We start from the raw sequence: 72,089 nt of genomic DNA on the forward strand, positions 1-72,089 counted from the left end.
CGGAGGTCGAGGCGGAGGAGGAGGAGCACGACGATGACTTCGAGTGGTCCGACAACGATGGGCCGCACCCGGACGAGACGGCCGATCAGCAGCGCGCGCTCGTCGAGTCCTTCGAGTCGGAGAAGAAGCTCCAAGACGCCGCCAGTGCCCGCGAAGAGGCGCAGATTCACCTCGCCGTCGAGCTCTCCCTTCAGACGGCGCAGCAGGGGAGGGCAGGCGACGACGCCCTGCTGGAGCAGCGGCGTCTAGCCACCGCCCTACGCATGGAGAGGCGGCGCGCGCAGCAGGTGCTCCGGCGGAGGGGAGGCGACACCAGGTCAGGCCTGTCGAACGCACCGCCGAGCGGTCAGTAGGCTAGGGTTTAGATGAAATGTAGCCGTTTTCATTCAAACTTTGTAATATATAATCAAATTTGAATGAAAACCTTTATTTTCGTGCACTAATATTTATTTGGAGAATATGTTTGGGGGACGCGGCTGAGGAGCGACGTCCCCCAAACGCGGTACGAACAAAATACGTCCTCCAAACGCTTTATCCGGCACGATTTGAGGGACGATTTAGAAGACGCGACTGGAGATTCCCTTATGAGTAGCAGTTTATCGAAGAGGGGCATCGAATGCAGAAGAGCACTAACTAGATTAGCATACCCCTGTCAGCAAGTAAGACGAGCGATATTCATATGCCGGCGCGTGGTTGTATTTCGTGGGGTTTTAGGCTGGTCATAGTGCATAGTAACTTCAACTAGTAACATGCACATGACACTAGTTTATGTTACTATCCTCATAGTGCAAAGTAACATCAAGTTACTACTCCATTAATTAGCTTGTAGACTCATTGTGTCTTGAAAAGTATGATGTTACAGTAACTAGTAACTAGCTATGTTACTCTATCCTCATCTCTCCTCATTGACTCAGTGCCACATAAGCAAATTTGTTGAGTTGGCTCCTAACACTACGGGAGAGCACAGATGTGCCGACGGCCGCCGTGTGTGCCGACGGCCAAATATCGGGGCCGTCGGCACAGAAGCATCCGGACCGCGGCGACAAAGATGGCCGTCGGCGTTAAAATGGCCGTCGGCACAAGCCGGTTGTGCCGACGGGCACAGTTCTGGCCGCCTGTGCCGACGGTTATACCGTCGGTGTAGCTTTTTTCTATTTCTGCACGACAGTCTTCAAAAAAGCATAATTAAATCATTCTAATTGAGAAAAATAAGTATAATATATCAAATTTTGCAGAAAAACAAGATCTATCATAGAAAAATAAAAAAATGGAATATTTCAAATACCTAAACAAATCTTTTTAGAAATGAGCTATAATGTTCGAGGTTTCATGGCTTTCACACACGCCAAAAATGAAAAAATTGTCGCTCGTGGGTCGGATTAGAAATCCACGTCCGGGGACTTGCTTCCCATCCTAGGGTCCACACACGTGCCAAATATGATCTCGTTTCGGCAAACTATGCCATGCTGAGGCCGTTTCCCACCTCATTTCCCCTAAAATCCATAGAACTCCGGACGTGATAGCCCTTTTCGTGAAGGATTTTTCAAAATAATTGTCGTATCCTAGTTTTAACAAATGGAATAGTTACTATGACATATAAAATAACGTCACGCGGCTCTGTGGGATTTTTGGACTTCGTTCAAATTGTCATCTGGCCAAAACAGGACCCCCGGGACATGCGGTATCGCTGTACCGGGCGTGCGGGTGCACCCATTCATGAACAAACTAAACGGACAAAAATTAGCACATATAATGATGCGTCGTAGAACTTAAAACAAATTTTCCGGAATTTCTCGAGCGACGGATAGTTCACCCCTAGTTCAAATCTGGTCAGTTTCCAGCGGATTCGACGGGACACCGCCGGAGGCCGCATGGGTTCCCAAAATGCTAACGCGTCCACATGTCTTGTGATAAGTGGTACGTAGGTGGTCTACTATCATCGCACGGAGGTTTCATGTCATACTAAAATACGCCCCATGTAGCTGCTTCACAAATAAAAACCGTTTTGGCACGCTAAAAATGAAAAGATGGTCGTCCGTAGGTCGGATTAGAAATCCGCGTCCGGGGTCTTGCTTCCCATCCTAGGGCCCACACACGTGCCAAATATGATCTCGTTTCGGCAAACTATGCCATACCGAGGCCGTTTCCCACCTCATTTCACCTGAAATCCATAGAACTCCGGACGTGATAGCCCTTTTCACGAAGGGTTTTAAAAAATACGTATCCCAGTTTTGACAAACAGAATAGTTACTATGACATATAAAATGACGCCACGCGGCTCCGTGGGATTTTTTTTTGACTTCGTTCAAAAAGCCATCTGGCAAAAACAGGGCCCCCGGGACATGCGGTATCGCCGTACCGGGTGTGCGGATGCACCCATTCGTGAACAAACTAAACGGACAAAAATTAGCACATATAATGATGCGTCGTTGAACTAAAAAAAAAATTCCGGAATTTCTGGAGCGACGGATAGTTGACCCCTAGTTCAAATCCGGTCAGTTTCCAGCGGATACGGTGGGACACCGCCGGAAGCCGCATGTGTTCCCAAAAAGCTAACGCATGCACATGTCATCTGATAGGTGGTGCGTAGGTGGTCTACTATCATCGCACGGAGGTTTCACTTCATACAAAAATGCGCCCCATGTAGCTGCTTCACAAATAAAAACCGTTTGGGCACGCTAAAAATGAAAAGATGGCCGATCGTGGATCGGATTAGAAATGCGCGTCCGGGGTGTTACTTTCCATCCTAGGGCCCACACACGTGCCAAATATGATCTCGTTTCGGCAAACTATGCCATGCCGAGGCCGTTTCCCACCTCATTTTCGATAAAGTCAGTCAAATTTAAACTAGAGGTACTTGATCTAATGCTCATGATTTTTGGGTAAGTTAACTTTGTAGGTTCAAAAGATGATATGGATGTCATATTTGTATTCCTCTCATTTTTCTGATCAATTTAGACATATTATTTGCCAAATTCGCATTTACTGATATTAATTATTCCTTATTAAATAAAAAACAAAAAATAAAATCATTTAATTGTTTTTCAAATTCTATATTATTATTATTCATATATATTCATTGTTGTTTACTTAAATATTTGTTTAGAATTTTAAAATATAGAGGTGTGACATCACGGTCAAAGGGTTAATATGATAGATATGGTAATATTAACATCAAGGTGTAATTTGTTTCAGGGAAGCTCATCCGAAGAGAATCCAGAAGTTAAGCGTGCCGGTGCGGGAGTAGTGTGAGGATGGGTGACCAACTGGGAAGTTTGACCATAAGTGCAATTTGACCTAAGATTAAGTGTACTAAGTGTGATTGTGAAAGATTAACAAGTAAAAAAATAGAAGAAGAAAAGTGAAAAAAAATAATTTTTTACTTGCACTATGAGCAGTCTTACTCGTTTCACATGCAGAAAACAAGCAATGGTCGGGTCAGCTAGCTCGTTGGGACCTTCTGCACACGACGCCCCACCTCCATTTCACGGCATGGCAATTGGCAGTAGAATCAACAACGTTGGACGCTTGGACCCGAGTCTCGCCGGTGGGTCCCCAGTTAGGCCGTTCGGTGGTACGAGTAGGACCCGTCCCCGTCTGGGTAGCTTCCATACCCTGCAAGCAATTGTCCTGGGTTGGATTGCGTTGCAGCTTGCATGCACCAATCTTTGTCCTCCTACAACAACGACTTCGCATATTTTTCTTCTTGCAGCAGGTACGGCGCACAATGCAGTGCAGCGGCTACTGCTCGAGTACACTACTGATGAGGACAAAAGATCAGACCCGTCGTGAGCTGCTGGCGATTTACACAAAAATAACCCAAAAGTGGAAGAAAAGCACAGACTGACCCTCCGACGAAACTATTTCACCAATCTAACCCTTTTGTGTGGCGCCCCTCCCACGGGCGCCACACATGCCCATGTGGCTCCCCTCCTGCCGGCGCCACACACCCGGCCCGACGTGGCCCCTCGCCGCCGAGCCGGTGCGCCCTTCCGACGTGGCAGCATGTGTGGCGCCCCTCCCAACGGCGCCACACATGCCAACTTATATCATGTTTTCGGTCGAAAACATCCAGGGGCTCCGGAACGTCTGGGACTTAGCCGTTTTGCGAGGCTCGATGTGTGGCGCCGATGACACGGCGCCACACTAGCATGTGTGGCGCGATGCCACGGCGCCACACATCCACTTAAGTGTGGCGCCCGCGCCCGCGCCCAGCCCCGACCCGGCCGGTTTCTTCTCTTCTCTCGTTCCTCCCGAGAAACCGCCGCCGCCGCCCGAGTCCCCTTCGCCCCCCCCACCAAATCGACCCAGCAATCGTCACATCCGGCCGGCCAAGTCCTTCCTCCTCCATTCCTCAAGGTATTCCCCTTCGAATCCCTCACATTCATCCACTAATTTCATAGATCTTGCTAGATTTGCACATGAACCCTAGACATGGAAACTAGATTTGAAATGGCTATGTATGTGTTGAATGTGTATGTGTAGGAACCCTAGATATGTAGGAACCCTAGATATGTAGGAACCCTAGATATGTAGGAACCCTAGATGTGTTGAATGAAATTTTACATGTATGTGTTGAAATCCTTATGTATGTATGTGGTGAAAGGCAAAATTGGAGCTTAGCAAATGCATTCTATTGTCTTACATATGTCTATTATGTGCCTAGGAATGGTATGTCTTACGAAATTCATATGTGTGATGTATTTGGATATGAACTCTCATGTATGTGTGATGTATATGTGATTCGAAAGTTAGATATATTCTCATGTATTCTTGATGGAATAACTCATATTTGTTAGGAATGTATGTGTGATGGCTTATTTGGATATATTCTCATGTATGTGTTGCTCATATTTGGTATGAATGGCTCATAATATGTTGTATGTGTTGCTCATACATGTAGGATGGTGTGGCTTCCGGATGAAGAGTACGACAGGGGAGCACCGGGCTGTTCATATGACGGAGAGGGGAACGGATCTTCACCCTTTGAAGATTCGTTACCATGGCACACCGGATATACCTTATGACGAGAGGTACACGGAGTTCATCCGGCCTACCGGTCTTATGCCGTTCATATCCCTTGTAAGCCGTGGGGGCCACACATGAACCCCTCGGCACTCACCGCCCTTGTCGACCGGTGGAGGCCGGAGACTCACACCTTCCACTTGAGGGCCGGCGAGATGGCCCCTACTGCGCGGATGTTTCCATGATCCTTGCACTACCTATTCAGTGGCGAGCCACCGTGTATGAACACAGCTTCCGATGGGTGGCGCAGACGGATGGAGGACCTTATTGGCAGTGGCTCCTCCGCCGCCGGAAAATCCAAAGGAGAGAGTTCCCGCCGGCGCGTCTTTCACTTGGATCAGAACTAACTTTGCAGAATGCCCCATAGAGGCCGACGAGGACACTCGGAGGACGTACGCCCGCGTGTACTTATGGTACATGATTTCCAGGACTCTCTTTCCTGACAGTGGGGGTAAGCTGGCCCATTGGTGTTGGCCGAAGGCGCTTACGGTGTTGGACGCCCGGTGGAGTTGGGGAACAAGCGGCACTTGCCTACCTCTACCGGCAGGTGATGATTTGTTCTATGTACTATTTTCCTATAGTTGTGCGCTACACAAAGTAGTAACCAAATATCTTATGTACGCAGTTGGACGAAGCTTGTCGCAGGACTGGGAGCAAGACGGGTAGCGGCGGTATTGGTGGATGCATGCTCCTACTTTCCGTATGGAGCTGGGACCGCCTATCGATTGGGCGTCCCGAGGTACTCAACGAGACGCCATGGCCTCATTTCCCTCACTTTCCTGATCGGGAGCCCACTTGGGCATACCTTTGGGACAATGTCTCGGAGATGACGAGCGATCCAATGATCATGTACAGAGCAGACACCGCGGAGTTGGACACTCTTACCGCTGAGCAGTGTAACCGATCACCTGCGGAGTTGCAATCCTAGTTTTGATTGATTCTACCGGCATCTACTAAATAATTGTATGCCGCAGGTGGAATGGGAGCCATATGGTAGCTACTACCGTATTGGCGCGGCGATGACTGACCTAAACCCCAAGTGCACGGAGGAGGCGCAGTTCTGGCGTATGCGCTGCCCACTCATATGCATGTGGCTTGTTGAACACCACCAGCCGCAAAGAGTGATGAGACAGTTTGGGCTGTATCAGGAGTGCCCACCAATGTGGCAAGACACGGACAAGGCGCTTCACAGGTAAACTTCTGGAATCATGCGATGGAAGATTCTTGATAGAAGAGGTACAAACTAACTTGTTGATTCTTGCAGGCTTGATAGGCAGCGGCAGAGGAAGATCACAAATTGGCCAGTCCATCATAGCGGCCACATCACAGCGTTCCAACACTGCTTGGAAGCGGCACGGAATGCTGGCCCTGAGCAGATTATGCCCTTCCCACTGGCGCCACAAGTGCTAGTGTGGCGCCCGTGGCATCGGCGCCACACATGCCAACTTATATGAACCATTGGGTCCAAAACATACTGTGGGACAAATCCTCTGGGACTTAGCCGTTTTCGCGAGGCTCTATGTGTGGCGCCCGTGGCATCGGCGCCACACAGGCTAGTGTGGCGCCCGTGTCATCGGCGCCACACATCGAGCCTCGCAAAACGGCTAAGTCCCGCAGGAATTGTCTCACGGTATGTTTTGGGGATTACAAGTGCATGTGTGGCGCCGTTGGGAGGGGCGCCACACATGCTGCCACGTCGGATGGGCGCACCAGCTCAGCGTCGATGGCGCCACGTCGGCTGGGTCAGTGGCGCCGGCAGGAGGGGAGCCACATGGGCATGTGTGGCGCCCCTCCCAGGGGTTAGATTGGTGAAATAGTTTCGCCGGAGGGTTAGTCTGTGCTTTTCTTCCACTTTTAGGTTATTTTTGTGTAAATCCCCTGAGCTGCTGGTGGTCTGGTGACGGCACCACGGAATGATGATCGGGAACGCGCGCCCAGCTTTGTCGCGTCCAGAGTGACGGTTTACATCTGTAGCCTGTAGGGATAAAAAATGCGTCTGCCCCCGCCCAGCGGCTCGATGCAAAGGGTGGTGTTTGGTTATTCAGGTTCGATTTGGGTACCGTTGCGTCAGTGAGAAAAATGTCACTGCTAGTTCTCTCTGGGTTAAAATAGATAATTTGTTTAGTAACCTAGGTTGAAGCAGTTGGTACCCAATTGCCACTTTTTTGGTTGGTCGTATGCTTTTTCTGACCTCACCTATATGGCAATATGGTGACCTTAACTCACACATCATAAGCATCGGCACGTTGGCGATCACGAAACCAGACACCGCCATGGCACCAACGTTCACGCCGGTCACAAGCACCACGACGTCGACGATCACAAAGCCAGCCAGTACCATGGCACCGCCGATCACGCCGATCACAAGCATCACCAGTGTTAGGGAGACATCCTCCCGTGCGGCTAACCAAGATTAGTTAGGGATATTTCTTGTGTAACAATACTTGTAATCTTGACTTGTACCTCAAGTCCTTGTGCATATAAATAGAAACAGAGGGAGAGGAGGCGTGCCATCGAGCAGCCCATTGTTTCATGGTATCAGAGCGGGTCATCCTCCCCGCCGCCTAAACCCCTCCCTCCCTCTCCAACAACCCTAACCCTAGCCGCCAACCTCCCTCCCTTCTCCCACCATGACTCCCGAAGAACTCGCAGCCAAGGAGCGCGAGCTCGAGGCTTGTGCCAAAGCCCTAGATAACCGCGAAGCCTCCATCAACCAACAGATCATCGCCGCCACCAACGCAGCCGCCGCCTCCCTTCCGGCTGGCCAAACACCCTCCTCAAACCCTAACCCAACCGAACCCACCACCACCAGTCCCTCCACCTACGCAACCTCCATCAAGCTCCACGTGCCGATCACCCTCAGCCTCACCGACGGCAACTACACAAGCCTGGAGGGAGCTCTTCCTCGTCGCTCTCGGCCGCTACGGTCTCACCGCCCACGTCACCGGCGAAGCCACTCCCTCCGACACGTCTCCTACCTCTCGCTTGGGGCCGTGATGACTACACCGTGCTCTCCTGGATCTACGGCTCCATCGACACCGACCTCCTCGGCATCGTCATGCGTCCCGGCTCCACCGCGCTCACCATCTGGGACGCCATCGAGAATCTCTTCCGCGACAACAAGAAGCACCGCGCCATCCAGCTTGAGGCCGACTTCCGCAACACGCCACAGGGCGATCTCTCCATCAGCGACTACTGCGCCAAGCTCAAGAACCTCGCCGACTCCCTCAGCGACATCGGCCAGCCCATCGGCGACGAAACGCCGGTTCGACACTCCTCCGAGGCCTTAATGACACTTACGCCCATCTGCGCTCGTTTCTCCCCTTTCAGGTGCCGTTCCCCTCGTTTCTTCAGACGCGCTCCGCCCTCATCCTGGAAGAAACTCAGCGCCGCACCGACGTACGCAACGCCGCCTCCACCGCACTCTGGTCCATGGGCCAGAGCGTACTGCCCAACAATGGGAGCGCCCGCGCCCCTCCTTCTGGTGACCGCTCATCGCCTGCTCCCTTCGGGGGCGATCGCGCCGGCGGCCGCGACACCAACTACTTCACCAACTCCTTCCGTGGCGGAGGCCGCGGACGCGGCAGCGGACGAGGACGTGGGCGCGGCCGCGACAACCCCTGGCAGTTCAATCCCTGGACGGGGGCCCCTACTCGCGCCCAGCTACAGCAGGCCCCATGGCAGCCACCTCCATCAACACAGTGGCAGCCGCGCTCACCAACGACATGGCAGCCGCCGTCCCCGAGCCTCCTCGGCCCGCGCCCCGGCATGACACCACGGGCGTATACAACCCGGGGCTCCTACGTCCCTACCGCCCACCGGCAACGGCGGATCGACCCGGCTCTCCTCGCTGCCCTCAACAACCTGCAGCTACCCGGCGGCGATTGGCACATGGACACTGGTGCATCCTCTCACAAGGCATCCGATCCTGGTAATCTCCACTCCCTCCTTCCATCCTCATCCCAATTTGTCACCGTCGGAAACGGTGCAACTCTTCCTGTCACCCATGTCGGTTCCCAAACTCTTAATACCCTCACTAAACCCCTTTATCTTCACAACATACTCCTAGTTCCACAAATCATCAAAAATCTTATATCTGTTCGTCAATTCTGCATCGATAATCACTCCACGCCCAGCGGGATCGTGATTCTCCGATGTAACAGTCCAGGCCCTCTCTACACCGTCAATCCACCTGCCTACGCTGCTGCATTCCTCGCCACCATCTCCCACGACCTCTGGCATCGCCGCCTTGGACACCCCGGCAACAGCTCCACGCCATCTCTACCCACTGGCTTGCCGAATAAAACAGGACCCTCCCTGTGTCATGCATGTCAATTAGGAAAACATGTTAGGTTACCATTTTCTTTGTCGAACTCGTCTACTACTCGCCCGTTTGAACTATTACATTGTGATCTATGGACCTCCCCAGTCCTTAGCATGTCTGGTTTTGCCTATTATCTAGTCATTATTGATGATTTTTCTCATTATTTTTGGAGCTTTCCTATTCGTAAGAAATCCGATGTCTTTGCCATGTTCGTTACTTTTCATGCCTTTGTCGCCACCCACTTCAATCTCCCTATTCTAACTATCCAATGCGACAATGGAAAAGAATTTGACAACATTAAACTAAACTCCTTCTTTCAATCCCATGGAACCCTTTTTCGCTTCTCATGCCCCTACACTTCTCAACAAAACGGCTAAGCCGAACGAGCCATTCGCACCATCAATGATGTTATCCGCACCCTTCTCTTCCAAGCCTCCCTGCCTCCCAATTTTTGGGCTGAGGCTCTCCACACTGCCTCTCACCTTCTCAACCTCCGTCCCACCGCAGCCCTCCGTAGACAAACCCCACACTTCACCCTCTACGGTACACATCCATCCTATGATCACCTACGCGTGTTCGGTTGTCTCTGCTATGTCAACATTTCCTCCACTAGTCCCAACAAACTAGCCCCACGCGCCACCAAATGTATTTTTCTCGGTTATCCATCCCGCCACAAAGGCTATAGGTGTCTCGACGTGTCTTCCCGACGCATCCTAATCTCCCGACACGTTACGTTCGATGAACATACCTTTCCTTACGCCTCCATCACACAAACATCTACACCACCTGCCATCATCGACCCCATAGATCCCCACTTCCTACCAATACCTCCAACCATATCCACGTCGGCACCACCATCTCCCACTCCACCCCCTGCCCCGGCAGAGATTTCTGCTTCCGCGAGCCCACGCCAGCCTGCCGCCGCCTCTTTTCCTGCCGCGGCAGCCTCTTCCCTTGCCGTGGCACCACTTTCTCCTGACTCGCCTCCACGGCAGCCTGCCGCCGCTCTGTCTCCTGCCGTGGCAGCGCCGTGGCCCAGCATTACTCATGTGTACACTCGCCGCCCTTCGGCACCACCCGTTATCCATCGCACTCGTAGAACCACCGGTAAACTCCCACCTCCCATCGATAAACTCAATCTCTCTACCACCGTATCTTCTCCTATTCCTCACAATTATCTAGTTGCTCTTCGTGATCCTTCCTGGCGCCAAGCCATGCAGGACGAATATGACGCTCTTCTCCAAAACCAAACCTGGACTCTCGTCCCTCCCCCTCCTGGTGCCAACATCGTCAGTGGCAAATGGATTTTTCGTCACAAATTCAATTCCGATGGATCTCTTGCTCGTCACAAGGCACGTTGGGTCGTTCGTGGTTTCACACAACAACCTGGCATTGACTTCGACGAGACTTTCAGCCCTGTCGTCAAACCAGCCACCATCCGTGTTGTTCTCTCCCTCGCCGTGTCTCAAAATTGGCCCATCCATCAACTCGACGTCAAAAACGCCTTTCTTCACGGCAACCTTTCCGAAGAAGTCTACAGCCAACAACCCTCAGGGTTTGTCGATCCCTCTCGTCCCACTCATGTCTGTCGTCTCCTCAAATCACTATACGGTCTTAAACAGGCTCCTCGGGCTTGGTTTCAACGATTTTCTACCTTTGCTCGTTCCATTGGCTTCCTTGAATCCAAATCTGATAACTCTCTTTTCACTCTCCATCGCGGTTCTGACATCGCTTATCTACTTCTATATGTTGATGACATCGTTCTCACCACATCCACCACTTCCTTTCTCCATTCTATCATCAACACTTTCAGTCGCGAGTTTGCCATGAAAGACCTCGGACCTCTTCATCATTTTCTCGGTATCTCCGTCACTCGCCAACCCCATTCTCTTCACCTATCTCAACGACAATATATCCTAGACATCCTCCACCGGGCCGGCATGAGTGACTGCCATCCGTCCTCCACTCCCGTTGATACCAAAGCAAAACTTCCTGCCTCTACCGGTCCACCTGTGGCCGATCCCTTCCTCTATCGTAGTCTAGCCGGCGCTCTTCAATACATGACTCTCACTCGGCCCGAAATATCCTACGCTGTTCAACAAGTTTGCCTTCACATGAATGATCCACGTGAACCTCACCTTCTCATTGTCAAACGGATCCTTCGCTACCTCAAAGGGACTCTCGATCATGGTCTTACTCTTCACTCCTCCACCTCTCACTCTCTCATTGCCTACTCGGATGCTGATTGGGCAGGATGTCCGGATACTCGCCGATCTACGTCGAGTACTTGTGTGTTCTTGGGTGACAACCTGGTTTCTTGGTCATCTCGCCGACAGCCCACCGTGTCACGCTCTAGCGCTGAGGCTGAATACCGTGCTGTTGCCACTGCCGTTGCCGAGACTTGTTGACTCCGTAATCTACTGCAGGAGCTCCGGCGTCCCCTTGACAGCGCCACGATTGTCTACTGTGATAACGTGAGCGCTATTTATCTCTCGGCCAATCCAGTTCAGCATCGGCGTACCAAGCACATCGAACTTGACATACATTTTGTGCGTGAGAAGGTGGCTCTTGGGGCTCTGCGAGTGCTACATGTACCCTCCGAGTTCTCGGTTTGCTGACATCTTCACTAAGGGACTACCGTCTGTCCTATTTCATGAATTTCGATCCGAGTCTTCACGTCGGCGAAGCACCGAGTTCAGACTGCGGGGGCGTGTTAGGGAGACATCCTCCCGTGCGGCTAACCAAGATTAGTTAGGGATATTTCTTGTGTAACAATACTTGTAATCTTGACTTGTACCTCAAGTCCTTGTGCATATAAATAGAAACAGAGGGAGAGGAGGCGTGCCATCGAGCAGCCCATTGTTTCAACCAGGTCGTCGACCATGAAGCCGAACACAACCATCACACCGCTGATCACGCCCATCACAAGCATCACCACGTCGCCGACCACGAAGCTGAACACTACCATGACACCGTTGTTCACGCCCGTCACAAGCATCACCATGTCGTCGACCAGGAAGTCGAATACCACCATGACACCGCTAGTCACGCCGGTTACAAGCATCACTACGTCGCCAACCACGAAGACGAACATCACCATGCCGCCACCGACGACAAGGATGGTCACCACCATGGATTATCACCGCTCGCTTCTCACCTATCATCACCACGTCACCGTCCATGAAGATGGCAACCGGAGCAAGAGTACTCCAAAATATACTCACACATACGTACGAACTACATTATACTAGCGAGTCATTTATCTATCCGTCTATGTCCACCGAAACTAAAACCTTTTAACACGAGTCATGCGGAACAGTGAGGTGAACTTACTCCTCAAAGGAAATTTCAAATAGTTGAGCGTGTGCAACAAATTTGGAAAAAAATCGCTCAAAACTTCATACACGAAATTGACGATTTACGACTGACAAAACTCGAAACCGATTGTCAGAGTTGATTCATATCATAGATACACATCTTTTTCATATACAGCTTATTTTGATTTGAAGTATAGTTGTGTTGATTTGAAGAGAGGGCGTGTGGAGTACTTTAAGCAAGAGAGAGCGAAGCTGCTCCACGAGCGAAGGTTGCATCGATCGAGCGCACGAGCGAAAAGAACGGGACATGCCCGGTAGAAACGGTCATACTTGGGGCAAGTCCCGTCAGAGATCACCCCCAAGGCATACACTAGATGAGGCATACACTAAATGAAACTGAAGCGTCAAGAGTAAGATGGCGGATGGAAAAGACCACCCTCAATCAGGGTTGTCCAGCTTTTGCAATTTCCCATAATGAGAGGGTTGGCTACTTCCCCACGTTCAAGAAGATCAGTCCGATCAAGTATCGAGTGGCTATCTTCAACTACTCGTGCTGTGAGATGATAACGAAGTGCCCTGACCATGGAGAAACCATCAGGAGAACCGTGGAAGACATAGGTTGAGTGATCGCCAATGGTTAGTGGTCAATATAAGTGAGCTATGTACTATGTCGTGTGGATTATTGTTCTAATGTGGTACTTTGCTAAGTAAGCTACTACTGGTTATCTTACTATTCTAGATGTGTGCATGTATTACGCAACCAAAGACATGAAACTTATTTCTCCGCGGAGCTAAACTGAAGATTCACAAGCTAGCAAACAAAACGGAGAACATAACCGAAGTACCATTTGGCATCCTGACAGATCCTACCCCGGGCCCCAAATTTGATCTAATGAGGATGATGAGTCTCCGTCCGGTTCGTCTTTGAGAGTGGATTTTCTGGCGGAACCGGTTCCTACCGGAGTCCCATCGGCCGTTCAAAAATGCGTGGTGATTCGGAAAAAAATAACCTGTATAACGACTTGTTTGGCTGCCGATCTGTGAGACAGGTGCGCATACGTACGATATACTTCCGAGGGACCCCCACAACCACCCCAGCGTGGCTCAATTTCCTTCTCTCTCTCAATCCTTATCCAGAAAAGCGGCGGCGACCGGCGAGGCGGGACCTTCAGCGAGGCGGCGAGACCGAGTGCAACCTTCAGCGAGGCTGCGGCCGGAACGGTGGCGCCGTGCCTGAGCATGAGGTTGCTCTCGAGCTCTGGCTCCTCTGCCGCCCCCTCCTACCCGCAGTGCCTCGACCTCCTCGACGAGAGCCGCCGGAGGAAGACGATGCTTCGGCCGCCACCATGTTCATGTGTAGGCTAAGTTTGGGGTTTTTTTTTTGGACGGGTCTAGGGAGCAAACGCGGGCTGGATAGTACGCCCCAGCCCTCACCCAGAAAAGGAAAGTCCACACCATCCCGCTATTCTATTTTTGGTAATTCATCCCGGTCCGGTTTGGGTAGGCACCTTCCAGTGTTCCACCCAACCCGATGCACGTGCACCACACAGGAAACATCATGTCCCATACCTATCCGGTTCCCACCAATTGCTTGGCTGATTACACCATAAAAAATCTGGTTCCCAAAAACGAGAATATGTGCCATCATTTGAACTAGTCATTTAAGACGAGATATTGTACTAGTTGTACCACCTAGACATAATCTGGCAAAAAAATATCGAAATAACCAGCTGTATTTGAACTCGTCATTTAAGACTCACTCCAAAAACAGTTGGGTGATCTTAAAAAAAGGTTGTTATTGCTAGCTTAGTGCAAATTTGACAATTCTTGTCGTTTCTCCTTATTGATCTCCACTTGTATATCATCCGGCATGTCTGAAAACAGAATTGCAACATGACAGAAAAGTTATACTCCGTACTACAACTTATTGAAAATACAACTGAGCAGGGAAACAAAAACCACAAGACTTCCTCAGAAATATGCAACAGCTTAGTAGGATCCATCAATGAATTTACTTTATAACGAAAAGCAATTTAAAATGGGGATAAAAAAATGCCATGTTAGGCAGGAATAACACAAAATAGTGGACACCCATCCAGCCAAATAAAAGTATAGAACAATAGGTAACCTAATTAAAATAGCTCAGCAAGTTAATCTTATGATTCCATTTCATATATTTGACATAAATAATAACTACGATATCTCACCGGATCAGCAACTTAACAGTAACCCTGTGTGCAACAACATTGTATATACAACTTGACATTAAAATAATACAAAATTAGAAGCAAGGTCGGGGTTTCACTATAATTATTTTCACGCCAGAAAAACACTGATATCTTGCCCAATCGGCAACTTAACAACCAATAGGCAACTCAAGAGAAACTGCTAGAGAATTTAACTATAAGGCTCCGGTGGTGCCATTTTCATATAAACAACTAGTACAATATCTCACCGGATCAACAACTTAGCAGTAACCAGTGTGCAACTTAGCAGCAACCTATATGCAACTTGATAATTAAATTAGGCAACATATCTCTACACTTGCTAGTGGTATTAATCACACTAGGTTTACGCTTTAAGAAATCACCACACGCAAACGAACCACTTTGCAAATGGATGAGGGCACAAAGACCACCACTATCGTGTCACATATGGTGGTACTAAGTTAAGCGATAAAGTATGATACCAAATCAAAGTTGATATGTGCAGAGGAGAAGATCCAGGAGACCAAGTTGAATTTCATGAGGACACCCTTCCTGCTCCTGACCTCGACTGGTTTTGGCAGACATGAAGAACCACCCACAGCTTCCGTTGGTAACAAGCATGCATAGCGGAGAACATGCACCTGGAAAGTTCTGGAAACAAGATCACAAACAAGAGCAAACTTAGTGGGTAGAAACCTGCAACTTACTTGTATGCTACGTACAATAAGAGAACAAGCATTACACATCCAGTTTTGTAGCAATAAATTCTAGGTTTTCTTTTTAAGTAGTTAAATGTTGTAAAAGCAAACTTAATAGCATGGAGTAGCAACTTAACTTTGTTGACAACAACAACTTAGGTATGTTGCAAAAGCAACTTCATATATGTCGTGAAACTTAATTAACTATTGTAAAAGCAAACTTAATAGCATGGAGTAGCAACTTAAGTTTGTTGAAAGAAACAACTTAACTATGTTGCAAAAGCAACTTAATATATGTTGTGAAACTTAACTAACTGTTGTAAAACCAAACTTAGTAGCATGGAGTAGCAACTTAACTTTGTTGAAACAAACAACTTAGCTATGTTGCAAAAGAACCTTAATAGGTAACTTATTAAGTCAGATGATTACTTGGTAAACCAGAACACAACAATAGCCCCTAAGTTTATTGGATAAACGTGGAAAAACAACTTGAGAGGGACGGTAAGCAACTAAATGAGATGGAATAAGCAACTTAATTAAAGGTATGAGCAACCAAATTGGCAGGGGTCATCAACATATCTAAAAGAGACTACAACTCTTCTATTGTGAAAACTTAACTAAACATGATATTGCGGAAAAACAAAACTTGATAAAAACCGAGCAGTAAAACAATAATTAAAGGTATGAACAATTAATTTTCCAGGGATAAACTAAAAGAGACCAAAAACTCAATACTATTGTGAAAAATTAATTAAACATGGATATTGCAGCAAAACATAAATCAATACAACTGAGCAGTAAACAACTTAATTTAAGGTATGAGCAACTTAATTACCGAGAAGAATCAACTTAACTAAAAGTGAGTAGCAACTCTACTATAAAAGAAGAACCGTGGGGCATTAGTGAGTAGCAACTCTACCAAAAAAGCCCATGCATATCAGAAACATGGGACTAAGAAACCGGATTATTGACCTGGAACTTCTCATATGTATGGCCAATAAATTACATTCCAGAAAAAATGGTTGTTGTACATCCAACTCATCTCTGAAGGACAACTTAATTTCTATGAAAAACAACTTAGTGAGATGGCAAAAAGCAACTTAATTAAATCAGCATACTAATTAGGTATGTCAAATAAAACAACTTAGTTAGAATCGGTATATAACTGACGGGGATAACAAAAAAAAACAACTTAGTTTAAAATCTAGTGTACAACTTAATCTTCATGAAATAAAACTTTGTGAGATGAAAAAAGTAACTCAATTAAATCACTATGCTACTTAGGGGCATTTGATTATAAAACAAAACTTAAATTGAATCAGTATGCTACTTCGGGGGTATTTGAACAACCACTAGGTAAGTTAATTTGCAGCCTGCAATTTACAACATAGTGCGTTGGAGGCTAATAATCTAGGCAACATGAATAACTTTTAGTAGGCATCAAAGTGGATAATTTATTCTCCATAGAAATATATAGCAGCTAACTCAGCATAATGAAAATCAACATAGCGCATGAATGAGAGTGTATGCAAAAGTAACTTAAGAACAATCTTTCTGAATAAAAATTGTGTGTATGCTAGTTAACACATGTGTGAAGTAACAAAATAATGGATCCATAAGCAACTTAGAAGACATGCCTCGATGAAACCCTACCTGAGCACTTAACCACCTCAATATGAAGTACTGTGTTAAGCATCAAATATCTAATCTCACACTAAACATAGTAGATTTTTTGTGTGGGAACAAAAATGAAAATGGCACCGAAAAATCCATTCCGATACCCCAAAAAGTTCACCATCCGTTTGCTCCTGAAATCAACACTGCATGTATACCCTCCCTCCTAATTGCAACAAGAGAATGGATCAAGTTTTGGGAATATACCGTCAATTTCATGGCGGAAATGTCTTCAAAAGCTCGTCAACGATGATGGGCATCCCATGCCCTTTCAAACGCTCATACCTCTATACAGTGGACATATACAGTATCACCGGCACAGTGAATCACTAGTGGGGCGAAAGCCATTCCATCTCCGGAGGGAACTTAGCATCGTCTTCGACCACTACCCCATACACATCTTCCCTTGAACCTAAAACGATGTTTTACTGTCAATGTATGTTTACTGACTCAAAAGTCAAAATGCATCGCATCACAAAAGTTTGACTCATACTATGCTACTGTAAGAACCATCAGGTTGTAACAGAATAGCATTTTTTAAAGTGAGTATAGTACTAGTAAATTACTAATGCTTGTCTATCAGATGGCATGTGGAACTGAGACGTACGGTCCAATCTGGTAGCTTGAGTTGAAGCCATGGTGTTTGGTTAAATCGGCAACTCATCTGGTGTATAAAGAGATCAGTGAGAGATATATTAAGCCTACCGAAGCAAGCAGAAAGAGAAATCTAGTTGGGAACGCTACATCACATGACTTTCTAGCATCACGCACCTGATCTATCGCACACGCCGGCAAGGCGAGGAAACGCTGCACCACCACCAAAATTAGTCATCGTGGCCGCCGTTGCCTCAGCTAGACGTTGCTCCGCACCTGCCCCATATCACGCGCTACTTGTCAACGACCCCGCTCTGCTGCGATTTGCCGCCACCGCTTGGGATCCTGATGCCAAGGAAATCACAAATCGAAGAAAATCAGATTCAGGCTCGTTGGACCGCTCCAGCGCGGAATCGAACGTCACTAACCTCTAGATCGATGGAAGTTGCTGCCGCGGAGAGAAACCGCTCCACCCCAATCAAATCGGCCGCTGCGGTCATCAGTGCTGTGGATAGACGCCGCTCCAGCGCCGCCCACATCGGGCGCTCTCGACCGACTGCCTCGCCCCGCCTAGTCCACATGGAGCGCTCGTGGATACCGCTGGCGTGTTTCACCGCCGACGGTAAGGGATGGATGTCGAGGAATCAATGGAGCCATGGCCATTGAAATGGGTGAGACAACCACTCGTCTGAGGAAGAGAGAAAGGGGATCCGGGAGGGTAAGGTGGGGTCCCCAGGTGAAAGTTGTCGGGACGGAGACGCCGGGCGCTCGTGATTGACTCGATCTGACGGTTAGGAAGCGAGGGCTCGATGAAACAATTCAGCCACCGTGCACTTTTTAGCACTTGGGTTTTTTTTTGAGCTTTCAATTTGATGAGGATGCAGATCTGAGTGATTTTGGTGGTGGCTTTTTTTGGCCCGATCTGGATTTTATTCTTCTATTTGTGTCAAATGTATCGCATCCAATTCCTGCTCTAGTTTTTTTTATTCTCAAACTTTTTTGTATATATAATGGCACAGATTGAGATATCCTTGTCAAAGTCCAACAAAAATTCCTTAGATTGAGAAAATATTTTGGTGGTGTTTAATCCATATGAATGATATTTTTTTTCATTTGCTCTAAGATTTGAAATGAAGCTAATTTGTCTATTTCTTTGTAAAATTCTAAGATCATTTTGAATTATTAATGAAATTTTGTAACAATTTGTGAAAAATGTTTTCTGCACAAATATGGATTGTGAACAAATGTCTAAAATATCAACGGTGTATGCTACTTTGTTGATATAACACTGGTATCCACAATAAAAGAAATTGATTTCTGAAACATAATTGCCTCGTGTTTGGGTACGACCCAGTTTTCAGTAATATAAGAGATATATGTCTTATATATCTTTGATTCCTGAATATTATTGAACACATACTAGAAATATTAGGAACTTACATATTTCCGGAAAAGTTATTGTATATATTTTGTTGAAATTCAACAAAAAATATTTTATAATTTGTTAATAAAATTTATTTTCTAAACAGAAATATATTATTTATACATTAAATACGAGTTCAAATACGGACATAGAGGTATAGATACTGTGAGAGGTGGCAGCTCCCGATTGGGTCAGGGAGGTCCGGTAGGAGCCGGAACCGCTAGAAAAGACTTTCCCGTTCGTCTTTCCCTACTCACCGGTCACGATGTTAATCTCGTCTCACAGCCTCGGTAGTCGGTACAGTGTGTGGAACTGTACAAGATCAGGCAGAGCGGTTGGCGGGTTGGTAGCAGCAGCTGCTGCTGTCGCGATCGGTCTCGGCTGTTCCACCGAATCTGAGTGTCATACCCTTCATACGTACGTCTTGGTTTTGACTTGGAGAGCGTACGTACGTATGTGGTATGTTTGCGCGCGTCGTGGAGCATTGGAGCAAGGCTAGCTAGGCTGGCTAGATCATGTCGTGCCAGCGCCCTGGGAATTAATTTCTACGAGAGATGAGGCGTGCCGAGAGGTGATTGACTTCGTTTTCTAGTACAACTACTAGGAATGCCGATCGAGAGGTGACCACGTTGACAGGAGCGGTAGTTTGAGTTCCTAATTCTGGTAGACTGATAATTGAGCTTAGCAGCCTTGCCCCAACAAGGGCTAGCTTTACCATTACTTAATCGATGTATTTGGTGCACGTCGTTTTTTCCACCTGCAGTACATGATGCTAGCCTCCGATCTCTAATATAGTAGTTTCGTTTTTAAAAATGTCATTTCGGCAGCTTGCCAAAACTTCTTATATTATTGAGTAGAGAAAGTGTTTGCCAGCAGGAATATATTCTTTTAATGCTGGAACCGGGAAGTGGGTGGATACGAGCTTTGTCACTGTGTTGTACTCCCTCCGTACCACGAAGGTTGTCTCGGAGGGAGTACTAACAACCGTCGAATGGTCTGAGCCATGACTACCCTTAGAGGGAGGATGAGAGAGTGGAGATGCACGCTTGAGGATCGGCAAGGGCTACAACGACGAACGTAGAATGAGGAGGAGCAGGATCTAAATGATGACAGGTCTGCACCGAAAAAATCGTTGTTTTCGTGTTAGGGTTACGATTTTCTCTTGCAATGCGGCTTGTTGTTGTTCACTTGGTCGATTAGTTGTGTTTTCTGCAGATTTGGTTCAATATCAGTGGTTTTGTTTGGAGGTTTGTTTAGAGCAACTCTAACAGAGCCCGTAAATCCCGCCGGAACCGAACTTTTCCGGCGGATTTACGGGTTCGGGCCGAAACTGGCGCAGATCAGCGCCTGAAAAAGTGGGCCGGCCCGAATTGGAAGTTCAGGGGCCCGAACAACTCCCCGCTCGGCCCCTATTAGAGCATAACAGAGCCCGAAAAAGTTGAAACCGAAAAGGGGGGATTCAGTCTCCCGAAAACGAGAGTTAGTCAGTTTTTGGCAGTGGCGCATAACAGAAACCGTAAAGACGAACTGAAAACATGAAATTAGAAATCTCGCAGTCGAATTCATCGATGAACACATATAGACGATAGTTGTTGCTCCGATTGAGCACCAAACTTTACATAATTCGAACTAATAACCTAAAATAAGTAATATCTGCAGCAGCGCGATCTAATTTTGCCCAAAAAACGGCCAGGCGGCCTCTACGCGCGACGACGGCGGTGGTGGCGGTGGAAGGCGAGGCGGCGGCCGCTTGGAGCTCCTACTCTTCGTCCAGCTCGACGATCTCCAGCTGGAAGCGGCGGGCGCGTTCTTCACGACGCGCCGCCTCGTATTCCTGGACTTGCCGGACGGCGTCGGCCTCCTCGCGGCGCCTGCGTCGACGGGCCTCTGCGGCGGACACGGCCGCCACTTGAGCGAGGACCGCCTCCTCCTCCTCGTCGTCGTGGACGTAGTCCTCGGCGGACACGACCGTCGCCGCCGTCTGCGCGACGACAGCCATCTCCGCCTCCTCCTCCTCTGACTCTTCATCCTCCTCCTCTTCCTCTTCCTCTTCCTCCTCCGACTCGGACCACCGGAGGCGTCGCGAGCCGCCGGTGGAGGACCCCTCACCTCCGAGCGCGTACTTGGCGAGCTTCCCCGGGGGCGTGAGCCCCCTATTGGTCCACCGGCGGGCGCTGCGCTTTCGCGCGCCCTCCGAGCGGACCCATTTCCGCCGCTCCTCCTTGGTGCGCAATACAGGCGGACGCGGCGGCGAGTCCCCGCCGCCCAATCCCGCGGCTGGGCTCCCGGCACCTCCACGGGAGGCCATCGCGCGGCGGAGTGTGGTGGTGCGGTGGCTGGCTGCGCTTGGATTGCTCGTCGGAGCGGGGGACTGGCGGCGGCGGAGGAAGAGAAAACGGCGGAGGGGAGTAGGGTTCGCGAACCGAACTCCCCTCCGCGAACGCTTTTGAGAGCAAGTCTAACAGAGCCCATAAATCCCGCCGGAACCGAACTTTTCTGGCGGATTTACGGGTTCGGGCCGAAACTGGCGCAGATCCAAGCGTGGCCAGCCACCGCACCACCACACTCCGTCGCGCGATGGCCTCCCGTGGAGGTGCCGGGAGCCCAGCCGCGGGATTGGGCGGCGGGGACTCGCCGCCGCGTCCGCCCGTATTGCGCACCGAGGAGGAGCGGCGGAAATGGGTCCGCTCGGAGGGCGCGCGCAAGCGTGATGACGCGTAAAGCACACGCCCGTTGGGAACCCCAAGTGGAAGGTGTGATGCATACAACAGCAAGTTTCCCTCAGTAAGAAACCAAGGTTTATCGAACCAGTAGGAGTCAAGGGCCACGTGAAGGTCGTTGGTGACGGAGTGTAGTGCGGCGCAACACCAGGGATTCCGGCGCCAACGTGGAACCTGCACAACACAATCAAAATACTTTGCCCCAACGTAACAGTGAGGTTGTCAATCTCACCGGCTTGCTGTAAACAAAGGATTAAATGTATAGTGTGGAAGATGATGTTTGTTTGCGAATAACAATAGAGAACAATGATTGCAGTAGATTGTATTCAGATGTAAAAGAATGGACCGGGGTCCACAGTTCACTAGTGGTGTCTCTCCCATAAGATAAATAGCATGTTGGGTGAACAAATTACAGTTGGGCAATTGACAAATAGAGATGCATAAATATCATGATGATTACTATGAGATTTAATCAGGGCATTACGATAAAGTACATAGACCGCTATCCAAGCATGCATCTATGCCTAAAAAGTCCACCTTCGGGTTAGCATCCGCACCCCTTCCAAGTATTAAGTTGCAAATAACGGACAATTGCATTAAGTATGGTACGTAATGTAATCAACACAAATATCCTTAGACAAAGCATTGATGTTTTATCCCTAGTGGCAACGAGCACATCCACAACCTTAGAACTTTCCATCACTGTCCCAGATTCAATGGAGGCATGAACCCACTATCGAGCATAAATACTCCCTCTTGGAGTCACAAGTATCAACTTGGCCAGAGCCTCTACTAGCAACAGAGAGCATGCAAGAACATAAACAACACACATATGATAGATTGATAATCAACTTGACATAGTATTCAATATTCATCGGATCCCAAAAAACACAACATGTAGCATTACGAATAGATGATCTTGATCATGATAGGTAGCTCACAAGATCTAAACATGATAGCACAAGAGGAGAAGACAACCATCTAGCTACTGCTATGGACCCATAGTCCAAGGATGAACTACTCACACATCAATCCGGAGGCGGGCATGGTGATGTAGAGCCCTCCGGTGATGATTCCCCTCTCCGGCAGGGTGCCGGAGGCGATCTCCTGAATCCCCCGAGATGGGATTGGCGGCGGCGGCGTCTCTGGAAGTATTTCCGTATCATGGCTCTCGGTAATAGGGTTTTCGCGACGGATAGTTTAAGTAGGTGGAAGGGCAGGGTCGGTGGAGGCACGAGGGCCCCACACCATAGGCCGACGCGGGCCCCTCCTTGGCCGCGCCGCCCTATGGTTACGGCCCCTCGTGGCCCCACTTCGTATGCTCTTCGGTCTTCTGGAAGCTCCGTGGAAAAATAAGACCCTGGGCGTTGATTTCGTCCAATTCCGAAAATATTTCCTTTGTAGGATTTCTGAAACCAAAAACATCAACTGGCGCTTCAGCATCTCGTTAATAGGTTAGTGCCGGAAAATGCATAATCATGATGTAAAGTATGTATAAAACATGTGAGTATTGTCATAAAACTAGCATGGAACATAAGAAATTATGGATACGTTTGAGACGTATCAAGCATCCCCAAGCTTAGTTCCTACTCGCCCTCGAGTAGGTAAACGATAACAAGGATAATTTCCGAAGTGACATGCTACTATCATAATCTTGATCAATACTATTGTAAAGCATATGAGATGAATGAAGTGATTCAAAGCAATGGTAAAGATAATGACTAAACAACTAAATCATATAGCAAAGACTTTTCATGAATAGTACTTTCAAGACAAGCATTAATAAGTTTTGCATAAGAGTTAACTCATAAAGAAATAGATTCTTAATAGAAGGTTTTGAAGCAACACAAAGGAAGATTTAAGTTTCAGCAAATGCTTTCAACGTTCAACATGTATATCTCATGGATAATTGTCAATACAAAGTAATATGATGAATGCAAATAAGCAAGTATGTAAGAATCAATGCACACAGTTGACACAAGTGTTTGCTTCTAAGATGGAAAGAAGTAGGTAAACTGACTCAACATAAAGTAAAAGAAAGGCCCTTCGCGAGAGGGAAGCATGGATTACTCATGTGCTAGAGCTTTTTATTTTGAAAACATGGAAACAATTTTGTCAACGGTAGTAATAATTCATATGTGTTATGCATAAAACCTCCTATAAGTTGCAAGCCTCATGCATCGAATACCAATAGTGCCCGCACCTTGTCCTAATTAGCTCGGACTTCCATGGATTATCATTGCATTACATATGTTTCAACCAAGTGTCACAAAGGGGTACCTCTATGCCACCTGTACAAAGGTCCAAGGAGATAGATCGCATTTGATTTCTCAATTTTGATAGATCTCAACTTGAGGACATCCATACCGGGACAACATAGAAAACAGATAATGGACTCCTCTTTTATGCTTTAAGCATTCAACAACAATAATATTCTCATAAGAGATTTTGAGGATTAATGTCCAAGCTGAAACTTCCACCATGATACATGGCTTTGGTTAGCGGCCCAATGTTCTTCTCTAACAATATGCATACTCAAACCATTTAATCATGAGAAATCTCCCTTACTTCAGACAAGACGAACATGCATAGCAACTCACATGATATTCAACAAAGGTGTAAAAAGTTGATGGCGTCCCGAGAAACATGGTTACCGCTCAACAAGCAACTTACAAGAAATAAGATACATAGCAACATATTCAATACAACAATAGTTTTTAAGGCTATTTTCCCATGAGCTGTGTATTGCAAAGACAAGGAATGAAATTTTAAAGGTAGCACTCAAGTAATTTACTTTGGAATGGCAGAGAAATACCACATAGTAGGTAGGTATGGTGGACACAAATGGCATAGTTTTTGGCTCAAGGATTTGGATGCACGAGAAGTATTCCCTCTCAGTACAAGGCTTTGGGCTAGCAAGGTTGTTTGAAGCAAACACAAGTATGAACCGGTACAGCAAAACTTACATAAGAACATATTGCAAGCATTATAAGACTCTACACTATCTTCCTTGCTGTTCAAACACTTCACCAGAAAATATCTAGACTCTAGAGAGACCAATCATGCAAACCAAACTTCAACAAGCTCTATAATAGTTCTTCATTAGTAGGTGCAAAGTACATGATGCAAGAGCTTAAACATGATCTATTTGAGCACAACAATTGCCAAGTATCAAATTATTCAAGACAATATACCATTTACCACATGACGAATTTTCTGTTTCCAACCATATAACAATGAACGAAGCAGTTTCAACCTTCGCCATGAACATTAAAAGTAAATGCTAAGAACACCAGTGTTCATATGAAACAGCGGAGCGTGTCTCTCTCCCACACAAAGAATGCTAGGATCCAATTTTATTCAAACAAAAACAAAAATAAAAGCAAACAGACGCTCCAAGTAAAGCACATAAGATGTGACTGAATAGAAATATAGTTTCACTAGAGGTGACCTGATAAGTTGTCGATGAAGAAGGGGATGCCTTGGGCATCCCCAAGCTTAGATCCTTGAGTCTTCTTGAAATATGCAGGGATGAACCACGGGGGCATCCCCAAGCTTAGACTTTTCACTCTTCTTGATCATATTGTATCATCCTCCTCTCTTGATCCTTGAAAACTTCCTCCACACCAAACTCAAAACAAACTCATTAGAGGGTTAGTGCATAATCAAAAATTCACATATTCAGAGGTGACATAATCATTCTTAACACTTCTGGACATTGCACAAAGCTACTGAAAGTTAATGGAACAAAGAAATCCATCAAACATAGCAAAACAGGCAATGCGAAATAAAAGGCAGAATCTGTCAAAACAGAACAGTCCGTAAAGACGAATTTTTCTGGGGCACTTAACTTGCTCAGATGAAAAATCTCAAATTGAATGAAAGTTGCGTACATATCTGAGGATCACACACGTAAATTGGCAGATTTTTCTGAGTTACCTACAGACGGGACTGCTCAATTTTGTGACAGTAAGAAATCTGTTTCTGCGCAGTAATCCAAATCTAGTATCAACCCTACTATCAAAGACTTTACTTGGCACAACAATGCAATAAAATAAAGATAAGGAGAGGTTGCTACAGTAGTAAAAACTTCCAAGACTCAAATATAAAAAAAAAGTGCAGAAGTAAAATAATGGGTTGTCTCCCATAAGCGCTTTTCTTTAACGCCTTTCCGCTAGGCGCAGAAAGTGTGAATCAAGTATTGTCGAGAGATGAAGCATCAACATCATAATTTTCACAATTTGTCACAATAGGTATATTAGATGCTCCATCATCCATAGTGGTACTAAGGGCTTTGTCAATTTTAGGCCTACAATAGTTTTTTGGCTTAGGCACCTTAGAGACATACATGAACTTTTGCTCCTTACCCACATAAGCTTTCTCCTTAAACTTAAGAGAAGAAAAAGTTGAACCCAAGGTTCCCATAGCTTCTTCAAGTTCACTAATCCTATGGGTTTGATTATTATGAGTAGCACAAGTTTCTAAGATAGCGATTCTCTCATTAATTCCACCTAGAGATTTATCAAGTTTAGCAGTGGTATTAAGTAATATTCCCAATTTAGTCTTAATACTTGGAAGATTTTGCTCTATGGTCTCCAACTTTTTCATGACATCTTCAAGAGAGATTTCAATTTTAACTTCATTGACAGGTGGTATTCCAACTAGACTCTCAATAATGCAACTAGCTTCTAAAGCAGGAGTGTCTAGGAAATTACCTCCCGCAAGAGTTTCAAGAACATACCTATTCCAGCTAGAGATACCAACATAAAAGTTCCTAAGCAGGATAATAGTGGAGTGTTTCTTAGTGCACCTATAATGAGCATCACTAATTCTATACCAAGCATCTTTAAAACTTTCTCCCCCTTGTTGCTTAAACGAACGAACTTCAACTTCAGGATTACTCATTTTTAGTAGTAGTAAATAAAGCAAACTAAATATAGTAAATGCAAGTAACTAATTTTTTTGTATTTTTGATATAAGAACTCAAACAAGACAAATGAAATAAAGTAAAGCAACTAATTTTTTTTGTGCTTTTGATATAGAGAAAACAAACAAAACAGAAAATAAAGTAAAGTAAAGCAAGACAATAACAAAGTAAAGAGATTGGAAGTGAGAGACTCCCCTTGCAGCGTGTCTTGATCTCCCCGGCAACGGCGCCAGAAATTTAACTTGATGACGCGTAAAGCACACGCCCGTTGGGAACCCCAAGTGGAAGGTGTGATGCGTACAGCAGCAAGTTTCCCTCAGTAAGAAACCAAGGTTTATCGAACCAGTAGGAGTCAAAGGCCACGTGAAGGTCGTTGGTGACGGAGTGTAGTGCGGCGCAACACCAGGGATTCCGGCGCCAACGTGGAACCTGCACAACACAATCAAAATACTTTTCCCCAACGTAACAGTGAGGTTGTCAATCTCACCGGCTTGCTGTAAACAAAGGATTAAATGTATAGTGTGGAAGATGATGTTTGTTTGCGAAGAACAATAGAGAACAATGATTGCAGTAGATTGTATTCAGATGTAAAAGAATGGACTGTAAAAGAATGGACCGGGGTCCACAGTTCACTAGTGGTGTCTCTCCCATAAGATGAATAGCATGTTGGGTGAACAAATTACAGTTGGGTAATTGACAAATAGAGATGCATACATATCATGATGATTACTATGAGATTTAATCAGAGCATTACGATAAAGTACATAGACCGCTATCCAGCATGCATCTATGCTAAAAAATTCCACCTTCGGGTTAGCATCCGCACCCCTTCCAGTATTAAGTTGCAAATAACAGACAATTGCATTAAGTATGGTGCGTAATGTAATCAACACAAATATCCTTAGACAAAGCATTGATGTTTTATCCCTAGTGGCAACAACACATCCACAACCTTAGAATTTTCTGTCACTCTCCCAGATTCAATGGAGGCATGAACCCACTATCGAGCATAAATACTCCCTCTTGGAGTCACAAGTATCAACTTGGCCAGAGCCTCTATTCATCGGATCCCAACAAACACAACATGTAGCATTACAAATAGATGATCTTGATCGTGATAGGCAGCTCACAAGATCTAAACATGATAGCACAAGAGGAGAAGACAACCATCTAGCTACTGCTATGGACCCATAGTCCAAGGATGAACTACTCACACATCAATCCGGAGGCGGGCATTGTGATGTAGAGCCCTCCGGTGATGATTCCCCTCTCCGGCAGGGTGCCGGAGGCGATCTCCTGAATCCCCCGAGATGGGATTGGCGGCGGCGGCGTCTCTGGAAGTATTTCCGTATCGTGGCTCTCGGTAATAGGGTTTTCGCGACGGAGAGTTTAAGTAGGCAGAAGGGCAGGGTCGGTGGAGGCACGAGGGCCCCACACCATAGGCCGGCGCGAGCCCCTCCTTGGCCGCGCCGCCTTATGGTTACGGCCCCTCGTGGCCCCACTTCGTATGCTCTTCGGTCTTCTGGAAGCTCCGTGGAAAAATAAGACCCTGGGCATTGATTTCGTCCAATTCCGAGAATATTTCCTTTGTAGGATTTCTGAAACCAAAAACAGCAGAAAACAACAACTGGCGCTTCGGCATCTCGTTAATAGGTTAGTGCCGGAAAATGCATAATAATGATGTAAAATATGTATAAAACATGTGAGTATTGTCATAAAACTAGCATGGAACATAAGAAATTATGGATACGTTTGAGACGTATCAAAGCGCAGCGCCCGCCGGTGGAGGCGGTCCTCGCTCAAGTGGCGGCCGTGTCCGCCGCGTCCGCCGCGGAGGCCCGTCGACGCAGGCGCCGCGAGGAGGCCGACGGTGTCCGGCAAGTCAAGGAATACGAGGCGGCGCGCCGTGAAGAACGCGCCCGCCGCTTCCAGCTGGAGATCATCGAGCTGGACGAAGAGTAGGAGCTCCAAGCGGCCGCCGCCTCGCCTTCCACCGCCACCACCGCCGTCGTCGCGCGTAGAGGCCGCCTGGCCGATTTTTGGGCAAAATTAGATCGCGCTGCTGCAGATATTACTTATTTTAGGTTATTAGTTCGAATTATGTAAAGTTTGGTGCTCAATCGGAGCAACAACTATCGTCTATATGTGCTCATCGATGAATTCGACTGCGAGATTTCTAATTTCATGTTTTCAGTTCGTCTTGACGGTTTCTGTTCTGCGCCACTGCCAAAAACTGACTAACTCTCGTTTTCGGGAGACTGAATCCCCCCTTTTCGATTACAACTTTTTCAGGCTCTGTTAGAGATGCTCTTAGGGTTTAGAAAGATCCTATTTTTTTTGTAGAAATCATGCAATGTTGGTGAAGAATTTGATGAATTGTTTCTGCATATTGTTGTCGCTGTTAGGGCAATATGCTTGTTGTATTACCTGGGGGCCAAAGGTCTGTTTCTGCTTGGAATTGACAGAGAGACCATACTGACTAGGAGAGTAACGAGCTGGAGCACGACGCTGACGAACAGGCCGTGAAGGGGGACGGTCATCAGCGGAGGACAACTCATCAGAAGAAGAGGAAGAAGGAACAGCATCAGAAGGATCCGAAGCCGGAGAACGAGGAGTACTAGGTGGACTAGACGGAGGAGAGGATGGCGCCGAAGGGGGCGCATCAGGACTAGGAGGGGGAGGAGACGGGATAGCAGGGGGTGCATCCGGAAAAAGAAGAAAAGAGGTATCATCCACCGGGTAAGTACCCGAGGTGGGACGAGGATAGAAGGGACGCGTGTCATCAAACGTGACAGCACGAGAGATGCGCATCCGATGACCAACAGGGTCCCAACAGCGATAGCCCTTATGCTCATCACTGTATCCGAGAAAAACACACTCAACAGACTGAGCGGTTAGTTTGGTGCGGTCGCGAGGAGGGAGAAGAACATAGCAAACGCAACTAAATAAGCAAAGAGTCGAGTAATCAGGAGAGCGACCAGAAAGACGCTCGAGAGGAATGCCACCTTGAAGGGAAGCAGAAGGCTGAATGTTAATGAGGTAAGTTGACGTAGCGACAGCCTCAGCCGAGAAATGCGGCGGAAGAGAGGAAGCAATCATCATAGCACGGGTAGTCTCAAGAATATGACGATGCTTACGCTCGGCGACACCATTTTGAGCATGGGCGCCGGGACACGAGAACTGGGCAAGGGTGCCCTGCTCAGCAAGAACACCACGCAGGTGCTGGGAGATATACTCTCCTGTAGAATCAGCACGAAACACACGAATATGCGTGGAATACTGAGTATGAACCATGGCTGCAAAACGCTGATAAATAGAGAGCACCTCACTGCGAGAGTGCATAAGAAACATCCAGGTGTACCGTGAAAAATCATCAATAAACAAAATATAGTATCGATGACCCCCTTTCGAAGGAAAGGGAGCCGGACCCCAAACATCCGAATGAACTAAATCAAAAGGTCGCCGAGATACGAACGCACTAGTAGGATAGGGAAGCTGAATCTGTTTGCCTAACCTACAACCCTGACACGAATGCAAAGACACATCTCCTGAGACAGACCCCAGAAGACCACTACGAACTAATGACGATAAACGGGAGCCACAGAGGTGACCCAGCCGATGATGCCACTGCTGAAAAGATCCAGTGACAGAAGCATCAACCGCAGGAGAACTGGCAGATGAAGTGTCAGCAGAAGGAACACGAAGCCAGTCTAACTCCCAGAGCCCCAGGGACTCAAGGCAGCTAGGGCCAGCTCCAACCAGAGCCTGTGTACGGCGATCCTGGATAGCACAAGAATCAGCGTCAAGAATGACGCGACAACCAGAATCAGTAAGCTGACTAGCAGAAAAAAGGTTCATCTTAAGACTAGGAACATGAGAAACATCAGGAACAGAGAAAGAGGAAGTAGAAAGGGTGCCTTGACTGGAAACAGGAAGAGAGGTACCATCAGCCGTGATAACACGAACAGGAGAAATAAGAGAGCGAAGAACAGAAAGAATAGAAGACGCAGAGGTCATATGAAAAGAATCTCCAGAATCTAGATACCACGTGGATGACGTACCTGACTGTGTAGAAGGTGGTGGTCGCGCGGTGCCAGAAGAGCCAGACACAGAACCAGCAGTGCCCGTCGAGGAAGAGCCTGTACCATCGAGCAGACCAGGAAGACCACGGATAATGTCCTGATCAGATAGCGCAACAGCAGAAGATCCTGAAGAACCGAGTCCGACGACGAGTATGTCTGCGGCGGACGTAAGCTGGGATCCCTCCGCCGGCAAGTAGAGATAGTGTGGCCAGTCCTGCCACAGTAGGTGCAAGGAAGTGATGTCGAACCACGAGGCTGCTGGGGCTGACGCTGGCCCTGGAATGGACGAGTAGGGAGTATCGGTTGTGCCGGAGACCGCAACGAAGCCGGTGGCATAGAAGGTCCACGAGACGGCACAGGAGGGCCACGAGCAGCAAGAACAGAGGGAATCTCAAAAAGACCAGCACCACGAAGACGAGTCTCCTCAGCACGAAGCTCAGCAAGTACCTCAGAGAGCGGAACACGACCACGGGCAAGCAGCTGGGCACGGCGCGGCTCAAACTCCTTGCGGAGCCGCGACAAGAACTCAAAAACGCGCTGAAACTCCAGATCCGCGCGCACAGTCAGACAGCAGGGACATGTGACACACACCTGTACGGAGAGAATCAAGCTGACACCAAATAGCAGCACTCTGAGTGTAGAACTCATCAATAGTAGAATCACCCTGCTGAAGGGCATGCTCCTGGCGGACCACAGACAGGTAAAGAGCATCCCCAGACGGCTGATAGCGCTGACGAAGAAAAGCCCACTGAGCAGCAGCGGTGGGAAGACCCATAAACTCAGCAGCATACTGAGGCAGAACACTGGAGGTGAGAACAGCAGCACGAGCATCCTCATCTATCCACTGAGTGTACTCAGTCAGATCCAGCCGGTAAGTCGCAACGACAGTAGAGTGGTCCTGGACCTTCCGGTCATAATCAGCCAGAGCAGTGTCATCAGCATTCTTGGCTGCATCCTTATCCGCCTGAGTAGCATCAGGGGCAAGGGCAACAGGTGGCGGTGCAACAGACACCGTAGGAGCAACGGGGCACGGCGGACAGGAGACCTCGCCAGAAAGCACACCCCAAAGATGAAGATCGCGCATGTGGACGCGCATGAAGGCAGCAAAATCAGGGTAATTCGCGCCATCAAAGATCACCGGGCAGCGAGGGATCGCAACATAGCCCGAGGAAGACATAGCTCTTTTTTTTCTTTTTTTTTCTCAGATCGAAGTCAGGAGAGAGAAACCCGTTCGATCAGATCGAAGTCAACTAGACGAGAAACGGCGGCTAGGCGGCCGAGCGGGAGCAGAGCTGGAGGCGGCCGAGCGGAAGAGCTGGAGGCGGGCGAGGCTACCGAGCGGGAGCAGAGCGGGCCGAGCTGGAGGCGGCCACGCACGGGAGCGGGAGCAGAGCGGGCCGAGCTGGAGGCGGCTACGCACGGGAGCAGAGCGCGGGCGATCGAGATCGGGGAGCAGAGGACAGGACGGCCACGCACGGGAGCAGAGGACGAGGACAGCCACGCACGGCCGACCGAGACGGGGAAAAGCCGGCGGTGGGGCGGCCGGGAACAAGTCTTCAGGAGGATCAATTTTGCTCTGATACCATGTTAGGGCAATATGCTTGTTGTATTACTGATGTCTACGTTCCCCCTCCTTTCCTGTAGACAGTGTTGGGCCCCCAAGAGCAGAGGTTTGTAGAACAGCAGCAAGTTTTCCCTTAAGTGGATCACCCAAGGTTTATCGAACTCAGGGAGGAAGAGGTCAAAGATATCCCTCTCATGCAACCCTGCAACCACAAAGCAAGAAGTCTCTTGTGTCCCCAACACACCTAATAGGTGCACTAGTTCGGCGAAGAGATAGTGAAATACAGGTGGTATGAATAAATATGAGCAGTAGTAACGGCGTGTAGTTGATGGTGGTAGTATTGCAGCAGTAGTAACGCAGTAAAACAGTAAACAAGCAGCGATAGCAGTATTTAGGAACAAGGCCTAGGGATTACACTTTCACTAGTGGATACTCTCAACATTGATCACATAACAGAATAGATAAATGCATACTCTACACTTTTGTTGGATGATGAACATATTGCGTAGGATTACACGAACCCTCAATGCCGGAGTTAACAAGCTCCACAATAATGCTCATATTTTAGTAACCTTTAGTGTAAGATAGATCAACAGACTAAACCAAGTACTAGCATAGCATGCACACTTGTAACCTTCATGCATATGTAGGAGGAATAGATCACATCAATAATATCATAGCAATAGTTAACTTCGCAATCTACAAGAGATCATGATCATAGCATAAACCAAGTACTAACACGGTGCACACACTGTCGCCTTTACACACGTGCAGGAGGAGTAGAACTACTTTAATAACATCACTAGAGTAGCACATAGATAGTAGTGATACAAACTCATATGAATCTCAATCATGTAAAGCAGCTCATGAGATTATTGTATTGAGGTACATGGGAGAGAGATGAACCACATAGCTACCGGTACAGCCCCGAGCTTCGATGGAGAACTACTCCCTCCTCATGGGAGCAGCAGCGGTGATGAAGATGGCGGTGGAGATGGCAGCGGTGTCGATGGAGAAGCCTTCCGGGGGCACTTCCCGCTCCGGCAGGGTGCCGGAACAGAGTTCTGTCCCCCGAATTGGAGTTTCGCGACGGTGGCGGCGCCCCTGGAGTCTTTCTGGAGTTTCGTCAATTGGTATTGAAGTTTTAGGTCACGACGGCTTAAATAGGCGAAGAATCGGAGTCGGAGGGTCTCTGGGGGGCCCACACCATAGGGGGCGCGCCCCCCCCCCTTGGCCGCGCCGGGGTAGGGTGTGGTGGCCCTGCCCCCCTTCTCTGGCGGTTCTCGTGTGTTCTGGACGCTTCCGGGTAAAATAGGAACCTGGGCGTTGATTTCGTCCGATTCCGAGAATATTTCGTTACTAGGATTTCTGAAACCAAAAACAGCAGAAAACGGGAACTGGCACTTCGGCATCTTGTTAATAGGTTAGTTCCAGAAAATGCACGAATATGACATAAAGTGTGCATATAACATGTAGATAACATCAATAATGTGGCATGGAACACAAGAAATTATTGATACGTTGGAGACGTATCAGCATCCCCAAGCTTAGTTCTGCTCGTCCCGAGCAGGTAAAACGATAACAAGGATAATTTCCGGAGTGACATGCCATCATAATCTTGATCATACTATTTGTAAAGCATATGTAGTGAATGCAGCGATCAAAACAATGTATATGACATGAGTAAACAAGTGAATCATATAGCAAAGACTTTTCATGAATAGCACTTCAAGACAAGCATCAATAAGTCTTGCATAAGAGTTAACTCATAAAGCAATAAATTCATAGTAGAGACATTGAAGCAACACAAGGGAAGATTAAGTTTCAGCGGTTGCTTTCAACTTGTAACATGTATATCTCATGGATAGTTGTCAATGCAGAGCAATATAACAGATGCAATAAGCAAGTATGTAAGAATCAATGCACTCGTTCACACAAATGTTTGCTTCTTGAGGTGGAGAGAGATAGGTGAACCGACTCAACATTGAAAGTAAAAGAATGGTCCTCATAGAGGAAAAGCATCGATTGCTATATTTGTGCTAGAGCTTTGATTTTGAAAACATGAAACAATTTTGTCAACGGTAGTAATAAAGCATATGCATCATGTAAATTATATCTTATAAGTTGCAAGCCTCATGCATAGTGTACCAATAGTGCCCGCACCTTGTCCTAATTAGCTTGGACTACCCGGATTATCACCGCAATACATATGCTTTAACCAAGTTTCACAAAGGGGTACCTCTATGCCGCTCTGTACAAAGGTCTAAGGAGAAAGCTCGCATTTGGATTTCTCGCTTTTGATTATTCTCAACTTAGACATCCATACCGGGACAACATAGACAACGAGATAATGGACTCCTCTTTTAATGCTTTAAGCATTTGACAACAATTAATTCTTTTTTCATTAGAGACTTGAGGATATTTGTCCAAAACTCGAAACTTCCACCATGAATCATGGCTTTAGTTAGCGGCCCAATGTTCTTCTCTCACAATATGCATGCTCAAACCATTCAACTCAAGTGTAGATCGCCCTTACTTCGGACAAGACGAACATGCATAGCAACTCACATGAAATTCAACAATGAGTTGATGGCGTTCCCCAGTAAACATGGTTATCGCACAACAAGCAACTTAATAAGAGATAAAGTGCATAATTACATATTCAATACCACAATAGTTTTTAAGCTATTTGTCCCATGAGCTATATATTGCAAAGGTGAATGATGGAATTTTAAAGGTAGCACTCAAGCAATTTACTTTGGAATGGCGGGAAAATACCATGTAGTATAGGTAGATATGGTGGACACAAATGGCATAGTGACTGGCTCAAGTATTTGGATGCATGAGAAGTATTCCCTCTCGATACAAGGTTTAGGCTAGCAAGATTGTTTGAAGCAATCACAAGTATGAACTAGTACAGCAAAACTCACATAAAAGACATATTACAAGCATTATAAGACTATACATCGTCTTCCTTGTTGTTCAAACACCTTACTAGAAATTATCTAGACCTTAGAGAGACCAATTATGCAAATCAAATTTTAGCATGCTCTATGTATTTCTTCATTAATGGGTGCAAAGCATATGATGCAAGAGCTTAAACATGAGCACAACAATTGCCAAGTATCACATTACCCAAAACATTTATAGCAATTACTACATGTATCATTTTCCAATTCCAATCGTATAACAATTTAACGAAGAGGAAACTTCGCCATGAATATTATGAGCTAAGAACATATGTGTTCATATGAACCAGCGGAGCGTGTCTCTCTCCCACACAAGCATGATGTAATCCAATTTATTCAAACACAAACAAAAACAAAAGCAAACAGACGCTCCAAGTAAAGTACATAAGATGTGACCGAATAAAAATATAGTTTCAAGGGAGGAACCTGATAATGTTGTCGATGAAGAAGGGGATGCCTTGGGCATCCCCAAGCTTAGATGCTTGAGTCTTCTTGAAATATGCAGGGATGAACCACGGGGGCATCCCCAAGCTTAGAGTTTTCACTCTTCTTGATCATAGTATATCATGCTCCTCTCTTGACCCTTGAAAACTTCCTCCACACCAAACTTTAAGCAAACTCATTAGAGGGTTAGTGCATAATCAAAAACTCACATGTTCAGAGGTGACACAATCATTCTTAACACTTCTGGACATTGCTTAAAGCTACCTGGAAGGTAATGGAACAAAGAAATCCACCCAACACAAGCGAAAGAAGCAATGCGAAATAAAAGGCAGAATCTGTCAAAAACAGAACAGTCCGTAAAGACGAATTTTAAAATGGCACCAGACTTGCTCAAATGGAAAAACTCAAAATTAATGAAAGTTGCGTACATATCTGAGGATCACTCACGTAAATTGGCATAATTTTCTGAGTTACCTACAGAGAATTAGACCCAGATTCGTGACAGACAAAGCAATGCTGTTTCGCGCAGCAATCCAAATCTAGCATCAACTTTACCATAGAGACTTTACTTGGCACAACAAAACATAAAACTAAGATAAGGAGAGGTTGCTACAGTAGTAAACAACTTCCAAGACACAAATATAAAACAAAGTACTGTAGCAAAATAACACATGGGTTATCTCCCAAGAAGTTCTTTCTTTATAGCCATTAAGATGGGCTCGAGCAGCTTTGATGATGCATTTGCAAGAGATAGTATTTGAAGCAAAAGAGAGCTTCAAGAGGCAAATTCAAAACACATTTAAGTCTAACATGCTTCCTATGAAGAGGAATCTTGTACACAAATGAATTCATGAAGAACAAAATGACAAGCATAAGAGGATAAAACACGAGTAACTTCAAGATTCTCAACATAAAGAGGGGAAACTTAATATTATTGAAATGCATATAACCATATTTCCCTCTCTCATAATAACTTTCAGTAGCATCATTGATGAAATCCACAATATACCCATCACTTAAAACATTCTTATCATGGTTCATATGCATAGAAGTATCATTAAATTTGGCATAAGAAGAGTTATTCTCATTAATAATAATTGGAGCAAGATTATTATCAAGAATTTGAACATGGTAAACAAGTTGCCTATTAAGGGGATTGTTTTTGGTAATCCAATCATGACTATGACAAGTTTCATAAGGATAGTTAGAACCTATATCATAGCATTCTTTATAATAATCATTAGAGATCGGAGGCATAGTGTTATCATAAGAAATAGAATAGTTATCCTTCACAATCGGTTTATCTCGTGTCCACACCGTTATTGTTATTAGAAGGAGATGTATCAAGAACATAATGACCAGTAGCTAAAGGATTTGCAAACACCTCTTCCCCAAGCTTAGAGCTTTCTATATCATTATGGGAGGAAGCATGGATAGTACCGACACTATGGCAATTATTATCCTCATCATTTTCGAATTAGTTTCCCGGAGATTTGCAATATCAAAAGTAGTGTGCTCATTCAAATCATGATTGCTAATGTATGTAAAGGGCATAGGAAGATCATCATATTCAGATTCATTATCACAATAATCATCAGGAGCAACATACTTACGGTTACCTATCGTTATCTCATATATGCGGGGATATGCTGTTACCTCTTTCTTTTTATTCCCCTTATTCTTCTTCTTCTTCTTCGTTCCCTTCTTCTTCTTCTCCTTCTCCTTTTCCTCGTTCCCTTCTTCAGGAGGGAGAGGCTTGAAAGGTGGTTTGTCCGCATAACCTGATTTACTTTCAGAAACAATAGAAGAAACTTGGGAGGATCCCTCCTTTTCATTAATTAGTTGAAAACACACAACGGTCCTATCATATTTTGGCAAGGTGTCATCTTCTAAAATATTTTGTATGTAAGTATTTGTATGGCTATTATCAATGCAATAAGAAAAACACCCATGCAGGACATCATCAATATCAAGATCACTCATATGTAACAAAGAGATTTTTCTCGACACTTCTTCACACCCCAAAAATAAAGTAAGTTCATCATGCTGATTAGGAGTAATTTCATCATCACAATACAAATTTGCAGCACTCATTGGGTTCAAATTATCATTGGAGGAGCATTGAAAATTAAAATGACCCACTTCATGGCAAACTTCGCAAATAAAAGGATAGAGGGCACAAACTTTTTTACCAAGATCATCTAGAGCCCTAAACCACTTTCTAGTTTTTTCATTAGCATGATGGATACAATATTCATCTTTGATTTGATTAATTCCACAAGGTCTATGTATTCCACAAAAATTAACATGCTTATAGGAAATAGCATTCTTAGGAGTTTGAGCATGCTTATTGCAATAATTAACAACAATTTCATTCTTCATGCAAGCCTCTTTAAAAGGTTCATGATACTTATCAAAATTATTTTTAGGCAATTCGAAATGAGAAGCAAAGGCTTTATAAAGATTTGCAGCAACTTGAGAGTCAAGACCATAAGTGGCACTCATATTTCGAAATTTATCGGTATCCATAAAAGTTTCAATGCATTCATAATCATAATTTATACCTGAATCTTTACCTTCATTGTTCTCCCATCCTTCAGCGTTGTCCTCAATCCGATCAAGGAGGTCCCACCTAGCTTCAACCTCCTTGCTTGTGAAAGATCCCTCCGAACACGCGTCCAGATAGTCCTTGTGTTGTCCTGAAAGCCTCGCATAAAAATTGTTAACAATAACATTACGGGGGAGCTCATGAATGGGACATTTGAGCATTAGTGATTTCAATCTCCCCCACGCTTGAGAAATACTCTCTCCATCACGAGGTTAAAAGTTATAAATATAATTCCTATCAATATGCACTTCATGCGGAGGATAAAATTTAGAATAAAAGAGAGATGCAATTTCCTCCCAACCAAGAGAATGCCTATTCTCCAACAATTTATACCAATGCGCTGCTTTACCGGACAAGTGAAACGGAGAATAGCTTCTTCCTCACTTCATCCATAGAGATACCTGCACACTTGAATAACCCACATAATTCGTGCAAAAACAAGTAAATGATCTCTAGGATGGACAGTTCCATCCCCTTTATAGTGGTTGTCCATAACACGTTCAATAATTTTCATGGGTATTTTATACGGAATACTTTCAGCAGGTGGATTTAAAATATCAGAAGCATTATTAGAGTTATCGCATATGGGAGATAAAGCATTATCAGAACAAATTTTCTCCCCTAAGGATGGGAAGCTAAAAAGATCACAAAAACTAGCTTCCCCAAGCTTAGACTTCTTCATAGCATTAGCAGTAATTGCATTCATACTAATAACATCGCTACTAGCATGCAAATAAGGTTCCATAGGTTTTTTAATTTTCGCATCAAACAATTCTAAATCAGGAAAAAGACTAAAAAGCTCACCAATTTTTTTGTTGTTTTCCATTATGCCTAACTAGTGTAAACAAGAAACAAAAAGATGCAATTGCAGGATCTAAAGGAAATAGCTTTGAGCACAAACACAATGGCGCCGGAAAAGTATTGTTACCTGGAACCGGAGTATGAGTGCCTTTTTACCTTTCCTCCCCGGCAACGGCGCCGTGAAAATAGCTTGATGTCTACGTTCCCCTCCTTTCCCGTAGACGAGTGTTGGGCCCCCAAGAGCAGAGGTTTGTAGAACAGCAGCAAGTTTTCCCTTAAGTGGATCACCCAAGGTTTATCGAACTCGGGGAGGAAGAGGTCAAAGATATCCCTCTCATGCAACCCCGCAACCACAAAGCAAGAAGTCTCTTGTGTCCCCAACACACCTAATAGGTGCACTAGTTCGGCGAAGAGATAGTGAAATACAGGTGGTATGAATAAATATGAGCGAGTAGTAACGGCGTGTAGTTGATGGTGGTAGTATTGCAGCAGTAGTAACGCAGATAAAACAAGTAAACAAGCAGCGATAGCGATATTTAGGAACAAGGCCTAGGGATTACACTTTCACTAGTGGATACTCTCAACATTGATCACATAACAGGATAGATAAATGCATACTCTACACTTTTGTTGGATGATGAACACATTGCGTAGGATTACACGAACCCTCAATGCCGGAGTTAACAAGCTCCACAATAATGCTCATATTTTAGTAACCTTTAGTGTAAGATAGATCAACGAGACTAAACCAAGTACTAGCATAGCATGCACACTTGTAACCTTCATGCATATGTAGGAGGAATAGATCACATCAATAATATCATAGCAATAGTTAACTTCGCAATCTACAAGAGATCATGATCATAGCATAAACCAAGTACTAACACGGTGCACACACTGTCGCCTTTACACACGTGCAGGAGGAGTAGAACTACTTTAATAACATCACTAGAGTAGCACATAGATAGTAGTGATACAAACTCATATGAATCTCAATCATGTAAAGCAGCTCATGAGATTATTGTATTGAGGTACATGGGAGAGAGATGAACCACATAGCTACCGGTACAGCCCCGAGCCTCGATGGAGAACTACTCCCTCCTCATGGGAGCAGCAGCGGTGATGAAGATGGCGGTGGAGATGGCAGCGGTGTCGATGGAGAAGCCTTCCGGGGGCACTTCCCCGCTCCGGCAGGGTGCCGGAACAGAGTTCTGTCCCCCGAATTGGAGTTACGCGACGGTGGCGGCGCCCCTGGAGTCTTTCTGGAGTTTCGTCAATTGGTATTGAAGTTTTAGGTCACGACGGCTTAAATAGGCGAAGAATCGGAGTCGGAGGGTCTCTGGGGGGCCCACACCCTAGGGGGGCGCGCCCCCCCCCTTGGCCGCGCCGGGGTAGGGTGTGGTGGCCCTGCCCCCCTTCTCTGGCGGTTCTCGTGTGTTCTGGACGCTTCCGGGTAAAATAGGAACCTGGGTGTTGATTTCGTCCGATTCCGAGAATATTTCGTTACTAGGATTTCTGAAACCAAAAACAGCAGAAAACAGGAACTGGCACTTCGGCATCTTGTTAATAGGTTAGTTCCAGAAAATGCACGAATATGACATAAAGTGTGCATATAACATGTAGATAACATCAATAATGTGGCATGGAACACAAGAAATTATCGATACGTTGGAGACGTATCAATTACCCAGGGGCCAAAGGCCACAATATATAGTACATGTACAGGTGCACATATGCAGAAAGCCTCCTAACATATGGGGAAACTACAATATACAGATATATACATCTAACAGTCGCAGGGTTTCGTAGCAAACTTTTCTCTTTTAAAATCAACCATGAGGTTATTCCCTTGTTTTTTTGCGATAAAGGAAATATATAATATCAAAAGAAGGTATTCCCTTTCAATATTGTTCCTCCAACAAATGTTACAAATATGTTTGGAAATTGGTTAAACGGAGTTGACTGATACGTCTCCGACGTATCGATAATTTCTTATGTTCCATGCCACATTATTGATGTTATCTACATGTTTTATGCACACTTTATGTCATATTCGTGCATTTTCTGGAACTAACCTATTAACAAGATGCCGAAGTGCCGATTGTCTGTTTTCTGCTGTTTTTGGTTTCAGAAATCCTAGTAAGGAAATATTCTCGGAATTGGACGAAATCAAAGCCCGGGGGCCTATTTTTCCACGAAGCTTCCGGAAGTCCGAAGGAGAGACGAAGAGGGGCCACGAGGGGGCCACACCCTAGGGCGGCGCGGCCCCCACCTTGGCCGCGCGGCCCCGTGGTGTGGGGCCCTCGTGCCGCCTCTTGACCTACCCTTCCGCCTACAAATAGCCTCCGTGACGAAACCCCCAGCACCGAGAGCCACGATACGGAAAACCTTACTGAGACGCCGTCGCCGCCGATCCCATCTCGGGGGATCCAGGAGATCGCCTCCGGCACCCTGCCGGAGAGGGGAATCATCTCCCGGAGGACTCTACACCGCCATGGTCGCCTCCGGTGTGATGAGTGAGTAGTTCACCCCTGGACTATGGGTCCATAGCAGTAGCTAGATGGTTGTTTTCTCCTCATTGTGCTATCATTGTCGGATCTTGTGAGCTGCCTAACATGATCAAGATCATCTATCTGTAATTCTATATGTTGTGTTTGTCGGGATCCAATGGATAGAGAATACTATGTCATGTTAATTATCAAGTTATTATACATGTGTTGTTTATGATCTTGCATGCTCTCCGTTACTAGTAGATGCTCTGGCCAAGTAGATGCTTTTAACTCCAAGAGGGAGTACTTATGCTCGATAGTGGGTTCATGCCCGCATTGACACCGGGGAGTGACAGAAACCCCTAAGGTTGTGTTGTGCTTGTTGCCACTAGGGATAAAACATTGACGCTATGTCCGAGGATGTAGTTGTTGATTACATTACGCACCATACTTAATGCAATTGTCTGTTGTTTAGCAACTTAATACCGGAGGGGTTCGGATGATAACCTCGAAGGTGGACTTTTTAGGCATAGATGCGGTTGGATGGCGGTCTATGTACTTTGTCGTAATGCCCAATTAAATCTCACTATACTTATCATGTCATGTATGTGCATTGTTATGCCCTCTCTATTTGTCAATTGCCCGACTGTAATTTGTTCACCCAACATGCTTTTATCTTATGGGAGAGACACCTCTAGTGAACTGTGGACCCCGGTCCATTCTTTAATACTTGAAATACAAATCTGTCTGCAATACTTGTTTCTACTGTTTTCTCTCGCAAACAATCATCTTCCACACAATACGGTTAATCCTTTGTTACAGCAAGCCGGTGAGATTGACAACCTCACTCGTTTCGTTGGGGCAAAGTACTTTGGTTGTGTTGTGCGGGTTCCACGTTGGCGCCGGAATCTCCGGTGTTGCGCCGCACTACATCCCGCCGCCATCAACCTTCAACGTGCTTCTTGGCTCCTCCTGGTTCAATAAACCTTGGTTTCTTTCTGAGGGAAAACTTGCTGCTGTGCGCATCATACCTTCCTCTTGGGGTTGCCCAACGAACGTGTGAAATACACGCCATCAAGCTCTTTTTCTGGCGCCGTTGCCGGGGAGATCAAGACACGCTGCAAAGGGAGTCTCCACTTCTCAATCTCTTTACTTTGTTTCTGTCTTGCTTTATTTTATTTACTACTTTGTTTGCTGCACTAAATTAAAATACAAAAAAATTAGTTGCTAGTTTTACTTTATTTGCTATCTTGTTTGCTATATCGAAAACACAAAAAAATTAGTTTACTTGCATTTATTTTATCTAGTTTGCTTTATTTACTCGTTGCTAAAATGGCCAACGCTGAAAATACTAAGTTGTGTGACTTCACTAGCACAAATAATAATGATTTCTTATGCACACCTATTGCTCCACCTGCTACTACAGTAGAATTCTTTGAAATTAAACCCGCTTTACTTGAATCTTGTTATGAAAGATCAATTTTCCGGAATTAGTTCTGATGATGCTTGCTGCCCATCTTAATAATTTTGTTGAACTATGTGAAATGCAAAAATATAAAGATGTAGATGGTGATATTATTAAACTAAAATTGTTCCCTTTCTCATTAAGAGGAAGAGCTAAAGATTGGTTGCTATCTCTGCCTAAGAATAGTATTGATTCCTGGACTAAATGCAAGGATGCTTTTATTGGTAGATATTATCCCCCTGCTAAAATTATATCTTTGAGGAGTAGCATAATGAATTTTAAACAATTAGATACTGAACATGTTGCTCAAGCTTGGGAAAGAATGAAATCTCTGGTTAAAAATTGCCCAACCCATGGACTGACTAATTGGATGATCATCCAAACCTTCTATGCAGGACTAAATTTTTCTTCACGGAATTTATTGGATTCAGCTGCTGGAGGTACCTTTATGTCCATCACTCTTGGTGAAGCAACAAGGCTTCTTGATAATATGATGATCAACTACTCCGAATGGCACACGGAAAGAGCTCCACAAGGTAAGAAGGTAAATTCTGTTGAAGAATCCTCTTCCTTGAATGATAAGGTTGATGCTATTATGTCTATGCTTGTGAATGATAGGACTAATATTGATCCTAATAATGTTCCGTTAGCTTCATTGGTTGCACAAGAAGAACATGTTGATGTAAACTTCATTAAAAATAATAATTTCAACAACAATGCTTACCGGAACAATTCTAGTAACAACTATAGGCCATATCCTTATAATAATGGCAACGGCTATGGTAATTCTTATGGAAATTCTTACAACAATAATAGGAATTCACCCCTGGACTTGAAGCCATGCTTAAAGAATTTATTAGTACACAAACTGCTTTTAACAAATCTGTTGAGGAAAAGCTCAATAAAATTGATATACTTGCTTCTAAAGTCGATAGTCTTGCTGCTGATGTTGATCTTTTGAAATCAAAAGTTTTGCCTAATGAGAATTATCATAATAAAATTACTACTACAGCAAATGCCATTCAAGTTAGAATTAATGAGAATATAAGATTAATGGCTGAAGCTGCGTGCTAGGTGGGATAGAGAAGAAAATGAAAAACTAGCTAAAGAGAAGAATATAGCTAAAGTTTGGACTATTACCACCACTAGTAATGCTAATGCTACACATGTTGCTGCACCTCCTACTCATACTAATAAAAGAATTGGTGTTAGCAATGTTTCCACTTCTAATGCAAAGCGCGAAAAACTGCACTGAAACTGCTAAAGCTGAAACTGCTCTGTGATAAAGCTGCTGAAATTTTTTCCAACATTGGGGATGATGATCCCATTGCTTTAGATTATAATGGTTTGAATTTTGATGATTGCCACATCTCTGAAGTTATAAAGTTCTTGCAAAAACTTGCTAAAAGTCCTAATGCTAGTGCTATAAATTTGGCTTTCACGCATCATATTACAAATGCTCTCATAAAAGCTAGAGAAGAGAAACTAGAGCGCGAAGCCTCTATTCCTAAAAAGCTAGAGGATGGTTGGGAGCCCATCATTAAGATGAAGGTTAAAGATTTTGATTGTAATGCTTTATGTGATCTTGGTGCAAGTATTTCTGTTATGCCTAAGAAAATTTATAATATGCTTGACTTGCCACCGCTGAAAAATTATTATTTGGATGTTAATCTTGCTGATCATTCTACAAAGAAACCTTTGGGTAAAGTTGATAATGTTCGCATTACCGTTAACAATAATCTTGTTCCCGTTGATTTTGTTGTCTTGGATATTGAATGCAATGCATCTTGTCCCATTATATTGGGAAGACCTTTTCTTCGAACTGTTGGTGCTATTATTGATATGAGGGAAGGTAATATAAAATATCAATTTCCTCTCAAGAAAGGTATGGAACACTTCCCTAGAAAGAGAATAAAGGTACCTTATGATTCTATTATTAGAACAAATTATGATGTTGATGCTTCATCTCTCGATAATACTTGATACACACTTTCTGCGCCTAGCTAAAAGGCATTAAAGAAAAGCGCTTATGGGAGACAACCCATGTTTTTACCTACAGTACATTGTTTTTATTTTGTATCTTGGAAGTTGTTTACTACTGTAGCAACCTCTCCTTATCTTAGTTTTGTGTTTTGTTGTGCCAAGTTAAGCCGTTGATAGAAAAGTAAGTACTAGATTTGGATTACTGCGCAGAAACAGATTTCTTTGCTGTCACGAATCTGGGTCTAATTCTCTGTAGGTAACTCAGAAAATTATGCCAATTTACGTGAGTGATCCTCAGATATGTACGCAACTTTCATTCAATTTGAGCATTTTCATTTGAGCAAGTCTGGTGCCATTTTAAAATTCGTCAATACGAACTGTTACTGTTTTGACAGATTCTGCCTTTTATTTCGCATTGCCTCTTTCGCTATGTTGGATGAATTTCTTTGATCCACTAATGTCCAGTAGCATTATGCAATGTCCAGAAGTGTTAAGAATGATTGTGTCACCTCTGAATATGTCAATTTATATTGTGCACTAACCCTCTAATGAGTTGTTTCGAGTTTGGTGTGGAGGAAGTTTTCAAGGATCAAGAGAGGAGTATGATGCAACATGATCAAGGAGAGTGAAAGCTCTAAGCTTGGGGATGCACCCGGTGGTTCACCCCTGCATATATCAAGAAGACTCAAGCGTCTAAGCTTGGGGATGCCCAAGGCATCCCCTTCTTCATCGACAACATTATCGGGTTCCTCCCTCGAAACTATATTTTTATTCGGCCACATCTTATGTGCTTTTTCTTGGAGCGTCGGTTTGTTTTTGTTTTTGTTTTTGTTTGAATAAAATGGATCCTAGCATTCACTTTATGGGAGAGATACACGCTCCGCTGTAGCATATGGACAAGTATGTCCTTGGTTTCTACTCATAGTATTCATGGCGAAGTTTCTCCTTCGTTAAATTGTTATATGGTTGGAATTGGAAAATGATACATGTAGTAATTGCTATAAATGTCTTGGGTAATGTGATACTTGGCAATTATTGTGCTCATGTTTAAGCTCTTGCATCATATGCTTTGCACCCATTAATGAAGAAATACATAGAGCATGCTAAAATTTGGTTTGCATATTTGGTTTCTCTAAGGTCTAGATAATTTCTAGTATTGAGTTTGAACAACAAGGAAGACGGTGTAGAGTCTTATAATGTTTTCAATATGTCTTTTATGTGAGTTTTGCTGCACCGGTTCATCCTTGTGTTTGTTTCAAATAAGCCTTGCTAGCCTAAACCTTGTATCGAGAGGGAATACTTCTCATGCATCCAAAATACTTGAGCCAACCACTATGCCATTTGTGTCCACCATACCTACCTATACTACATGGTATTTTCCCGCCATTCCAAAGTAAATTGCTTGAGTGCTACCTTTAAAATTTCATCATTCACCTTTGCAATATATAGCTCATGGGACAAATAGCTTAAAAACTATTGTAGTATTGAATATGTAATTATGCACTTTATCTCTTATTAAGTTGCTTGTTGTGCGATAACCATGTTTGCTGGGGAACGCCATCAACTCATTGTTGAATATCATGTGAGTTGCTATGCATGTTCGTCTTGTACGAAGTAAGGGCGATCTACACTGAGTTGAATGGTTTGAGCATGCATATTGTGAGAGAAGAACATTGGGCCGCTAACTAAAGCCATGATCCATGGTGGAAGTTTCAGTTTTGGACAAACATCCTCAAATCTCTAATGAGAAAAGAATTAATTGTTGTCAAATGCTTAAAGCATTAAAAGAGGAGTCCATTATCTGTTGTCTATGTTGTCCCGGTATGGATGTCTAAGTTGAGAATAATCAAAAGCGAGAAATCCAAATGCGAGCTTTCTCCTTAGACCTTTGTACGGGCGGCATAGAGGTACCCCTTTGTGAAACTTGGTTAAAGCATATGTATTGCGGTGATAATCCGGGTAGTCCAAGCTAATTAGGACAAGGTGCGGGCACTATTGGTACACTATGCATGAGGCTTGCAACTTATAAGATATAATTTACATGATGCATATGCTTTATTACTACCGTTGACAAAATTGTTTCATGTTTTCAAAATCAAAGCTCTAGCACAAATATAGCAATCGATGCTTTTCCTCTATGAGGACTATTCTTTTACTTTCAATGTTGAGTCGGTTCACCTATTTCTCTCCACCTCAAGAAGCAAACACTTGTGTGAGCTGTGCATTGATTCCTACATACTTGCTTATTGCACTTATTATATTACTCTATGTTGACAATATCCATGAGATATACATGTTACAAGTTGAAAGCAACCGCTGAAACTTAATCTTCTTTTGTGTTGCTTCAATACCTTTACTTTAAATTATTGCTTTATGAGTTAACTCTTATGCAAGACTTATTGATGCTTGTCTTGAAGTGCTAATCATGAAAAGTCTTTGCTTTATGATTCACTTGTTTACTCATGTCATACACATTGTTTTGATCGCTGCATTCACTACATATGCTTTACAAATAGTATGATCAAGATTATGATGGCATGTCACTTCAGAAATTATCCGTGTTATCGTTTTACCTGCTCGGGACGAGCGAGAACTAAGCTTAGGGATGCTGATACGTCTCCGACGTATCGATAATTTCTTATGTTCCATGCCACATTATTGATGTTATCTACATGTTTTATGCACACTTTATGTCATATTCGTGCATTTTACGGAACTAACCTATTAACAAGATGCCGAAGTGCCGATTCTTTGTTTTCTGCTGTTTTTGGTTTTAGAAATCCTAGTAAGGAAATATTCTCGGAATTGGACGAAATCAAAGCCCGGGGGCCTATTTTTCCACGAAGCTTCCGGAAGTCCGAAGGAGAGACGAAGAGGGGCCACGAGGGGGCCACACCCTAGGGCGGCGCGGCCCCCCTGGCCGCGCGGCCACGTGGTGTGGGGCCCTCGTGCCGCCTCTTGACCTACCCTTCCGCCTACAAATAGCCTCCGTGACGAAACCCCCGATGCCGAGAGCCACGATACGGAAAACCTTGCCGAGACGCTCGTCGCCGCCGATCCCATCTCGGGGGATCCGGGAGATCGCCTCCGGCACCCTGCCGGAGAGGGGAATCATCTCCCGGAGGACTCTACACCGCCATGGTCGCCTCCGGTGTGATGAGTGAGTAGTTCACCCCTGGACTATGGGTCCATAGCAGTAGCTAGATGGTTGTTTTCTCCTCATTGTGCTATCATTGTCGGATCTTGTGAGCTGCCTAACATGATCAAGATCATCTATCTGTAATTCTATATGTTGTGTTTGTCGGGATCCGATGGATAGAGAATACTATGTCATGTTAATTATCAAGTTATTATACATGTGTTGTTTATGATCTTGCATGCTCTCCGTTACTAGTAGATGCTCTGGCCAAGTAGATGCTTTTAACTCCAAGAGGGAGTACTTATGCTCGATAGTGGGTTCATGCCTGCATTGACACCTGGGGGAGTGACAGAAACCCCTAAGGTTGTGTTGTCTTGTTGCCACTAGGGATAAAACATTGACGCTATGTCCGAGGATGTAGTTGTTGATTACATTACGCACCATACTTAATGCAATTGTCCGTTGTTTAGCAACTTAATACTTGGAGGGGTTCGGATGATAACTCTGAAGGTGGACTTTTTAGGCATAGATGCGGTTGGATGGCGGTCTATGTACTTTGTCGTAATGCCCAATTAAATCTCACTATACTTATCATGTCATGTATGTGCATTGTTATGCCCTCTCTATTTGTCAATTGCCCGACTGTAATTTGTTCACCCAACATGCTTTTATCTTATGGGAGAGACACCTCTAGTGAGCTGTGGACCCCGGTCCATTCTTTAATCTTGAAATACAAATCTGCTGCAATACTTGTTTCATTGTTTTCTCTCGCAAACAATCATCTTCCACACAATACGGTTAATCCTTTGTTACAGCAAGCCGGTGAGATTGACAACCTCACTCGTTTCGTTGGGGCAAAGTACTTTGGTTGTGTTGTGCGGGTTCCACGTTAGCACCGGAATCTCCGGTGTTGCGCCGCACTACATCCCGCCGCCATCAACCTTCAACGTGCTTCTTGGCTCCTCCTGGTTCGATAAACCTTGGTTTCTTTCTGAGGGAAAACTTGCTGCTGTGCGCATCATACCTTCCTCTTGGGGTTGCCCAACGAACGTGTGAAATACACGCCATCATTGACAAAGTGTCCAAGTTCAGAATTAGAATTGGGTTTTGCGCGCTGTTGCGGTCAGAAACCCACCGGCGAGCAGCGACGGGCAACACAGTAGAGCCGGGAGGCTCCCAGGACTGCGGCTGGCCCTGGTCCCTCGAGCGACGGCCCGCAAAGACTCGGCACGCACGTCCGATGCTTGGTGCAAGGGCGTGCCACCTGACCTATACCTGGTCGGGAAGGTGATGGATTTGCTTCGCTTAGTTTCCTGCATGGCATACACGTAAACATTAAATACGAGCCTCGATCGGCTCTCGGGTTGTCCTCGTGAATCGGCTCAAGGAGCCGATCCACCCATGATCCGTATGAGGTATACGATCACATGGTGGTCCTGCTTGATCAATATAAAGCCAAAACGACCTACGACGATTTAGGGTTTTCACCACATAATCGGAACATCCTACACGTGATTGAGCCTGGCAGCCACGCACGGTGATAATAAACCGACCCTAGATAAGGCCTAAAAACCAACGTGAAGTTGATCCCCGGAACATCTCATCTAGGGCTAGCAAACTACACCCTACGTGCTATCTGGATCCTTCAACCCGTTTGCAAGGCCTAACTATGTAGATATTAAACTAATCCTTGAATAACAAGGAGCAATCATAATGGATCGGATCTACTAAATAATGATCAAGCGAGGTGCCGCCCTTACACCTAAGATAGGCGTAAGGGCGGCTAGACGTCTAGGGGTTGCATAAAAGAAAGCATGTAACACGACGGAACAATGCTAACCCTAACACATCTATGATAACTACGTTGCTCGCCATCAACAAGGCTTCAGCACGAGCAACGCATGAACAACGAATCGGGGCAGAACAGAACCGCCTGGTTTTGAAAATGACAATTCCAAAATCACTCTGTTTTTCCTTTTCTTCGTCGTGTCAAATCGGGGCAGAACAGAACCGCCACGGTATCCCTTCATCATGATACTTTGCCTTCTCAACTTCTCCGCATGATTTGATGGTTTTGGCACCACATCCTCGGGAACCGCTGCAGCATTGAATCATCTCCACTATATCGCCTCCATTTTAACCACATCCTGCAATTCACTTCTTCATCCCCTTCGTATTAGCACTCCAAAAGCCCTCCTCTGCCACCATGTCTCCTTCCTCCTTTGCTTCGTCGGGTCTTTCCTCCCAGTCCTCCCCCTTCCGCGAGCCGACGCCGGAGTGGGACCCGGAGGAAGCCCACGAGGCCCACATTCGCCGCGCCATAGAAGACGGGGACGAGTCCAGTCACGAATTCTCCGTCTGGTCAGAGGACGACAAGTCCTCGACCGACGGGGAAAGTGACCTCCGCTTCCTTGCCGACGGGGAGACGGAGGAGGAGAGCGATGACGATCGCTTCTCCTGGGACGACTTCACCTCCTCCAAGGAGGGGGAGGAGGAGGAGGACGACGACACCTCCTCCGATGAGCCGCCGGCCAAGCGCTACTGCCCCTGGACGGGGAACCTCAGCGACTTCGACAGCGACGACGACGCTGGCGAGGAGGACGAGGACAACGAGGGCCCTGCCGGCGGCCGCGGTAGCAGCGACGACGAGCCAGCCGGGAGTAGCGCCGACAGCGGCGACGACGGCGACGACGAGGGCAGCGACGGCCCATAGATAGGACCCTTAGCATAGGATCAGTAGTAGTAGATGGGGCAATGTATCCCCTGGTACTTCCTTTTGAGAGCAATCAGCTCTTTATGTAAGAAATCCCGTTATCAATGAAGAATTTCCTTTAATTTGATTTTGCCGAATTCCTTTACGCTAATTTAGCCGATTTCCCCTCATACTGACTTTGCCGATTGTCAACTTGGTCAATGCTCAATGAGCCGATGGCAACGCATCGGTTCCTCACGATAAATTACGAGATAGGTCAATTTGGTCACCCCCTCAAACGGTAACCTGCGAACCTTGCTCAAATTTAAATCCCCAAATTTCTGGTGGACAATGTGGAAGACCCATGCCTTCAGGAGAGCCCTAGGGCCGTTGCTGAAACAACTTGACGCTGAAGCTGATACTTCTGCAGAACAGGTACCACTTGCTCGCAAATTTCCTTGCGATAGTTTCCAGTGATGCCTTATAACCCTGCTCTGTTTCTTTGCAGTAACAAGATGGCCCAGACCCTGTCAATGATGATGGATCCCCCTTCAAATTCCTCCCACCAGCTCCAGCTGTCCTCTTCTGCAAGAACTCACCACCTTTTTTTAAAAAAGGTTGTGATGTAGAGCCAGCCGATTCCAATAAAATCGGCTCCCAAGAGTAAAAACTCTCCAAGGCCAGCTGCCCCCCGAGCCTCAGTCAGGGCGAGAACAGCAGTGAGAAAAGTAGCTGCCGGGAAAACTTTGAAGGGCAAAAACCCTGCGCCAGCTCCAGAAAGCTTATATGTGAGCTGTTCTATACCCCATCTTGTTCCATTCATCCTTCTAGGCTTTTATAGCACGTCAGTGTCCCTTAATCCTGCTCTTGCGGACCTCTATCGAAGACAATACCAGCGAGGAGACGCAGTCCAGCCGATGAGGCTCAAGCTCGGGCACCTCTGAGGACACCACCACGCAAAAACAGCCAGATGTGCCACCATCGGCTTCCAAGAAAAGGTCAGCCCTCCGAACCTGCTGCCCTTCAAACTCCCATCAAAACAGGGCAAGGAAGCTTACGCACCAAGAGTCAATGCACCAAGAGGGCTCGGAAGGATCAGCAAACCCCCTCCTCGAACCAAGAAGCTTCAAATGTAACGGCTCTCCAACTCCTTCTAGCTTAGTTCTTGTGCTTTGCTACCCAGATCGGCTCACCATCCTTTTTTGCAGACTGATGAAACTTCCAGTGGGGATGTCGAGGAAATTCTGATACCCCCCACAACTCTGGAGGTAACAACCTCTACAGGTGACATCGACCAAGTTGCCACCTTGGCCAAACCCCAGGCAGAGACGCCACAGCCGATCGCTTCGTCATCGGCTGTTCCCATGGTCATAGGAGAGGTATGCTCCCTTTGTTGGGCTTGCCCTTACCCTGATCTGCAGGCTTATGCTGCTTTTGTTGTTTGTCAGGGCTGTGATCCCTCAGGCTTGCTGTCGTTCGACCCTGAATCTATCGAGCCGGACCACTCCACAGCACGTGATGAACCGAGCCCCGGCATAATCGCTAACCAACTCCAATGCCTCAAAGCTCTGCTTTCTTCAGCTATTGAGACATTAGTCGAAAACCCTGAGGAGGTGAAGAACACTCTTGAAGAAATCCAGCCTCACGTCCCAGTGACGCTGCAGTTGAAGCTCTGGCCAGTCGTGACGTTGTCTGCCTTCAGGTCAAGGGTGCAGTTGGCTCGTCAGAGAATCGACTTACGCCACACCCAACTCCCGCTTGAACAAGCAACTGGTGACAGGCGAGGATGATAATGACAAGGCCGAGATCGCAGAGGTGGATCACGTCCGTGCTGGTGTACGCCTTAGAAACTTTCCTTCAGTAGGACCTGCGCATGTGGCAGTTTGTGCTTGTAATTCTAGAGTCGATGGCTGTGCATCGGCTTTTTATTCTAGAGTTTTTTTACTGGCCGATTTTTCTATCGGCCCCCAATATTTTACCTGGCCGATTTTTCTATCGGCCCCCAATATTTTACTGCACATGTATCGCACATGTTCATCTGATTAGGTGCCCCCCGAGCCGAATCTGTCAGGTAACTGTTGATGTCGGCTCTGTAGTTAGCCAAGGTACTGTACTTGAACATCGGCACCGTCAGGACCAATGTTGACTTCTTCCAGCTCGTCAGCCGACGTAAACCTGTATCCCCGCTTTCCGCCGCCCGTTAGATCGACGTTGAACACGGGCAGAACGTATGGTGAGGATAATTTTGGCCGATTGCTGGAATCGGCCTCCATGTTGATTGAATTGCTCAATGAAGGTTTACATCTTGGTCTTGCTTCAGTATAACTACGTGACATGCTTGAGACGAGATTATCCCTTTTTATTTCTTGGGGCCGATCACAAGGATCGGCCTTGCCATGTTCGTCCATAGATTTTGCTCTTGCTACACGGACAGGCCGGTGGATAAGACCAGCCTCACCCCGTTTTTCGTCACGTCGATGCGCTCGCAGTCGTCCAAAGTGATGCCTGAGAGTGGCTCTTGGCCTGCCGTCTCCCAAACATTCATGCCAGCCGTTGAAATCTCGGCTGAGTCATCTGCGTGGACGACCTCTACTTCATCTCCATCCCACTATATTAAACATTGGTGCATCGTGGATGGAATGCAACGGTTGGCGTGGATCCAATCTCTCCCTAGCGGGACAGCATAGGTGCTCTTGCTCGTCGACAATGAAGAACGTCGTAGGGATGGTTTTTCTTCCTACGGTCGGATCCACGTTCGAACACCTTGCGCTTCGGATGCCTGGCCGTTGAAATCGCTCGGTGTAACGTTGGTCTTGATCGGATCCGAGCTAGAGCGTCCCAACCGACGTAGCATGGAGTATGGCATAATGTTGATCTGCCGCTCCGGTGTCTACCAGCATCTTGTTGACGGGCTGCCCATTGATATAACCTCGTAGGTACGGGGCCTTCGGGTGTACGTAGCTTCTTTCTCGTGGCTTCTCAAAGATAGCCGGCCGTGGGCCGCAGTCAAGTTGTGCCACAGGTGCTTCATCCAATCCTAGAGCACAAAACTCCGCTGGAAGGATGAACACCATGTTTGTGCCAGCCGATGTCTCATCCTCGGCTTTCCTTTGTTTGGGGCGCCACTCTTTCTTTTGTGGCCGACCTTCTTCGTCCAGAGTTCGCTGAATTTTCGCGGCCAGATCAGGCCGCGCCTTCCTTAACGTGTGCAGGTATAACCTTTCAGCTTCCTCCAAACCACGTAGCCGCTGAACCCTACGCTTTTGGGAACGGCTGAGTCCATCAGGGCACCACCTTGGCCGGTGGTACTTATCTTCTTCTTCTTCATCGTCGTCTTCTAACTCCTCGAGATCTTCCACCCGAGAGGACTCGACGAACTTGTTCCGAGATGGGAGCGGCCCTAGACGTTTGAATACTGACACGGCTCCCTGCACCCTTCTTCTTCTCTCTACATTACGGCGGTTGCCGATTGTAGGCAATCGGCTCATTCCTGAATCCCAGCAGTGTCTGAAGAAGGGACAGTCCCAGTGCCTATCCACATCATCTTGTTCTCTTGATTTCTCCTTGGCATGGCGCTCGTATCTCTCCTCGTCGCGATCATGCTGACGATCTCTCCTGGCGTCCCTGCTAGCCAGACGATCTCTTTCGTCATCGTCGTCATATCGCCGGCGTTGGTCGTATTGACTCACGTATTTGTTGAGGAGGTGATCAGAGAGAGGTCGCTGATATCGCACATTCTTCACTTCTCCCTCTGTGATGTAGCGCTTGCCATCGTGCCGGAGCCGATCGCGTGGAACGGCTTCCTCTTTGTCCTTGTTATGAGAGCAGCTGCCCTCGTCTCTGTCCTTACCAGAGTGGTGCCCAGGTCCTACCATGTTGATGCTGAACGAGGAACCTGGCTGGCACCTCCCAGGGTAAGTGCACTCCACCATGTTAACGGCGGGGAAGGGGTGCGTGTCGACTTTCATGGCGTACTGGCTAAAAATTAGACGCCCTTGTTCTATCGCCATTTGGATCCGCCGACGCCACACCCTGCAGTCGTTGGTGGTATGGGTGAACGTGTTATGCCACTTGCGGTATGGCTTCCCGTTCAGCTCCGTGCCGTGGGGATTTTGTGGCCTTCGGGTAACTTTAGCTGCTTCTCCTTAAGTAAGAGGTCGAAAATTTGCTCAGCTTTGGTCACGTCGAAGTCAAACCCTCTTGGAGGACCTTGTGGCTTAACCCACTTGCAGGATACGGGGCTTGCCCCCCGAGTCCATTCAGCCACTGCTACCTCTTGATCTCCCGCAGAGCCTTCATCTTCATCTGCCTCAACCAGGACCACCGCACGCTTGAATTTATCCTGGTACACCTCTGGGTGGCGCTGTTCATATAATGACAGCTTCTGCACCATATGCGCCAGTGAAGGGTACTCTGCTTGGGAGGCCACATCCTTCATCGGTGATGCAAGACCCACCACCGCCAACTCGACTCGCTTCTTTTCGGTCACACGAGCCGAATAGCATCGGTTCCTAACAGTCCTGAAGCGGCTGGATGTATTCGACACCGTTTCTCCGCGCTTCGTCGCACTTGTGCTAGATCGGCAATGCCGGACTCGGAAGCCTGCGAGTGATACCGCAGGTGGAACTGTTCTTCCAACTGCTTCCAAGTCCGGATTGAGTCCGGTGGCAGCGATGTGTACCACCCGAAAGCCGATCCTGTGAGGGACCGTGCGAAGAACCTCACACGTAGTTCATCCGATGCTTGAGATCGTGCCCAGCTGTGCCAAATATCGGCTCACATGCTCGATTGAGCTGGAGCCATCCGACCCACTAAACTTGGAGAATTCGGGGAGCCGATATTTGGGTGGTAGTGGGATCAAATCGTACTCGTTGGGGTACGGCTTGGAATAGCCGATTGCCCTCCTTTTCGGCACCATGCCAAACTGGTCTCTCAAAATTGTACTGATCTGATCCGCGGTGCTGGCTGTAGGAGTCGAACTCTGAATATTCGTTGGAGTGGCATACTTAGCCAGCCACGCTTGCTTCTCAAGCTCTGAGCCAACTGCAGGAGTTGAGCTCTGGAGGTTCGTCGGAGTGGCATACTTAGCTAGCCACGTCTGCTTCTCAATATCTGTTCCAGAAGTTCCTCCTGCTGTTCTAGAAGTCCCTGTTGTTGCAGTTTGGTTCGTGAGTACCCAGTTACTGCAGTCTGGCACGTATGTGCACGTGTATCCATGAGGGATCTCCTTAGGCGCCTCATACAAGAACTGGTAATCACTAGGGTCACCACCGGTCTTGTAGACGACGTATGCCGGTGAACTCGGCACCTCTGGTGCTGCGAACGCGAACGGCAGCGGTGGTCGGGACTGGAGGGGTATCTCTCCTTGGTGAGTCCCCAGAGCTGGTCCTGACGGAGAATACTGATGGCTCATGATTTCCTGGATCACCCGAAGGGCGACACGCTCTAAAGTGTTTACCAGGCTCTCAGAATGGCGGTGCAGCGAATGAGCTACCATGAAATTAATCTCCTGACGCAGAGACCTGGTGCGTTCTTCTGAAGGGGTAGACAGGTCCACTCCATCGAGCGCGCCTTCAGGCGAGAACCCCTTCCACCTGATGCCGTGTGAGCGGGTTCTCTGGAAAGAGCCGATGAGGTCGGCTTCGAGGATAGCTTTGACCTCGTCATACTTCTTCTTGAGCTCCTCAGTCAGATCTTCGTACGTGACCGGAGTACCTTCCGCCATCTCAGATGTAGACGGCGATGCAGTTGATGTCGAAGACAGTCCCACCGGGCGTGCCAGAATGTGTTGCGGTCAGAAACCCACCGGCGAGCAGCGACGGGCAACACAGTAGAGCCGGGAGGCTCCCAGGACTGTGGCTGGCCCTGGTCCCTCGAGCGACGGCCCGCAAAGACTCGGCACGCACGTCCGATGCTGGTGCAAGGGCGTGCCACCTGACCTATACCTGGTCAGGAAGGTGATGGATTTGCTTCGCTTAGTTTCATGCATGGCATACACGTAAACATTAAATACGAGCCTCGATCGGCTCTCAGGTTGTCCTGTGAATCGGCTCAAGGAGCCGATCCACCCATGATCCGTATGAGGTATACGATCACATGGTGGTCCTGCTTGATCAATATAAAGCCAAAACGACCTACGACGATTTAGGGTTTTCACCACATAATCGGAACATCCTACACGTGATTGAGCCCGGCAGCCACGCACGGTGATAATAAACCGACCCTAGATAAGGCCTAAAAACCAACGTGAAGTTGATCCCCGGAACATCTCATCTAGGGCTAGCAAACTACACCCTACGTGCTACTGGATCCTTCAACCCGTTTGCAAGGCCTAACTATGTAGATATTAAACTAATCCTTGAATAACAAGGAGCAATCATAACGGATCGGATCTACTAAATAATGATCAAGCGAGGTGCCGCCCTTACACCTAAGATAGGCGTAAGGGCGGCTAGACGTCTAGGGGTTGCATAAACGAAAGCATGTAACACGACGGAACAATGCTAACCCTAACACATCTATGATAACTACGTTGCTCGCCATCAACAAGGCTTCAGCACGAGCAATGCATGAACAACGAATAAACGTTACTGCCTAGATCGCAAGATGCAGCATGATGCTTACCCGGAAGAAACCCTCGAAACAAGGGGTTGGCGATGCGCCTAGATTGGTTTGTGATGAACGTGATTGTTGTTTATTTCAGAAACCCTAGATACATATTTATAGTCCGTAGACTTTCTAACGTGGGAATAATCCCAACCGTGCACGAGCCAAATTCTATCTAACCGACACGTATCTTACTATATTTACAGATACACGGGCAAAACTAGCCCAAACTTCGTATACAAGGCCGATTCATGTATTTCTTCCAGGTATATTCTTCAAGCCCATCTTAATCGCGGCCCACCTCTGATCCGGTCAAATTCTGGTGATAACACGCGCTCATGTGGGCTATATGAAACTGCCGCAATGATATTGTCTTTAACAAGAGTACGAACTCAATTTTTTTACAGGTTACCCGTATGGTCTCACACTGGATCCACGAATGGTCTCTTTTACTGCCGGAGACGCAACGCGAGCCTATGCATGCTGGATGCCGCCGGCTGGATGCGGTGGCACGGGCTATATACAACCAGGATGGCTGGCGTCCTGTTAAACGACTTTCAGATGTATAAGCGAGTCTCTCTTATTTTTCATTGGCTAGTTTTTGTGTACACGCTTTGTGATTCGTGAATTGTAAAACTAAGAATTATGTTATCTGGGTAATAAAAGAGGGCTGCGTGCATCGATTGATGCAGAGGCCGGGATCAGCCCCCATTTCGAAAAAAAATAGAAGGTATTCCCTTGTTAGTTGCAGTAACCGATCCTATGTAGTTTGATCAAGTGGATATAGTTATTTGGTCACTACTGATGTTGGAGAATTTGATTAAGCAAAAAGGTTTAATGAGATGCAGGGAAGGATCAAGTTTCCGGTTCTGACAATGAGTAGGAATGGTTGAGATAGATCAGAGATGAACATGACACAACCTAGATCATACAGTTTGTAGAGATTGCCCACCATTTCATCAGCCTCTACCATGATGAATCAATTAGGGCTCTGAACTAGGACCACGTACCTATGAAAGGTTCTTGAGTATAACCTTGTCCTTTTACTACAAAAGGTAAACCTGGTCGCAACAGATTGAGTGATTTACTACTGCCATCAAAACTTGTGGGATCAATCACTCAAGGCAGGCACAAAGTGCGTCAATGCCAGTGCACTTGACCTCACTACTACACGGTAGGGATTTAGGGGCACTTTGCCATGGGGCACTTTTCAAAGTGCCCCTAAATACCCCCTTTTAGAGGCACTTTTGCCAAAATGCCTCTAATACCCTACCTATTGGGGCAGTTTTGAGAAGTGCCCCAATAGGTCTACACCTATTGGGGCAGTTTTGAGAAGTGCCCCAATAGGTATACACCTATTGGGGCAGTTTGGACAAGTGCCCCAATAGGTATACATCTATTGGGGCAGTTTTGAGAAGTGCCCCAATAGGTATACACCTATTGGGGTAGTTTGGACAAGTGCCCCAATTGGTATACACCTATTGGGGCAGTTTGACTAGTGCCCCAATTGGTATACACCTATTGGGGCAGTTTCAAAAAGTGCCCCAATTGCTATATACCTATTGGGGCAGTTTGACTAGTGCCCCAATTGCTATACACCTATTGGGGCAGTTTGACTAGTGCCCCAATTGCTATACACCTATTGGGGCAGTAACAAGTTTAACCTGAACAAGTTTACTTGATAATCTGAACTAGCTAGTTGCCCCCACTAGTTGATGATCTCAACAAAGTTGAGACTTATGTACTCCTGCATTGGATATATCTTGATCAAAACAGTTGAATCAACTCCATTCATCTCATATGCTTTACAATAGTATTGCTAAAAAAAAAGGTGAGATGAGCAAATTCATTCGTATCTTGCAGTTCCAAATGAACATACTATAATATCAACACAAGAAATAAATGGAAAGCTGCAAAATAGTTCTCTGTATTCTAATTATATGAATCGACTATGTCCGATAGGTGACCTTGGTCTATCATAATAGTGAGTTATGTCACCAATCGAGGGCAGAAAAAGGGCATTCCGGTATTACTTCTTCTAATGAATAAAACTTTAGGACAAACAACTTTGTGTTTCTACAAAAGGAGAGTAATATATTGTGCACATGAGTAGCTGAGCCGAGCACTTGCCGAATATTTATAACTGCAAGTAAATACAAGAAAAATGGACTCTGTCGGTTACGCCGCCCGGGAGATCCAGCGCCAATGGCCTCGACCCTCGCCGCCTTTCCCTGTCACTACAACCTACTTGGATGGGGCAAACAAGTTCTCATGCATGAGTACTGGATTGAGGATGCGAGACTGGGAGGGCGGGGATGCGTGGAGGAGTGGGAGGAGCTGGGAGGATGATGCACCTGTGGAGAGACGATGGAGGGGCTGCTGCGCCCGGGAAGGGATGGAGCAGCGGCGGCGGTGTGCCATCGGAGGGGGAGATGTTGCGTGTGAAGGAGAGATAGTGTGCGAGAGGAGAGTTATCGCATATTACGACCAATAAAAACTAGTAACCCTTTCCGCGAGGTGTCTATCGTGGAGGGCTCTGGAGTAGGGCAAACATACACGCACTTGCTTGTTCTCAATATGGCTTCTACTATTTTATGAGAACAAGAATATTTATTTAGTTGCTAATTATAGATCTATGAGTGAATGTTAAGTTCATATGATCGCATTTCACAATTCCTAGGATTTTAGAGTTTCACAAAAAATGATGGAGTTAGGGTTTTATTCCTAATAGAATTAGGGTTGCATTTGGAATTATGGAATTAGGATTTCCTATTTGTTATATAATAAATTGATGAGCAAATTGAATTCAGTAAATCCTAAGTTCAAGTTATTATTGAGTCAGGCATTTATAATATTTTTTATCATTTAAAATAAATGATAAATAAGGTAAATGCAATTAAGGGTTTTAAATAGTAGTTGAAATAAGGGTATATCTTTTAATTCTTTTCTAGGTTTTGAAATTATATGTAGAAGTAATGATCAATTAGGGTTTACATATGATTAAACATAACCACAAAGAAACAATTGTTGTATTATATGAAATTTTAATACAAAGCAATATTTACTTTCTTGATGTGAAAAATAGAAACAAGAAAATTATATTTTTAGTATTTAGGTCTTAATAGTTTAAGATTTAAAATTTGTCTTCTAAAATTTAGAGGAAAATTCATATTATTGGTCTTTTGATTTTAAAGTATTTGTTTTCTATTATTTTTTATTATAGAGTTCATTTGCTGATACTCACTTTTATTTATTGGTTGTGTGTTTTTTAAAACAACTTAAATGTTTAAAAGCTTTGTCCTAAAAAAAATATACCAAATGGTCCGTTGGGCTGGCCCAATGGCCTGGCCAACCAGGCCCGGCCCAACCTGGTCCGACCGAGTCGGTCCGGCTCGGTCGGGTCAACCCCGAGTCGACCTCACTCTCGTCGCCCTCTCCTCCTCTCGTTGAGTTCTCCATGGCCTAGCCGCGCCGCCGCTCTCTCCGGCCGCCTTCGGCGCCGGCGAGATGGGGCTTTCGTCCGCCTCCGGCGCCGGCGAGATGGGGCTTTCGTCCGCCTCGATGAGCTCGTATCCTTCCCCAACTCGATTTGGTTTTCCAGCTCTACCTCGTCCGCCCCAAACCTAGAAACCCTAGCGGCCGCACCGTCATCCTCTCTCGAGTTCCCGATGTGCTAGGGTTTCTGGCAGGCGGCCGCCATCGAGCTCCGGCGATGGCTTTCATCCGTCGGACCTCCGCCTCGCGAGGCCATCCCACCCGTCCGCACCACGCCGTGGCTCCACCGGCATCGATGCCCTGCTCGGGCAGCCGCCGCTGCGTCGTCGGTGGCGGATGCGGCCATAGGGGGCTATGGGGGGGTAGCGCGGTGGAGTCTGGGCGTACATGTCCAGGTCGTGGAGGCCAACGTCGCCTGCTTCCGCATCGCCACCCCATCGACCAGGACCCCCGCATCGACGCGCAGATCGCGGCGCGGCCGCCCCGCTCGTCGCTGCAACCAAGGCTATGGGCGGTCCCTCCCACCGACGCCAAAGACGTCTCCTCCACCATCATCTTCTCCGCCCATCCCACCGACGCGCTCACCGTTTCCACTCACTCCAAAGTCGCGAAGGTGAGCGAGGTACGTGGATCGATCTCCGACTTGTCCTGCTCCTCGATTTCCGATTAGTTGGTCTTTGTCCCTTTCCATGGAAACTAGTTGCTCACTAAGTGTTTGTGCTTGTTGCCTAGCTGAGCCATTGCTTTATATTTTTGTTCTAATAATGTCATCGCAGAGCCGCCCTTGTTTGCTGCTAGGAGGAGACTGGTTATGGGAATACGATGACTATAGCATGCCCCTTTCTAGTTAGAATTTTGGTCTACTCATGATCTCCATTTAACATGCCTCTTTTCTTGGTGGTATCAGAGTTAGTGTTGGAGTTGTGTAGTATTTACATACACCTTTGCATAGCCAAGGACTACACAACTCTGAGTGCAATGGAGTTTTTAGTAACTGCATAGGCACATATGTTTGTCATTTGTGATGCTTCGATGAGGTCAGACATTCATTTAGTAAACACAATTTGTGCTTAATGGCTTCCATGCTTTGCATATTCCTTGCAAATAACACAATGTGTCATGCTTTTTTTGGTTTAACTATTGTAGTTGAACCCGGAGAATACGGTTGGTTAACGACGCTGGCCAGCACGGACGTGCGCGTGCTCGTTACGCCCACCATTGACCTTGGCATGATCCTCACATGTATGCACGGTAAGCTCCGCAGCAAGGCATCAATACCCCCAAGTCCTCCTTTACTAGACCTTGGCATATGATTTTTATCAAGAGTAATCTTTGTGCCTCCCCTAGGTAGTTCTATTCTATAATTTCTGTTTTTCCGGATGGAGCCTAGCTAATGTACTCTTATGCTATTACTCAAACAAATAGATCTTTGTCGGTTAACAGCTTCGAGATCATTCCAAGTAATCGGTATTATCCTTTTCAAAATGGAATGAGTATGAAATTTGGATACTACGAATTTGTGTTTTCTAATCCGTGCTTTTTTTATTTGTTCTGAAATGTTTGTCATGAACCCAGTTCTGTGAGTTGTAATCCTATTTAGAGAATACTACCATTACTATATTCTGTTGTGAACCCTCTTCAACTGACTGCCAGTAGTCTAGCTAGGTACTTGCAAAAATTAATACTCCACGCCCCGCTTTACTTCGCTGTGGCGCTATTCTGGTTCTTTATTTTGTATCTGCAAACTCTTTTTTTAAATGTTTTTAGCCAGCGGCCTCCTGTTATTTCTTGCCATTTCCTATTTTTTTTTTATTGTTTAGCTGCAAACTTTAGCCTGATTGGTGTTGTTTGTTCTTTCTTGTAGATACTTGTGGTATGTAGCTAGAAAGCCGTCGATCATAATCAGCAGCTAATACATTTTTTGCTTTTGTCTAGCTTAATACTTGGTTCATGTAAAATTCAGATGCTCTGACCTATTATCTCGAACACAACTTAGATGAACAGGGTGTAAAGCAAGTGAGAGTACAAGCATGAGTTGAGACATCCTTGTCCATGGCAGGCAGGAATGGAAAACACACACCACCAGTTCAGTCCATGCCCATGGCACAACACAACACCAATCCACCATGCTAGCCTGTTAGCATTTAGGGTAAGTTCTGTTTGAGATCTGGCGTTCGTGCCTGGGAAGAAGTGGAGCCTGGCCTGGGCCAGCAAATTTTTGCCAGGTCGCCATCTAAACAAGCTGTTAGTCTTCGGCTATCGCATCGTTTGCAATTAGTGGCAGATGTTTTTCATCCTTTTAGCCCATGACATCTAGCAAGATATTCCGTCTTGTACCAATATTTGTCAATTAGTGTGTGTTCTTTTCATGATTACGATGATCTATATCTCAATTGCAGATAAAGTGCATTCCTGGAATATCTATGAAGGATATCAAAGTGAAGGAGTAAAACTCAGAAATAATGGTCATCAAGAATGGGCCGAGTTGCAATGCACCTGGTAGAGGCTGGACATCAAGAATGGGCGACAGAGATACATCCGTACGGGCCAAGATGGATTTTCATTAAGTTATAGTTGTGCATGGGCCGAGTCAAGTAAATCGGGCCGGAGGGAGTATATATGTATTACGGGATTGAATACTTTTCTGGTACATTTGTATATTTGAATTATGTGCACACATTGCTGTTTATATTTGCATGTATTGTTAGATTGAAGCATTTTCCTAGATTTGCCTCTAATTGTGTTTTGTGGCATTTCTTAGAGTTGCGGCTAAGTGTCCCTAAAAGCTTTTTGGGCGGTTCTCAAGCTGCCCCTAAAAACCTTTAGAGGCACATCTCAAACTACCCCTAAAAACCTTTAGAGGCAAATCTCAAAGTGCCTCTAGAAACCTTTAGAGGCAAAATTCAAACTGCTCCTAAAAACTTTTAGAGGCAAATCTCAAAGTGCCCCTAAAAACCTTTAGAGGCAAAATTCAAACTGCCCCAAAAAACCTTTAGAGGCAAATCTCAAAGTGCCCCTAAAAACCTTTAGAGGCAAATCTCAAAGTGCCCCTAAAAACCTTTAGAGGCACTTTTCAAACTGCCCCTAAAAACCTTTAGAGGCACTTTTCAAACTGCCCCTAAATGTATTTGGGGCATTTCATTCAAAGTGCCCCAAATACATTTAGGGACATAAGCATCCGGGGCACTTTTCATAGTGCCCCTAAAAGTAATTAGGGGCACTTTGGCTACCTATTGGGGCACTTTTAAGTGCCCCTAAATATGGACCGTACAGTAGTGCCTCTCGTCCGAATACCATTAAGAAGGGCCCACCAAACATTATGGAAGTTGTTGCAACCTGCAACTTGCGCTTTCTTTTATCCATTCGTATGAACATGCAACGAGATGCGTGCGCCATGTGTTGTTTAACCAAAAACAGTCGCCTGAAAAGCTCTTGAGATACGTCAAATCCAGAGTCTTTAGGTTAAATAAGTCCTGGACAAGTGACCCAAATATGTCGTACGTGCGCACATGGTTAGTTCACGAGCTATAACGATTGCAATGCGGTATCTTCACATGAATGTTCTGCGGGGCTTAACTAGTTTTTAGGTGGCCTCGCGTTGGTCCGTTGCTTATTGGTGCTGGCTGGACCTAACTCTGGAATGTTCTTTTTTTTGAATTTGGAAAAGGATATTAGAAAAATTGGCGATCATGCATGTTTCCTGGATCTAAGATGTGAAGAGGGGAGAAGCAACGTTGACCGGTTAGCTAGGAGTATAAATCACGCAAGTAGTTTGGAGTATAGTGCATTGGAAGAATTGACATTTGAGAGGTCAGTCCCTGAGACAGGGACTTAGGAGAGGCGATGATGCTTTGATGGTAAAAGAATCATCATCATCATATATATCATGGCTAAGTGAGACATGATTTAACCTCGTATCATGTGAGAGTCAGTGGATCCGTAGCCAATATTAGTGTAGTATAGTGACATGTAGCATGAGGAGGTTGGTGACCCGGCCGGATCGGCGTCCGTGGGACTGTTCTTATCCATCTTGACAGCGGACCAATCCAATATCATGTGTTAGTGTGTACTTTAGGAGTAATTTGCAGAAGAGGGGCATCCAATGCGACTTGCTGGCGGCTGTGAGTTTGGTAGGGTTTTACTCGTTATTTCACATGAACGAAAAGAAGCAAAATTCGGGAGCGACGAATGCGCGCGAGGGTCTCCCATGGATCTGTACAGAATGCGCGCGAGGGCACTCCTAGTCAAACTCGTGTTCGGCGTCGGCGTCCGCTCGTCGTTGGGAGCTTCTGCACGCTAAGTACACTCCAGCTCCTTTTCACGGCATGGCAGCATTAGCAACAACGTTGTTGCCTGTTGGAGGCTTGGACCCGAGTCTCACCGGCGAGACCCAGGGTTAGGCTGGTCGTTAGTTACGAGTAGCACTACTAGGGAAAAGCCTATAGGTGGAGGCAAGTGGTGCCGGCGCACCACCTTGGACATGCGCCGGTGGAAAGAGTTGCCGGCGCACCACTTTGCAGCCGCGCCGGCGATGAAGGACTACTGCCGGCGCACCTCCGGGAAAGACGCGCCGGGAAACATCCTAGCATGGCCGCGGTCGATTCGGGCCGGGCCCAAGAATCATTGCCGGCGCACCGGCCCAGTGGTGCGCCGGTGGAAAATTTGCTATTGCCGGCGCACCCCTGGGCCGGTGCGCCGGCAATGATTCTTGGGCCTGGCCCGGGGGTGATATAGCCGAAAGGGCTATGTTCTGCCGGCGCACCAGCCCAGAGGTGCGCCGGCAGTAACCTGGGCAGTTATTTCTGCTCAACAACCACTCCCCCCACTACTACCACTCCACTCCTCCACACAAACCCGAGCCTTCTCCCAACCCAGCTCATTTTTGCCCATTTCTATCCCAATTTCACCAATTTGACCAAACAAAATCATATTTTTTGAGCAAATCTTCCCTTCCTACATGCATCTCCCACATCCCCCTATGTAGATCTAGATCTACTATCCCGCATTGACCGCTCAATCTAGATCTAGATCTAGTTAGTCGGCTTCCATACTCCATTGTCGCGGCGCGTCGTCTCAATCTTATCGACGAATATATCAAACAAATATGTGATTAATGAACAAATTAAGGAATGAAATCGATGTATGTTGGACATTTGAAGAAAATCTCTCGTGTGTGGCATATATATATGTTGTGCTTGTGCTTGTGTGTGTGTTGGCGTTGAAAATGAGTTGCCAACGTTGCGCCGAAATGTTGATTCTTCAAGTTTCCGTTTCGGCACATTTCTGGCGCTCCTATGTCCTACCGTGTAGGAAGGTCATGCCGAAATTTTCCGTGAAAACTACCGACGGATGCATGGTTCTAATGAATTATGTAATCTTACCATGCAGGCGATAATGGTTATCGAGATGAGTGAAAGCATCGTGATGAGATATCTGAAACACGCGATCATCGACATGTATGAAAATAACCGCACGGAGGTATTGTGTCCGTGCCGGAGATGCAAACGAGGGAAATGGTTTGACCCGTATTCGGAGCAAATTGCGGGGGCACCTGCTCACTAATGGTTTCATGCATGGACACACTCAATGGATGAGTGATGATGGCGCGGAGGTCAATGGGGCGACGGCGGCAGGTGGTAAAAATGGCCGGCAAGAAGGAGGGCATCATGATATTGATGACGATGAAGAGTTTGTCGCACGGGACGATAACCTTGACGCCGACAATAACCTTGGCGACGACAATAACCTTGACGACGACGAAGAGGTGCCGCTAGCTTCGGTCGTGCGGGACCCTCATCTTCAAGATCTGCTTCTCGAAAAGACGAAAGGCGCCAAGCGGAAATCAAAGCTTGAGCAACTCGAGATAGACTCGAATACTCCGTTGTACGACTCAGGTCGCGGGTTGGGGAGTCTCGCTTGAGAGTAGCTCTCGATGTGCTGCGGATGAAGGCGAAACACGGATGGACGGACACAAGCGTCGACGACATCCTGGAATACGTGAAAGATCTCCTTCCTGCCGGGAACACGTGTCCTGGTAGTCTAGCCGAGGCCAAGAGAATCACGTGCCCTCTCGACTTACCCCACGAAAAGTATCACGCCTGCATCAATGACTGTATCATGTATCGCAAGGAGCACATGGACAAGACCAAATGTCCTGTGTGTGAAGCTGAACGGTACAAGAAAGGGAAGAAGAAAGCTCCTCGGAAAGTTGTGTGGTACTTCCCGCTCGCCCCCGGCTTCAACGGTTCTACGCGGACCGCAAGGAAGCAAAGCTCATGCGGCGGCACGCAGAAAGAAAGGAGGCAGTGTTGAATGATAAAGAGCGGATTGAGCACCCGGTGCTGACGCACCCTTCGGATGCAAGCCAGTGGAAAGCATTAGACAATGAATTCGGAAGTTTTGGGGCAGATCCCAGAAACATCAGGTTGGGTGCGAGCACGGACGGATTCAATCCGTTCGGAAACCAGAGCAGCACACATAGCACATGGCCCGTGTTTGTATGGATCTACAACCTCCCGCCCTGGCTGTGCATGAAGAGGAAGTACATACGGATGAGTATGCTAATTCAAGGGCCGACACAGCCAGGAAACGATATCAACATGTATCTCGAACTATTAAAGGAGGAGCTTGAAACGTTGTGGGCGGAGGAAGGGGTAGATACATGGGACGCCGTCGCGGAAGAATATTTCCCTTTGAGAGCCGCGTTGATCACGACGGTGCAGGACTACCTCGGATACGGTTACATTTCGTGCCGGGTGTGCCATGGACACAAGGCATGTGTCGGGTGCATGGAAGAGACGATGTTTTTGCAGCTTGGTAAGGATCCGGCTCTTCGAAAACAGTTTACATGGGGCATCGAAGGTGGCTACGGAAAACTGACCCGTGGAGAAAGCGTGGAGATCCGTTCGATGGTACAAATGAACCCCGAGGACCTCCACGTAAGAAGAGCGGCGAAGAGATCGATACATTACTGAAAGGTTGGAAGGAGTGCCCTGCGCCGGGAAAGATTCGTCAAAAGCACTGGAGAGAAGAAGAAGAAAAAGGAAACGACGCCGCTCATTGGTGTATGGAAAAGGAGGTCCGTGTTTTGGGACTTGCCGTCTTGGAAAATTCTCGATACACCTCACTGCCTTGATGTCATGCATATTACAAAGAACGTGTGCGAGAGCTTGCTTGGCACTCTTCTCAACATGCCGGACCGGACCAAAGATGGGCCGAAAGCAAGACACGACCGACAGTTTTGGGCATCGGGGAAGAGCTTCGGATCCCGCCGGCCCAAGAGGGACGATCGGAGGAGGAGGCGGACGGCGGTCGAAGCGCAAAAGGATTAAGCAGCCGGACTATTACTTGTCCCCCTCCTGCTTCACTTTTAGTCCGGCCGAGGTCGATCAATTTTTCAATTGCCTTCTAGGAGTCGAGTGCCCTTCGGCTACTCCGGGCTAATAAGCGAGATACATGGACCCCAAGAAACGAAACTTCAGCGGCATGAAGTCTCATGAGCGTCACGTGATGATGACGCAGATTCTTCCGGTTGCAATCCGAGGTATAATGGATGACCATGTCCGTGCAACGCTGGTCGGGCTCCGTAACTTCTTCGACGTCATAACTCGGAAGTCGATAAGCGTGAAGAAACTCGCAAGGCTCCGGGAAGAGATCGTGGTGATCCTATGTGAGATGGAGATGTACTTCCCGCTTGCATTCTTTGACGTGATGGTCCATCTGTTGGTCCATATCATGGATGATATCGTCGATCTAGGGCCGGCATTCTTACACAACATGATGCCGTTTGAAAGAATGAATGGGGTCATTAAAGGATACGTTCGTAACAGGTCACATCCGGATGGAAGCATCGTACGGGGCTGGCTCACCGAAGAGTGCATCTCTTTACGCACGAATTATCTAGACATCGAGGACCACTGTTGGTTTGCCTCAAAACAAGCACCTCTGCGGAGTTCGAGGGAGTAGGCCACAAAAATGGAAGGAAGGAACTGCACGTGCACATGTCCGGTCGGAGTTCCGACTTTGACGAGGGCCAACTTAGTAGCGCTACAACACATTGACTTGATCGATCCTTGGTTGAAAGAGCACAAAACCATGATAGAGAACAGTGGCAAGCCGATGATGACGGAAGCGAAATATACGGAGAGCACAACTCCTCTTTCGCGCGCTGGTTCAAAGACCACATTGATGCTAATCCCCCACCAATGGATTCTGACAAGGATAAACTAGTATTGGCCTTGTCACATGGACCCGCGCCCAACATCATGACTTACCAAGCATACGATATCAACGGGTACACATTCTACACGGAAGAAAAAGACAAGAACGAGTGTTTACCGGAACTCGGGGGTAACGATGGATTCTGGACGGGTGACGTAAAGACTAGATACTACGGAAAAATCGAGGAAATGCGGGAGCTTAGCTACGGCTGGGGAGAAAGTGCCGATGTTCCGTATCGGATGGGCTAAGAGCGTCGGAAAAGAAGACCGGTATTTCACCACCATGTTTCTACCCGAAGCCAACAAATCAAAGTCCACGAACGCCACCGCGCAGAATGAGCCATGGGTGCTGGCGGAACACGTGCACCAATGCTTCTTCATAACCGACCCATCCGGGCCTAGCCGTGTTATCGTGAGGAGAGGCAAGAGGACCATCGTCGGAATGGATGGAGTCGCCAACGAGGAAGACTTCGAAGGACAAGTCGGAGACCCAATGATGGAAGAATCCGAGGACGAAGACACAACATACACCACAAGAAGAAGCGAGGACCACGCTACAGAGGTCGGGTCGACCCTTCAAAAGAAGAAGTCACGACACGGGGCTAAATTATTCAACGACGAGCAAGAAAAGCAAGAAGAAAGCGAAACACTCTTCTCAATCGATGATGTAAAAATTTATTTGCAATCTATAACTCATATTTTGTGTAATTCATAACTACTCATATGGTCATGGCCAATATTTTATGTATGACTAATTAATATTGTGTTGGTCAATATTTTGTGTATGTATATATAACTCATATATATATCTTCATGTTTTTACATAACTCATGCATATTGCTTCATTATTATCTTGAAAAGATAAGAAATATAAAATACTACGGTATTTGGGGTAAAAGAAAAGAAACATACAATAAAGAGAAAAGAAATAAATAAACATGTCCCACAATACCATGCTAAACACATGTCCGAGGTTACAGCTGTGCTAGCCTTATTGCCGGCGCACCAGGCTTATTAATTCGCCGGGGGTATACTTGTCCCCGGCGAACCAGGTATGTGGTGCGCCGGCAATAACCCTGGATCAGCTGTAATTAGGACTTAACGTTTTTTCCCCTTCTTCCTTCTCCCCACACAGCCACATCTCCAACCCCCACCGTCGATCGAGCGCCGCCGTTCTGTCGCCACCTCAAGTCCCCCTCTCGAGCGCCGCCGTTCTGCGCCCCGCCACCGCCCTCCACCATCTCCTCGACCATCCCCGACCACCTGCCCCGTACGCCGCCGCGGAAGACCCGTGGAGAAGGAGGTGCCGCGCGCCATTGGAGAAGAAGGTTGCCCGCGCGAGGGGACGTCGGCGCCGCCGTTGGAGAAGAAGGAGCCGCGCGCCATTGGTGAGCTTCCCTCTCCCCTTCCCTCTCCCCTTCCCTCCCCCTTCCCTCTCTGTTTAGGGTTCTTCCTCATCTCCGGTGACCCAAGCCGGTTAGGGTTCTTCCTCGTCTCCGGTTAATTGCTAGGGCTAAAATGCAAGAATGGCATCGGTAAAATTTAATGCTTTTTCCATACCCTGGTTCAAATGCTAGCGAGTATTGTTCTCTGGTTTTGGTTCTTTATGTTCATAGAAGAATGGCTGATATTGGAATAATGCATGATATTGTTGGTGCATAGAAGAATTTCTGGATAATCTTGTTGTTGCAGTCCATGCTATTATAAGTGGGTACAAGCTCTGTATGTTGTATGCTCTCTTGTTTGAAACTAAACCAATTTTAAAATGAACCATATATATGCCACTTGATTTAGTTGCAGGTTGCGGTAGGAAAAAAGAAAATGAACTTGATTTATGTTGAAAATGAACTTTATATATGTTGGTTTAGTTAATAAAATTTGCTAGCGAGTACATGGTTCATTTAAATGAAATGAACACTAGTTGGCGATAGCAAATGCTACTACTTGGTTTAGCCATTCTTGATTCATGTTTATTAAATTTTTAGGGTTCATATATAGCAAGAATGCATTCTCTGGTTCATTTAAATGCCTAATGAAATGCATTCTCTGGTTCATGCTAATAACAAGAATGAAATGCTTGATATACAAAATGAATTGCTGCCACTTGTAGGTGTTGCATGCTCATGCTAATAATATGAATGAAATGCAAAATTGCTTGCTCATGCTCATGCTCCTAACAAGAATGAAATGCAAAAATGCTGCCATAAAAAATGCTCAATTGTTTAGTTCAAAATGCTCATGCATGCTCACTGGTTGTAAATTAATTTGGTTCAAAATGAAAATGCATCATTACCTACTGCCAAAAAAAGAATATGAAATTGATTTTGTTTAGTTAATTGGCCAGTGCATGTACAAGGTGAAGGAATGTCACTTTAATTCCACTTATAGTTCCACTTATAGCTGCGTTACTCTGCTGCTATATATGCGATAGTGGTTCTTCATTTAAATGCCTACTGCCAAGAATGCTAGCGGTAGCAAGTGTTAGGGTTAGGCATACATTTAAATGTTAGGGTTAGGGTTAGCCAAGAATGCTAGGGTTAGGGTTAGCCAAGTGTTAGGGTTAGCCAAGAATGCTAGCGATAGTGGTTCTTCATTTAAATGCTACCGAGTAGCAAGTGTTAGGG

Source organism: Lolium rigidum, chromosome 3 (genome assembly GCF_022539505.1).
Source record: "Lolium rigidum isolate FL_2022 chromosome 3, APGP_CSIRO_Lrig_0.1, whole genome shotgun sequence".
Lineage (NCBI taxonomy): Eukaryota > Viridiplantae > Streptophyta > Magnoliopsida > Poales > Poaceae > Lolium > Lolium rigidum.